This window comes from Nicotiana sylvestris, chromosome 9, assembly GCF_000393655.2.
Source record: "Nicotiana sylvestris chromosome 9, ASM39365v2, whole genome shotgun sequence".
Lineage (NCBI taxonomy): Eukaryota > Viridiplantae > Streptophyta > Magnoliopsida > Solanales > Solanaceae > Nicotiana > Nicotiana sylvestris.
Window position 1 is genome coordinate 44,445,915 of NC_091065.1, and position 72,089 is coordinate 44,518,003.

At 38.1% G+C, this 72,089-nt stretch overlaps 2 protein-coding genes and 1 non-coding gene across 3 annotated transcripts; 2 read left to right on the forward strand and 1 right to left on the reverse strand.

The window, feature by feature from the left end:
- Positions 1-17,812: 17,812 nt before the first annotated feature.
- On the reverse strand, positions 17,813-19,016 carry LOC138877514 (uncharacterized). The gene is made up of 3 exons (XM_070157127.1): positions 18,699-19,016; positions 18,138-18,362; positions 17,813-17,983 (listed from the first exon to the last, which is right to left on the reverse strand). Exons 1-3 carry the CDS (start codon positions 19,014-19,016, stop codon positions 17,813-17,815), a joined length of 714 nt encoding a protein of 237 aa, XP_070013228.1.
- Positions 19,017-39,271: 20,255 nt separating this feature from the next.
- LOC138878850 (small nucleolar RNA R71) lies at positions 39,272-39,378 on the forward strand. Its single transcript, XR_011402622.1, has one exon. It is a non-coding gene; the product is annotated as a small nucleolar RNA R71 (small nucleolar RNA).
- Positions 39,379-65,172: 25,794 nt separating this feature from the next.
- LOC104235465 (calcium-dependent protein kinase 26-like) lies at positions 65,173-71,397 on the forward strand. Its single transcript, XM_009789240.2, has 8 exons — positions 65,173-65,556; positions 66,262-67,310; positions 68,324-68,467; positions 68,571-68,723; positions 69,185-69,300; positions 69,474-69,641; positions 70,022-70,246; positions 70,886-71,397. The coding sequence occupies exons 2-8, from the start codon at positions 66,416-66,418 to the stop codon at positions 71,006-71,008; spliced, it is 1,824 nt and encodes a 607-aa protein (XP_009787542.1). The 5' UTR covers positions 65,173-65,556; positions 66,262-66,415; the 3' UTR covers positions 71,009-71,397.
- The last annotated feature ends 692 nt before the right edge of the window (positions 71,398-72,089 follow it).

Genomic DNA, 72,089 nt, shown 5'->3' on the forward strand with positions numbered 1-72,089 from the left:
CCAGCTACCAAAACTTCCCGAACTACATTAACCTGATTCCCTTCTAGCCAGGGATATGTAGGAAACCTTTGAAGCAAAGGTTCGGTTAAATCTTTTCAAAAATGCTTCACACGGAGTATTCCAATAGGCAAAAATCGCTCGTATCCACTCACTTTATCTTTGCACAAAAACTCTTTGCATTTTCGGACAAAGAGGGGCAGCTGTGGGCACGTGATTTTTGCCTTATGAGAACTACTCCCAAAAATTCAAAATAAAATGGTTTTGTGTTGTTTGTGATTTATTTGTATTTTGTCTGTGCATGTTTATTTCTACTCTAATTAAGAAAAATACAAAAATATGTATTGCATGTGCATTTAGTATTTAATTTTACAATTTAGGAATTAATTAAACAATCAAGTTTGTTTTACAAAATGGAAAAATCACAAAAATATGAATTTTTGGTAGCTTTGTCATTTTTATTGTTTAATTGTGTGATTTTTATTTTAATCAATATTTGATCTTGTGTGTTAATTGTTGTTAAGGGTTAATTAATATCTTTTTAAAATAATCTTGGTTTTACAATTTAATTTAGGAATTTTGGGTTTTTAGGAATTAAAGACAGTAAAAGGGAAAAGAAGAAACAAGAGAAGAAAGGGTAGAAATTCGGACTGGGCCAGTTTAAAAGGGAAAAGTTCAGGCCCAAATGTCACCCCAAGTCAGCCCATACCCGCCCCAAATCCAGTCCACCTGCGACCAGTCCAAAACGACATCGTTTGGGCATTGTGAATCTGGACCGTCAATCTCATACGATCAAACGGTCCAGTCCGTCTCCAGATATATCCAAACGACGTCGTATCTGGCCAATAAATCCAAGCCATTGATTTGTTTTGATCTAACGGTCCCAGGCTTCCCCCATAACCCGGTCCATTTCAACCTGGATCGACCCCACCCCAATACTACTCCAAACGACACCGTTTCCTTTAAATGAATTGATCCAGGCCATCGATCGTGCTTGATCCAACGGCCAGGGTTAAACCACCCTTTTTGTATATAAGCCCAACCTCTCACCTCACACCCCCCTAAGCCATACCCCTGTTCATCATCTCCTTCAGAGATAAACCAAACGACCCTCGAAACCCTAGCCGCCCTGAAACCCTTTCGCCTGAAAGCCGGGGCAAAAACGACGATGACCATGAAACCAACACCCCTAGAGCACCTAACCACCCTCTCCACGAATCCCTTACCCGTTTTGCTCGAATCAGACTGTAGCTTCTCGAATCTTCAATCGAAGATTCGAGCAGAACCTAAACCTACCCCAACCAGTTCCAAACTCATACCAGACATCTCCCTGACCTCCCTCGCCACCAAACCACCGTTGGTTTGGTTTGAATCAGACCAGAACCGTTCGAACCCCAAATCGAACTCCCCAAGAACCCTAGAAAACCAAAGGTCGAAGTTTGTCCGAAGAAAAGGAATTTGGGTGTACAGTGGACCTTAGTCGAAGTGTTCACAGTTGAGAACACTCGATTAAGGTCCGTTCGACCTTGAAAAGGGTCCGAGTCAGAGTCCAAGTCAGGATCGTCTAGTGTCCGAGTTCTTGAGGTATTTTTCCTATTCTGTTGGTTCCATTTTGTATGTGTTTATATCTGTTTATTTGTGTAGTTTAGTTTTATTGACTTTTCATTTCTTTTGTGGATTGATTCTGTCCTTCTTTAATGACCCTTTATTTGGTCGAACTTTTTCTGGTCATGGTCAATGAATATGATAAAACTATATAATCGATTTGAATGAGTGTCGTCGATTAGTTAAGTTTTATTATAAATCCCTGTTTCTATCAATACGATTCGAATCACCTGTGTGCCTGTTTGATTCTTATTTGCTATTGATTGTATGTGTTGTAATTTGTGTAGTCGATTGAATAAGTGTCGTCGATTAGTTTTACATGCTTCAATTCTGATTGAATAACCTGATAATAATTTGATTCGTACTGCTTCAATTCTGATTGAATCATTGTTTGAATTTGATTGTGAATTGGTTATAGCTAGAGTACTTTAGTGATCAATTAAAAATCAGTTATTAGGTTTGTAACTTAGAAAACAGATCGATGAAGCTTAGGGCATGACAGTAAATCACAGGAGTTTTCAGGGGTATTTTGGGGTTTTAAAAGGCTTGAAATGTTTAGTGTTAGTGGTATGACCGTAAGGGTACTTAATTGACCATTAAACTAATACTTTGTCCAGTAGTAGTGGCTTGGGAAACATAATAGCATGGGGGATTAATTGAATATTATAAGCTGCCCATGCCTTTGGACACAAGACACTTAATAATGGGCTGTAAGAGAATATCATGGGCAAAAGATGGTGGTGGTATTAGTTTAAGTGTTTCAAGAGGGCCGTGAAGGGGGTCAGTTTTTGGTGATATAAATAAAAGCATTGAGGACAGATTAAGGTTTTTTTTTGGACAGAGTATAGGGGGCTGGTTTTAAGGGCAGAAGATTAATTCTCTTTAGGTTTTTTGAGTCTGGTCTAGCTTTTCTTTTAGGCAGACTTTAGAAGAGAAAGTAATCTGAAAAGGGAGAGAAAAGAGTTCAAAGTTTAAATAGGTTTTGAGATGGTTTAAGATGAGTTTGGGTGTAGTGTTGCAGTAGTATGTTTTTCGGATTTCCTTTCTGAGGTCGTTTGAGCTGTTGAAGTTTGAGTGTTCTAGTTTTTAACTGGTTTCAAATCCATTCGGGTCTGCTGCATATGCCACTAGCTGTTGGTACCTGCTGTTTGGTATTTGTTGTGGCTGCTTGCTGTTCTGCTGTATTGTATCGCTACAGCCGCTGCTGCTGATCCTCATCTTCCTCTTCTTGTACTGTCAATACCAGGTACACTTCGAGACTTTGATGTAACATCTCTTATCGGATGTGAAACAGAAATGAAGCAAGTTCCCTGCTGCGGAATTATAGTGAAAAACTTCTGTTACATATATGGATAATTTGCTTATGATGCGTGTAAATGTCCACTGTAGTTAAGTATGCTGAACTCCAATGGACTGTGATGGACGTTTTGTTTTAACCTGTGGACTATGTTGGACTGTTATAATAGATTCTAAAATTTAGAACATCAATGTGATTTAGTTAAACCAATTAGATGTGTATTCCTAGAATCATAAGAGTTCTATAGCTAACAATCTGATTTAACTTGTGTTGATTAATGGAATCTCAGTTTGCTTTCATATATATTCCACTAAATTGTTTTTCTAGGACATAGTTGATTTTGAAATCAGTACGACGGCCACTTTAAGTTTGATGGCCCGGAATTCATTGTTATAGTATGAGTGTTGGTAATTCTGGATTAATAGTTCATAGCAGTAGTTAATCGAATTGAACATGCCTTATTAATAAGACTGCTTTGAATCCGCTCGTGGATGTTATTAAAATCAAATAATTGAGCTGTTTAGTCCAAAACTTGATCCCTCATTAGGAATCACCATTAGTTAAACAGGTGGAGTAAGCTGAATTTTAATATGAGATTCAAATGATCAATTGTTCCTTAGTTTGACTAGATAAACGTGATTCTCTCTTCTCATGATTTGTTGAGTGCACGTTAAATAACTTGAAGTTGTTCCAGTGATTCTGCGTTCAACTAGAATTGAAGCTGAGGTCAGTGGTCCACTTTGGACATTTTGGGCTTCGGTACTATCACAAACGGCCCAGGTCCAGCTCTGACTGCATGTTCATTTGGACCTGGGCCCGGATCTATAGTTGATTTGCTCTTTGTACACACTTAGATAAGGGTCTATTTATACGGACTGCATTCAGAACCTAAAGTGAATAAATTTTGATTTAGCATGAGTTCAATAGACCCAGGTCTTCTAATTCTTAAATAATGCAAAACTAATTAGGATCTTCTTCTTTGTTTTAGAGGCAAATAAAATAGAAAATTATAGATTGCTTTAGGATTGGGCCTTTAAATAAAAATGATGAGACGAGCCTCGCCGAGTAAAAATGCAAGTTGCGGGGCCCTCAATGAATGGTTAAAATAAAACATTTAGAATTCGGGACGGGCTATTTAGCGAATTTCACGGCCTTCCCCAAAATAACAATGCGTTAGTCTCTTTAGGCGCGTATTTTAATAACATTACCTCCCTAAACTCGGGTGCACATTTATGTGACCCAAATCCAAATCTCAACGAAAGTCGAAACGTGTCGCTAATCACGGGTACATTGATTGTGATGTGATTCGAGATGCATTACCACGACGTTGCAAATTCCTTAAAAAATAATGAATGAGACGAGCCTCGACAAACCAAAAATACAAGCTGCGGGGCCCTCCATACGTGTTGGTAAAATTACTTAGACTTCGGGATGAGCCGTTTAACAAAATTTCATGGCCTTATCCAAAATAATGATACGCTAGTCGCTTTAGGTGCGCCTTTAATATTTTACTTTCTTAAACTCGGGTGCACATTTATGTGACCCAGATCCAAATCTCAACGGAGTCGAAATGTGTCGATAACCACGGGTACATTGATGTGACGTGGTTCGAGATACGTTTTCACAACGTTGCAATTCTCTGTTAAAATAATAATGATAATAATAAAAGCGGTTAAAAGTTAAAATTTGCACATAGGTTCATAATTGTATAAAATTAGATAATTAAGCCGAATATGATAGTTGAGCGACCGTGCTAGAACCACGGAACTCGGGAATGCCTAACACCTTCTCCCGGGTTAACAGAATTCCTTACTCGGATTTCTGGTTCGCGGACTGTAATACAGAGTCAATCTTTTCCTCAATTCGGGATTCAACCAGTGACTTGGGACACCATAAATCTCCTAAGTGGCGACTCTGAATTAAATAATAAATCCCGTTTTGATTGTCCTTTAATTGGAAAAACTCTCTTCTGCGCTCCTGTTAGCAAAGATGGTTACCGTTATGTGCTTACCCTATTCTTTTCCTTCTAATCCTAATTGGGTGCATTATATTAGAAGAGTTTTTAATCCTACTTATAAAGGTTGGCCTCGCGCAACAGTTAAGAGCGATATTTATAAATATAAACATGAATATGAACAATATTTGCGGTATTTATTTACTCATATAACTAATCGGATTTCTATTACTACTGATATTGGTAGAAGTGGTAATGATTGTGATTATCTAACTGTTACAAGTCATTGGATAGATGAGGAGTGGACAATGCAAAAACGCATTATTGCGTATAGAATAATTAATTCATGTCACACAGGTAAGTTTATAGCTAACACTGTTGCAGATATTTGTAGATATTTTTGCTTTAGAGATAAAATAATGGCAATTTCTATGGATAATGCTTCTAGTAACACTAGTGCTATAGGCATACTTACAACAACACTAAATCCTGCATTTAGGAATATATTCCATGTTAGATGTATTTGTCATATTTATCATTTAATTGTCGGTGATGGTATGCGAATTTTAAATTTAGAAATTGAAAAGGTTAGAATGGCTCTTAATTGGCTTTTTTATTCAAACCGTAGAAGTAGACTAAGAGAATATTTTAAAAAATGTGATGAATATGACCTTAGAGAAAGAAAGGTTCCTAAAGCTTGCCCGACTAGATGGAATTGTATGTACGAAAGTTTAGTAGTTGCATATGAATATAGAAACCCAATTAATGCAACGTTTAATGCTCGGGTAGGTGGTGAGGATGATGATGAAATGCTTACTACTCAAGATTGGACGAATGTTAAAATTCTTATAGATTTTTTAGAACATTTTCAAATTGCTACAAATGCATTTTCTGGGCAATATTATCCGACTATTTCAAACTGTTTAGTTTATATTGCAGCACTATGTGATTTGTTTGTTGAATTTTCGGAGGGTGGGGAAATTTATCAACTTGCTATAAATGAAATGAAAGAAAAGTTTAAAAAATATTTTTTCCCTATCCCTCCTATTTATGGTGTTGCTGCAATGTTAAATCCTACAATGAAATTAGGAGGTCCTCATTTTTGGTACTCAAATATTTATAAGGCTTTAGATCTTTCAAATGAGGAATTTGCTACACTTGCAGATGCAAAAGACTCAATTAAAATTAATGCTCAAACAATTTATAATGATTATCAACTTGCCTTAGAGCATGCTAGGCCAAATGTTCCAACCCCTACTTCGTTTAGTTCACAATCGTCTAAAAGAGCTGCAGACTTAAAAGCACTTAAATCCTGGATGGTGTTCAGGGGTTCTCAAGGTGATAATTATGATGAAACTTCACATCTAAATGAGCTTCAAGTTTATTTGTCACAGGGACTTGAAAAGGAGAATCCAGACGGCACTTTTGATCTTTTGGAATGGTGGAAGGCAAAGGAAAAACATTTTACGGTTCTTGCAAGGATGGCTCGGGATATTTTATCTATTCAAGCTTCAACTGTTGCATCAGAGAGCGCTTTCAGTCAAGCAAGACTTCAAATAGGTGATCATAGAGCGTCTATGAGGGAGAGCTTGGAAAAATCTGTACTGTTCAGAGATTGGATCCGCTAGGAAAGAAGAAACTTTGGAATTGCAGAATCACAACCGACGATAGATGAAGCTTATGAAGAAATGATTGCGGAACTTGCGGAGGATGCTGCTTCACCCCGAAGTGGTGATGAACAAGCTTCTTTTCCACCACCACCAACGCAACCTCCTCCGAACCTTGAAGGATTTATGAGATTTGTTAGAGATACAATGTAGATTATGGTGTAACTTGTACTTTGGCACATTTTCTTTTAGTTTTTTCCCTTTTAATGGTGGTATTAATACCTTGTTGTGCTCATTCCATTGGGGGGAGGAAGACTAAGAAAGATATGCCATTTTTGGTAATAAAAATTATAAGACATGCCCTTGAATATCTTTTTGCAATATTTTTTTGTCTTTAACTTGCAATTATTTATAAGCTATAATATATATACATAACATACAATATATACTACAAGAAAATATATAAGGGAATATATATACATAACATACAATATATACTACAAGAAAATATATAAGGTATATATATATATATATATATATACTACAAAACATTATAAGAAATTATATTTGGAAATATATATACATAACATACTATATATAGTATACTATACTAGTATACTATATATACTACAAAACAAGATTTTTCAAAATTCAAAATGAGGGCCCCACCCCCAATGACCACCAACGGCCATATTGCACAAATAGCCATTTTTTTTTTCAATTTACAAAACTAACCTTCTCTAACACTATAATTACCCCCCTCCCTCTTCTTCATTTCAATATTCAATACTCATTTCTCAATCTAAATTTCTCTCAATCTCTCAATCTCCAATTTTCAAGACTTCAAGTCTCAATCTTAATTTTCAAGTTACATCATGCCTCGTTCGGAAAGAGTGTGCTTATTTGTTTCGCACTACTATGAAGTTCTTGAAGAAAATGAAGAAGGCCAAATATTAAAGTGCAAGAACTGTGGAAGAGTCTTAAATTTTCGTTCAGGGTGTACCACAGACATTTTAAGGAGGCATATAACGTATTGTGTTGATGGTATTTATCCGCAAATTCGTCTTTAAGATTTTTCAACAATTTGTGTTATTTTAAAATTATTAGACGTATTTATGCTTCATGTTGTACTTTCTTATTAATTTATTATGCATGGCAATTTAGTTTTACTATTGTTTTGTTATTTTACTTTTTCGTCAAGCACTTTAATAATTAGATTTCTACATATATACTACATATATATTTTTTATATAGCCATGATATGGTTTACAAGAAATTGCCTTAAACAAAAAAAAATTTTAAAAAAAAGTTCGGAAATAAAAAAGCCCGTTAGGCCCGCTAAGCCCACGAGCCCGGCCCCTTTAGCCCAGGACCATATGGGCTTAGGCCCGTAATGGGCTGGTTCCACCCGTTGAGCCCACGAAGCCCGGGACCGTCAAAGCCCAGGCCCTTTAAGCCCGGCCCGTTTGGCCCATTTAGGCCCGGGCTCGGCCCAGAATACATAATTACTCCTAACAGCCTTGTAGCCTCTCGAAGATAAGTACAGACGTCACCGTACTGATCCACAAGACTCTACTAGACTTGCTCATCACTCGAGAGACCTAAGTGAACCTAATGATCTGATATCATGCTGTCACGACCTAAAATTCATTAAAGGCCGTGATGGCGCCTATCACCATTGTCAAGCAAGCCAACAATAAATGATTAACTTAATTACTCATTTTAGTATTTTTGAAATCATAATTTCCTTCAATTAAATAGTAAGGGATAGAATTTACAAAGTAAAGGATAATATTTTCACAACTACAAAACTGAACAACCCATAAGCACCTCCAAAACTCGGTGTCACAAGTGCACAAGCATCAACTAGGAAATATGATAAAATACAACATTTGTCTGTAATACAATTAGACAGGAGAGTGTAAATAACTCTGATGGAGACTCTGTATGTTGCGGACTCATAACATGGGATGCAACTCACCTAAGTCCCCGCAATAACCGTGCCTCTACGCCCACAAGACCACAAGACATATATGTACCTGCACAAAATGTGCAGCAAGTGTAGTATGAGTACGTAAATTAACGCGTACCCAGTAAGTATCTAGTCTAACCTCGAAAAACTAGTGACGAGGGGCCGACTTTGACACTACTATGGGCTAACCATAAAATATCGATTTTATAATTAAGCATGGATTATGTAGAAACAACTGAAAACTCAAGAACAAGAAATAAGTAAACAATTCTTTCACTGATAGTAAATCCCAAATTAATTTCCATCATTTAACAAATTAATCTCTCAAGCAAATGAAACAATATAGATTATAATTGGACTCCAAGAAATTTTACGCACGAGGTATGCCGAGGTCGTACGACCCGATCCAACATATAAATATAAATTGTGCACTGCTGAGGGTTGAACGGCATGAACCATACATGCATCTATCTGCTATCGAGGCATTCGGCCCGCTCCACAAGAAGAGAAAATACATTAAAACAACCGATTCAAGATTTTTATTAAGGGTTAATATTCAAAGAGATATAAATTCTCATTAACGGTCAAGTGACCCGTCCAAAACTCAAGTAAATGAGGTTTAACTTTTTACAATTCCTTTATCAAGTTCCAATATGATTTAAACAATTAAATTAACAAGTAGGGTGCAAGCATCACAAATATAACATGATTTGGTCCTAGACTACCCAGACATAAGCAAAATTAGTAGCTACATACAGACTCTTGTCACCTCGTGCATATGTAGACCCCACAAATAGAAGCACATATTAAATCAAATCACCTATAGGGTTAATTCCCTCTTACAAGGTTAGAAAAGAGACTTGATTCGCTTTAAAGTTCCATAACTGGCTCCGACGCCACTCTAACGTCTTAACCCAAAGCTTGACGGTCCAAAACTACGCAATCAAATGTGCAAACCAATCAAAACGTGTTTTAATACCCATAATTAATCAATTTAAACAATTTCCAACTCCACTCAAAAAGTCGATAAAATCAACCCTCGGACCCACTGTTATGCCCCGCACTATTACGTCAATATTACGTCCTGCAGTATTATATTACGACGATGTTATGCTCTGCAGTAATATGTTACGATGGTGTTACCCTCTGCAGTAATATATTACGATGGTGTTACGGCCTGCAGTAAAATATTACGATGATGTTATGCCTTGCAGTATTACATTACGGTGATGTCACGCTCTGCAGTATTAAGTTACGACAGTGTTGTACCCTGTAGTTTTACATTACGGTGATGTTACGCTTTGCAGTAATAAGTTACGACGATGTTGCACCCTGCAGTATTTTACGTTGAATTTATCGTAAGGTAATTGACATTAGTCCAAAGAAAAGATTATTTGGGGATTATAAGGATTATGCTATTTCACAAGTGATTAGTAAATTCATGAAGGTGAAAGGGGGAGCAAGTCTAAGAAAATGAATTTTGTCAAAGTTTGGCATTTTGGGATAAAATACGGCCCGAGCTAAAATATCCGGTATTTATGGACTAGTGTCATACAAGGTACTACATGGCCATGATAGTAAAGTGTACACGACATGTTAAAAGTGAGTAATATTTTAAGTAAGTTGGAATAATTCTCAATTTTACGGGTAATTGATTAATTACCGGGTAACGAGATATTACCTAATTAATTGGGGATATATTTGGATAAGATTAAATCCCACTCCCCTATAACATGGCAGCCACACAAGGATTAATTAAGTGACTCATAATGTCTCCAAGGTGGCATACTAAGAAGAAGCTTAAGGCTAAGTCATTAGTTAAAAGTAGTAACATGTCAATGTCATTCCATAAGCAATATGAATTGCATCAGAAAGTCAATCCAAGAATTTGAAGTGTTGCTTCAACAAATTTATCAAATCTTGAATAGCAGTACATGATTTCTTAGAGCAAAAATTCATACGATACCATATATGCTCAATTCATTCAAGATAAAACCACAAGATACATTCTGCCGTAGGACCAAAACGCGAGGAAGCAGAAACAATTCAATTTTTGGGTCTAAGTTCAATCCACGAAGGTTTCCAACGGGATAATATACGAAGTTATTTCTACTCCAGGTATGTTAAGGCTATCCCTTCTTTCTTTTGGCATGGTCCAAATTATACTGAAGAAACGAGCAGATACACAGTTTCCATAAACTACTCTATTCATAGAGATATTAGGGGTGTCTATATTATTGATTCCCCATGAGAATTTTTATTATCTTCTGTTCATGGGTCTCAGAATAATACGTAGTTGGAAAAGTTTATCCGGAAGGAAATATCGAGATTATTATGTATTTTTCATCCATTTTACTCATTTATACATGTGCATTGACCCATGACCAGATGACATTATATACACGTATATATGTAAATATATGTATATGAGATATGGAAAAAGGTTACGGCGTTATATACGCACCACCACCTGATCAGCTGGTATATGATGATGATGTTGCCCACAGTGGCTGAAATATGATTCAAATGGCGTTGCATACACGTATATATGTATGTGTTATGACGTTATATATGACAAAGCTTGTGTATATAGGATTTTCTGCTCGTACTCTGTCAAATTCTAGTATAGTTTATGATATCGTCCCACAGAAATTGGACAATCTAAGCTACAAACTTGTAATATTTTGACTACTATTTGAGAGAACCAAATTGATGAAAGGAGTGTTTGAAATTATAAATTAATACAAATTTCTTCCGAAAAGTTTATATTTAAAAAGAGTTGGGAATCGTTGAATTCACTTGATATATCATTACAATAGAATCTCAGTTTATTACGTATTTCTCTAAAGAATAATTGCTTATTGCTAGTATAATTATATTTTTACACTAAGAAATAAATAAATAATTAACACTCCGTGAGGTTATGTCAATTAATTGATTTAAAACTAGTGACGATTAAACTGAAATATCTTGCCTGAATTGTGCTCAAGCGTAGTAAAAACTTCGTGGGAATATTTTTACTAGAAAATCAATAATCTTACTAAAAATTACTTTGACTCTAATATTATGTGCTCAAGTGTAGTAAAAATTTCGTGACAATATTTTTACTAGAAAATCAATAATCTTGCCTTCAACAATTCCTCCGTGAGAATTAAAACTGAGGAAAGCAAGATTACATACTTGAAATAATAATCTTACTAAAAATTACTTTCACTCTAATATTCTATTCATCAGTTATTATATATTAATTTTGCTCCATGAGAATTACAAAATTAATATAAGTGTAACTTAGATATAAAATATGTAGATGTGATAATGATTAAAAAATTACAATTCCATCACAATATGAAATATAAATATAGTTTCACGCCAAGAATGTATTGAAACTGAGATATTATTATAATTATATCAAGCTTCATCAACTATCCCAACAAAAAGAAATTACTCCATTATGAAGTAAGAAAAGCTAAAAAACACTTTCAAAAGACTAAGAATATTTTTACTACAAAGAGAAACTAGAGAAAGAGACCAAGATTACTCTTCTCTTTCTCTTTAGAACTTAAGAAAAACTAGATAGGAATTTGGATACAAAGTGGGATGTTCTTTCTTCTACAAACATATGCCTATTTATAGGAAAAATTCTACAAGACCTAGGTGAGAATTTGCAAGATAATATCAATATATCATATGGCCTTGATGAGAAATTGACATGACAATTTGTCATTAAATTTTGGCGAGAATTTGCCATAACTTTTATATCTCTTGACTTTGTGTAGTCTTAGATGAAATTGTCACGGACGTATCCTTCTTCCTTGAACTGTAGGTTATTTCTTTTTCTCTTTTTCCATGTATTCTTTTTCCTGCAAGAATTGTTAGAAAAGTGCGAGAATAGGATATAAATTGGTCATGTTTTATATCTAAAATATTATATTTTTTATTAAACTATAAAAATAATTTATATCCATCAAATACCCCCACACTTGAATTTTTGCTCGTCCTCGAGGAAAAGAATTTTGAAATATATATATATTACTATTTTTTGTTTAAAATTATGGCTACTCTTGTAAAATAAAAATTTAATCAAATAAAATCTATCATGCTTTCAAACTTTATAAATTTTCTATATTCATCAAATCTTTACCTTGTTTTTACTTTTATTTATATTCAACAAAAATTGTTCCTTCTTTCTTTTTGAGACTTCTCTGAAATTGATAACTTTATGATCATTTGCATTTAGTATTCTTCATCTTTTGTCCATAGGCTTGCCCTTTATGTTTATCTCCACTAATGTAGACTAAACACTGATTTCTAAAATCTTTTAGGACTTTTTCTGGCTTGTAATGTTGGCTTCAGGCTGGTAGGTTAAAGGTTATATTTGTAATGACTTGCCTTTTTAAGTTTTGGAGTAGAATATTTCTAAGATCAGACTTTCCAAATATTTGCTATTGATTTTTTTTTAACTTATAATGCTCGAACATAAGATCAATCTCTCTTTTTTTTTAATTTCTTTTTCTTTAATTCTGATTCTTTCTCAAAATGAGCTCCAAACTTATTTTCTGAAAAAGGACTTTTCAAATCATAAGCACGAATGTGATATTTAAATTTGGGCATATTTAGGTATTAAAAGAAAAAAATAGGTCTTCAAGCTTCAAAATAGGTGCTAGGGATTTATTTTTTCTGTAGTAAAGTTTTGTGCAGTATCTAGAAAAGACTGGGGTAAACAAAGAAAGCCTAAATTCATATTTCAAATATTAGTGTTGTCTAGGATTTCGCCTCGAAAGACATTTGGGGCAAGTTCTAGCATATAGATTATAAGTTCTACTTATTTTTTGATCATAATGCTTCTCAATCTCAGAATGTCTTGCCAAGTATTGAAGATATTTGTTCTTGCCTTCATAAAAATAAACTTAAAAACAAGAAAGTTATGTGGTAAATATAAAAAATATATATTTGACATACAATGATAAGAGTTTTATTTTAATAAATTAACACTTTACAAGAGGCATAATTATAGAAAAAAATCTAATATATATATATTGACGGTTTAAGCGTCAATACTACACAAGAGGGGGGGGATGATTTGTGTAGTACCCAATTTTCACTTAACTGAACCATAGAAGAACATGGTTCTTTTAGGTGTTCCAACTATTACTATTTGCGGAATAAAAATACAGAAAATAAAGAACAAAGAGATTTTTACATGAAAAATAGGCTCAAAAGGTGAAAAAACCACGACCTACTACTTAGTAGGATTTTCCCAAACTTCCACTAAAATCACTGAGCCAAAACAGCATTTACAAAAACTCTTTGTAAACCTAAGGATTAACTCTAATTCCATTGTGGCACACAGCCTCAACTGTTGCGACAACTTCAAGTTAACTATAACTTGAACACTCTAGGTACCTAATACAATTGCTTCTATGAAAGCTGAAAGGTACAACTTTAAACTACCTACTACAATTGAACTAGAATAAAAGATAGACACAACTGGTTCTTCTATCTCGTTCAAGTAGCTTCAGGAGTGCACACTCAAATCACACATAAATTGCTTGCAAAATCGCCTTGCTCTTTTGCTATCAATTTAGTTAACTTCTGCGTATGTGCATTACCTGTAAAAGAGAACAACACTGACATTTAATATGTTAGTAATCAGAGTTTGATTGGAACTCAATTGCTGCTCTCCTATCGTAGAAGAGTTCATGATGATCTCAAACTCTAACACTATCTTCATCCTAGATTGTGTTCTCTTCATATAAGAAGACTTTCTCCCCTTATCCAATATGCAACCTTTTCGATCATATCAGGAGATATTGCTGCTTGATCAGTAGGATATCTCCTTCACGTGCATCTCACATGTATAGGTTGATCATGAATGTGCTTCACAAGATGGACCTGGTCCATGACTGAGTTCTTTTTGTCATTCTTCAAAACTTCACCTGTTCTTGGGCCAACAAATTTCCCCTTTTTGATGATGACAAACTTTGTGCTTTTTACTGATTTGGAACCTGTAAGAACTCAGCTTAACAATCAATACTAAACTTGAAAAATTCACTTATCATCAAGGACCAGGTTAATTAGGTTATAAATATCACTTATTTTTAGAATGTGTAAAGCACAATGTCTCTTTCCCCTTTTGGCATCATCGAAAAGTTGCATACAAAGTGTGATACCCAAATTTTAATAAGTACTCATGGCCACTGGGGCAACTGCAAGTGCAATCATGGTGCAATCATCAGTAATCAAGCAAACATATTTAAACTATCAAGGACAGATTAATCATTGAACAAGAGCAAAACAGTAGTTATCATTGACAGAGATATGTTGCCACCAAAAATCCACAAAAAGAAAGAAAAACATTCAAACCATGAGCAAAAACTAAAGATAGAAACATCCCTATTCTGGGTCACTGAGGTACTAAACAAGTTCAGGAGTCCTAAGGCTTGGAAGAACTAGAGGATTGAGTTTGTGTTTGGAGAAGACTCAGCATGTTATGAAGAATTCCATCATTCTTCTCCTTTTCTTTGGCAAGCTCAGTTCTAAGACCATCCCTCTCAGTTTCCACTTCAATCAGACAAGCCTTGAGCCTAGCTATTTCAGCATCCTTGGCTGCACATTCCTGAACCAGAGTCCTAACTTTGCTGTTTATGGGTGCCTTCTGAGATGAACCAGGTTTATTTGGGATGGCAGTGACTGTATAGTCACAAGCGAGAATAGTATTGATGCCAAAGTGATCCTTGCTTGAGGCCATTTCCCATTTCTTCAGAGGCACATTGAGCCTGCCCAGAACTGTGGTTAGAATAAAGCCATAGAGAGTAACATGGGCCTTGGAGCCATTTATGACCCTGTCTAGCAGCTTGATAATGAATCAGGCCAGTTTATTTGCTTTCCTCTCTCTAGGCACTCCATAAGAACTAGATCCATGTAATTAGAAATGTGCCTTCTCTCCTGTCTGGGCAATAAACACTTTTTGACAAATTCAAACAAGACCTTATGCTCAGGCCTCATTTCACTTTTCTGCACAGCCCTAACTTCATTCACCTCTTCTGAATCACAAAACCTCCTGGTGATTGCAAGAGCAGTACGGAAGGAGTCCAGGCAGGGCCACTTTTGCCTTATATAGTCATCAAACCCATCAGAGGGTACGTCCAGGATCTCTCCCAGTTTCTTTGCATCAAACTACACTTGGACTCCTTTCACCAGGCTACTAACAATGCCATCCTTAACCACAACATTGGCCATAAATTCAATTAGCTCATTTTTGGCTAGCCTACCATCCATCTGAAGGACCATGTCCTTCCATCCCTGAGCAGCTAAAGTATCCACCAATCTCATCATTCCTGGTTCCACCAGGTCTTTCAACAGTCTACCCTTTAAAATCTTTCTTTTGCCAAACATGTCAAGCTTATCCTGTTCCTTCTCAGAGTCATTTTCTTCTTCTTCTCCACTCCAGTCATCATTTTCAGAAATTTTTGGTTGTTTGTTTTTCACTGCAGATCTTGTCCTCTTGGCTAGTGTAGGTTCAACAGCCTCAGACATAGAGGAAGACTTCTTGGAGGAGGTCTTGGGATTTTTAGGCTTGGGAGTAGGAACCTCCACTGATGTACCCCTTTCTTGATGGACCAGTTCCATCTCCTCTTCCTCAACAGCCTCTGAGGATTATGCAATTTTTCCCTTTCCTTTATCCATTTTCTTTTTCTTACTCTCTTTTAAAGCCCTTTGTAGATTAGCTTCACTCTGTTTCACCATGCTTCTTGTGGTACCCCTTGGCAGTGAAGAGGCAATATGTGTTGGGGATGAAGCCTTTCTTTTCTTGGAAGGCTTAGGAACATTGGGGGCTTTTGTTGTGGGAGTTCTGCGTTTCTTTGGGTCATAGCTTGCCCCAACCTTTTTCAGTAGGTCTGCTAGGGTCTCTTCAGTAGATGAAACAGGTTCATCTCTCTGTGTGCTCAGATGAACCAACCCATCAGCAGCTTCCCCAGAACCACTTCCCCCTGACTTCATGCCACTCTCTTCTACCCTTTCTTGTGCAACTCCACAGATAGCAAGAATTGCTCCCTTCCCATTTCCCCTCTCATTACCACATGCACCCTCTCGCTCTTTTTCTTTTTCAGAATTCTTTTTACCTCCACTCATTTGTGACCCTGGTACTTCTACATCCTTAACAGACCCAACCAGAATAAACCTAGATTCTAGATTCTCAGAAGAAATTACCTTAGATGGAGATTCTTGAGTCTTTTCAGAGTCAGAAGACCCAAGTCCTTCCCCCTCAAGAGCGGATTGATATGATTTAGAATCAGAACTGGAGCTGGAGTTTTGGGCCTGGCTTGCCTTCAACTTTTCATTTAATTTCTTCCTCAGAGCCCTAAACGCTATAGTCTTTCGAGCAAGCATTTTCACCCTACATAGTCTAGGTTTTGGTGATGTACTAGGTGGAGAAGGTGTGGATGAATTTGAGGGAGATGGTGGTGGAGGAGTTCCAGGATTGTCTTGTGGGTTAATCATGATCGTTGGTTTCTTGAGAGAATTTGGGAATTTAGAGTTTTGGAGAAAAGGGAAAGTGAAAGTGAAATTTTTTTTTGACGATTCGGAATTATAAAGATGGCAGGAGAAATGATGTGTATTTAAAGAGAAATACACATTTAATAGGTAACGACAGCCTTTTGCAGTGGTCAAATAGAGGTCTAATCAACCTGAAATTCTAGATTTTGAATGATCGGTTTATCTTCCCTAGATTTTAGGAAAAATTTTCGGTTTAGAGTTCTAGGCAAACGGAACTGGTTCAATGCTAACAGATAGAATTTCCTAGGAATTTAACAAGTATAAGACTTCTGCTCATGATTGAATTATTAATCTTTCTAATTGACCTTAGCTTTCATATGAACTCATACTGATGAACTAGGTTCCTCATTTAGAAGTCTCTTGAACATGCCTCAAATGCCATAATAGAGAAAATTTTGTAAGAGACCAGTGAGTCATATAAATACATGTCACGGGAGTATACTAATTAAAGTGTGAAGCTGAGTAAGAATTAATATAGATAATTACACAAGTTCAGAATTCCTAGCCAATTTTTTTTTTAATTTTTTTTTCATTGTGCATTCTGAGCTGGACCTATTAGGTGATCTTAATCATCCCTAATTCCAACCTGTTCCTCTCAAAGTTTTCTCTACTCAATGCTTTAGCGAAGATGTTAGCAATTTGTTTATCAGTAGCACAAAGTTCTATGGAGATCAATCCTTTCTCATAGTTATCTCTGAAGAAGTGGTGTCTAACATCTATGTACTTAGTCCTCTTATGATGAACATGGTTCTTTGTCATACTTATAGCACTAGTGTTATCACAGAATATAGGAATGCAACTAACTTCAATGCCAAAATCTATCAGTTGTTGTTTGATCCATAACAATTGAGCACAACAAGAAGCAGCAACAACATATTCAGCCTTAGCAGTGGATAAAGCCACTGAATTTTGCTTTTTAGTGGCCTAGGATACAAGACATGAGCCAAGAAAGTGAGCCATACCTGAGGTGCTTTTCCTATCCACAAGGAAACCTGCATAATCAGCATATCCTATTAGATTGAAATTACTTCCTTTAGGATACCAAAGACATAGATCAGTGGTGCCTTTCAAATATCTTAGTATCCTCTTGACAACAGTCAAGTGAGACTCTTTTGGATTGGCCTGAAAGCGAGCACAAAGCCCTACACTGAAAACTATGTCAGGTCTGCTGGCAGTAAGATACAAGAGTGAACCAATCATACCCGTATACAACTTCTGATAAACTGATGAACCAGGTTTATCTATGTCTAATTTAGTGGCAGTTGCAATGGGGGTGTCTATTTCCTTTGATTCATCTATTTTAAACTTTTTGATCAGCTCTTTTGCATACTTCCGCTGATGGATCGTGGTTCCATTTGAGCTTTGTTTGATCTGTAAGCCTAAGAAAATGTTAAGATCACCCATCATACTCATTTCAAACTCACTCCCCATTAATTTAGCAAAATCCTTACTTAGTTTATCAGTGGTGGCCCCAAAGATTATGTCATCAACATATATTTGTACTACAAGGAGATCCTTACCTTTTTCCCTTAAGAATAGGGTACTGTCAATTTTACCTTTTTTGTAGCCATGTTCAAGCAAAAATTTGGACAGTCGTTCATACCATGCTCTAGGAGCCTGCTTGAGTCCATAGAGAGCCTTGTCTAATTTGTACACATGCTCAGGACATTCCTTGCTCTTAAACCCTGGAGGTTGTTTCACAAACACTTCTTCTTTCAGGTAGCCATTTAGGAAGGCAATTTTGACATCCATCTGATGGAGAGTGAATTCCATGTGTGCAACAAAGGCTAAGAGGAGTCTTATTGCCTTTAGTCTTGCAATTGGAGCAAAAGTCTCATCATAATCTATACCCTCCTCTTGGCTGTAACCTTGGACCACAAGTCTTGCCTTGTTTCTTGTAACTGTTCCATCTTCATCAACTTTGTTTCTGAAGACCCATTTTGTACCAATAACTGATTTATCCTTAGGTCTTGGAACTAGATGCCAAACTTGACTTCTCTCGAACTGATTGAGTTCATCTTGCATTGTATTCACCTAATCTGCATCCTGCAAAGCCTTAACAACATTTTTAGGTTCAATAAGAGATAAGAAAGCATCAAAATCACACAGATTCTTTAATTGTGATCTAGTTTTGACTCCAAATGTTGGATTAGTGATTATTTCAATAAGATGAGAACTTTGATACTTGTGAGGTTTCACAACCAACTGATGTCTGCTAGATGTTTCTCCCATGTTCTGTTGTTGAGGAACAGGGTCATGAACAGGTTCTTTTAGGGGATTTGTTTCAATTCCTCTTTGATCAGTTCCCCCTGTCAGGTTGCCCTGAATGGAAGAACCTGTTCCTTCTTTTGGTGCCACTTTAACTTGTTCTGAGACTTTAGTCAAATCCTTTACCAATCCAATGGCTTCATCTTCATGTTCATGTCTCTCAGAAAGAACGTTAGTTTCATCAAGCACTACATGCACACTTTCTTCTACACACAAAGTTCTTTTATTGAACACTTTATATGCTTTGCTATGTGAAGAATATCCCAAGAATACTCCTCATCACTTCTGGGATCAAACTTACCTAGGGAGTCTTTTCCATTATTGTGCATAAAGAACTTGCATCCAAATGCCCTAAGATGGGATATATTTGGTTTTCTCCCTTTAAGTAACTCATAGGGAGTCTTCTCTACAAGAGGTCTAGTTATGCATCTATTGATAATGTAACATGTAGTGTTTACAGCCTTTGCCCAGAAGCTATGGGCAGTTTACTAGAAAGAGGCATAGTCCTAGCCATGTCTTCAAGAGTCATGTTCTTTCTTTCAGCTACTCCATTTTGTTGAGGAGTCCTAGGGGCAGAGAAGTTATGATCTATACCATGCTCATCATAGAATTCAGCAAACTTAGCATTTTCAAATTCAGTTTCATGATCAGACCTAGTGGATGCAAGTTGATTACCTAGTTGTTTCTGAGTTTTTCTAACAAAAATAGTAAACATGTCAAATTCTTCATCTTTAGATGTTAAAAATAGTACCTAGGTAAATCTAGAATAATCATTAACAAGTAACATTACATATTTCTTTCCACATCTGCTCATGGTTCTCATTGGACCACAGAGATCCATATGGACCAGTTCCAACATCTTGGTTGTGCTTATCTTTTTCTTACTTTTGAAGGATGATCTTACCTGCTTCCCCCTTGCACAGGCCTCACAAACTTTATCTTCCTTGAACTTGATGTTAGGTAACCCTATCAACAAGTCCTTAGAGACTAATTTGTTTAGCTGATTCAGACTAGCATGACCAAGTCTTTTGTGGCACAAGAGGGGATCATTATCCAACACACTTAGGCAGGTGAGTTCATTTTCTGAAAGAGTAGACAAATCTACAATGTAAATGTTGTTAACTCTTTTTCCCTGCAAAACAATCTTGTCAGTGGTAAGGTTAATCACAAAGCATTTAGTAGAGGTGAATGCTACAAGGTTACCTCTGTCACACAGTTGTGACACACTGATCAGGCTGTATTTCAAGCCATCTATCAAGTGGATATTCTCAATGGAGTGAGAGTCTGTCTTACCTACCTTTACAACCCCAATAATCTCACCTTTCTTCCCATTTACAAAGGAGACATTACCTCCCTTTAAGTCCTCAAGTGAAAGGAACTGGTACTTACTTCCAGTCATATGTTTTGAGCAGCCACTATCCATGTACCATATTTGGCTACTTCCCTTCACTTGGACCTGCAAAAAGAAATCAAGGGTTAGTCTTAGGAACCCAAACGAGTTTGGATCCTTTTCTATAGGCAAAGGGATAAATCAAATTTCTTTTAGCCCACCCAGGCAGCCTATTTTTCTCTTGAACAAAAGCTTTGTTCTTTTGACTAGCCTTTTCTTTTGCATTACATTCATTTTTGTAATGGCCAGTCTTGCCACAATGTGTGCAGATTTTGTTCTCAGGGAGAGTGAGGTACTTGCTTTTGGGATCCCACTTAGGTGCTTGAGTCCCATAGCCAAGTCCTCTTTTGTTGATACTGTGATATTCTTGTAGCCAGGACAGTGCATTAGAATCCTTGTTCCATTTGCAAGTTCTGTCTAGTTCATGTTTTACCTTCCCTAGATCTTCTTTTAAGACTTTTATCTGCTCATTCTTCTTGTACAACTCATCCTTTATTTTTCCTAAGTTTTCTTCTAGGGTGAGACGTGTGTGGTCAGCTTTTTTCTTACCTATTCCTAATTTCAGTTTTAAGTTCTCAGACCTAAGTTCTAGGACACTGGTGTCAAGTTCAAGAACCTAGTTCTTCAACCCAGCATTTTTACTATCACTCTCATTAGCCCTAGACTCTATATTGTTGCACTTGTCTTTTAGGATCACACATTCCCTAGACAGATCTTCCTTCTCATTGTTAATTATCTCGAACTCATCAATGAAGTCTAGCAATAGCTCAGACAACCTTTATTTGAGAAAGGAATTTAATCTTGTCTTTGAGATGAAGGATACTTACCTCTTGTTCATCATCTGATTCTCCGATGGTCATACGTGCTTGTCCATCTCCAGCTTCATCTTCTGAGTCCTCATCTGATATTTCTCCCCAAGCAGCAACCATAGCCTTTGTTGATCCTTTGTTCCTTTTTGGTTGATCCTGTTCCTTTTTCTTGTTCCTCCGTTCTGCCCTTTCCTTCTTCCACTCAATTTCCCATTGAGGACTGTTCTTGATCATGTGGTCAGTCTTGCCACATTTGTAGCAACCCTCATTGGTTTGTTTCTTAGGAACCCTTGGTTTGTGGAAGGTTGTACCTCTTGAAGAACCCTTTCCTCTCATCAGATACTTTTTGAAATCTCTTGTGATCATGGCCATTTCATCATCCTCCAAATCTGAACCTTCAGCTATTTTGAGAGCCAGACTTTTTTCCTTTTTGGGTGCATCCATTTTCATGGTTTTCCTTCTCAGTTCATAGGCAGTGAGGTTTCCAATCAGTTCATCCAGCTTGAGGGTAGAAATATTCTTTGATTCCTGAATAGCAGTGATTTTGCTTTCCCAAGTCACCGGTAAAACCCTTGTCAAGATTTTCTCAACCTTGTCTTCTTCAAGGATAATTCTCCCAAGAGATTTAAGTTCATTTGTTAGTGTTGTGAACCTTGTGTACGTCTCTTGGATAGATTCTCCTTCCTTCATACTGAAATTCTTATATTGAGAATATAGTAGTGTTCCTCTTGATCTCTTTACTTGAGGAGTTCCTTCATGAGCCACTTGTAAATTGTCCCATATTTCCTTTGCAGTAGTACAACTTTGAATCCTACTATACTCGTCTGGACCCAGTCCACACACAAGCCATTTATTAGCCTTGGCATTCTTCTCCCATTTCTTCAAATCTTCAGCAGTGCAGTAAGCTCTTGTCTTTGGCACATCCACTACTTCAACATTATTCTTTGTAGTTTCTAGAGGACCATTTGTGACTATGTCCCAGAGTTCATAATCTTCTCCTATGATGTGATCTCTCATCCTGTTCTTCCACCAAGAATAGTACTGACCATTAAAGAGTAGAGGCCTAGTAGTGGATTGTCCTTCCCAGTTCCCAGGTGGTGCACTCATTTTGATCTTTTCCTAAGGTGTTAGCCTCTTCAAGGATAACCCGCTCTGATACCAATTGATGTTTTAAGCTTCAATACTACACAAGAGGAGGGGTGATTTGTGTAGTACCCAATTTTTGCTTAACTGAACTATAGAAGAACCTGGTTCTTCTAGGTGTTCCAACTACTACTGTTTGCGGAATAAAAACAGAAAATAAAAAAAATAGAGATTTTTACGTGGAAAATACCTGGCTCAAAAGGTAAAAAAACCCATGACCTACTACTAAGTATAATTTTCCCAAACTTCCACTAAAATCACTGAGCCAAAACAACATTTACAAAAACTCTTTGTAAACCTAAGGATTAACTCTAATCCTGTTGTGGCACACAGCCTCAACTGTTGTGACACACAGCCTCAACTGTTGTGACAACTTTAAGTTAGCTATAACTTGAACACTCTAGGTACCTAATACAATTTCTTCTATGAAAGCTGAAAGGTACAACTTTAAACTACCTACTACAATTGAACTAGAATAAAAGATAGACACAATGGAACTGGTTCTTCTATCTCGTTCAAGTAGCTTCAGGAGTGCACACTCAAATCACACATAAATTGCTTGCAAAATCGCCTTGCTCTTTTGCTCTCAATTTAGTTAACTTCTGCGTATGTGCATTACCTGTAAAAGAGAACAACACTGACATTTAATAGTTTAGTAATCAGAGTTTGATTGGAACTCAATTGTTGCTCTCCTATCGTAGAAGAGTTCATGATGATCTCAAACTCTAACACTATCTTCATCCTAGATTGTATTCTCTTCATATTAGGAGACTTTCTCCCCTTATCCATATGCAACCTTTTCGATCAGATCAGGAGATATTGCTACTTGATGAGTAGGACTTATCTCCTTCACATACATCTCACATGTATAGGTTGATCATGACTGTGCTTCACAAGATGGACCTGGTCCATGACTGAGTTCTTTTTGTCATTCTTCAAAACTTCACTTGTTCTTTGTCCAACATATATTAGATAGATAGATAGGTAAAAATCTTTTTGGCTTTCAAATATACAATTGCAGAAGAAAGCTTGAAAGAAACTGCAGCCACACACCTTTTGCGTATAAATAACAACTCTAGTTTGTATATAAACTAGAAAATTACATGTGCCAACATATGAATTACATTATTAAATGGTTAACCAACCAGTTACTTAGGCATACCAATCACCATGGAGTTACTCCTGTATAGGTGACTCTGTTTTTGTAGAGGCCTTCATGAGATGTTCTGGTTGTATAGTAACCTGGATATTAACCAGATCAATTGATTAAGAATTTAACTATTTAAATCTATGTTGGACTTATGAGGCTCCATTGATTCACCCTCAATGGCTACGGGTAAGGAACAATAGTTCTGAGTTTAACGTCGCTTGCTCGACTTATTAATTGTAGACTTCATCAATCTATCAAAATGACAAATGGTTGTTGCTCAAAATGCCCTCCAAAATATAATTTTAACCTGTGACCATTTACCTTAAATTTGTCTCCTCCATTGGTTTGTTGAATTTCAATTGCTCCGTATGGAGTAACATCTGTAACATTGTAAGGACCCGTCCACCTGGATTTTAATTTTTCTTGAAATAGCCTGAGTCTACTGTTGTGTAGAAGTACATGATCTCCAATTTTAAAAGTTTTCTGTCGGATTAAATTGTAGTGCCATTTTTTTAATTTTTTTTTAAAATTTTGGCATTTTCATAGGCTTCTAATCTGAGTTCTTCCAATTCCTTCACCTGAGAAAATCTATTTTTACCAGTAAAGGTTAATTCAAAGTTTAATGCTTTCAACGCCCAAAAAGCTTTGTGTTATAATTTAACTGGAAGATGACAAGTTTTTCCAAAGACTAATCGATATGGAGACATACCAATTGGTGTTTTAAATGCCGTTTAATATGCCCATAGTGTGTCATCTTTATTTGAAGCCCAGTCTTTTCTGGAGATTCCAACAGTTTTTTCAAGTATTCTTTTTAATTCACGGTTAGAAACCTCACTTGCCCTTGTGTTTGAGCATGGTATGGTGTTCCTGTTTTGTGAGTCACACTATATTTTGACAATAATGCTGAAAATTGTCTATTCATGAAATGAGACCCTTGGTCACTAATGATGACTCGTGGTATATCAAACCTGGTAAAAATATTTTTCTTGAGAAAATTGCACACAGTTTGAGCATCATTTTTCCTTGTTGGGATGGCTTCAACCCATCTTGAAACATAATCCACAGCCACAAGGATATATTCAAAAGAATGAGATGAAGGAAAGGACTCATGATATCTATTCCCCAGACATCAAATATTTCACATACATGTATCGATTACAATGGCATCTCATCTCTCTTAGTGATATTGCCTATTCTTTGACACCTGTCACACTGTGCAACGTAGGCACGAGCGTCCTTAAAAAGTGTTGGCCAGAAAAATCCAACCTCTAGAACTTTAAAGGCAGTTCGATTTGCTGCATAATGTCCTCCAACTGCTCCATCATGACAATAATACAAAATTTTTATCATTTCTTCTTCTGGTACACACCTTCTGATAATATTATCTGCACAAATTTTAAACAAGTAAGGGTCATTCCACAAATAATATTTAGCATTAGATATCAACTTTTTCCTCTGTTGGTAAGTGAGATTTTGGGGTGTCCATTTTCCAACCAAGTAATTTGCAATATCTGCAAACCAGGGTGGTTGAGTCACAACTGAGTTGATAGAAAAAATATGTTCATCAGGAAACTCTTCTTTTATATCACATAACTCAAGTGGGGGGTTCTCTAATCTGGACAAATGGTCAGCTACCCGATTCTCTATTCTCTTTTTATCTTTTATTTCGAGCTCAAATTCTTGGAGAAGTAAAATCCATCTTAACAATCTAGGTCGCGCATCTTTTTTTTCTAAGAGGTATTTTATAGTTGCATGATCAGTAAAAACAGTGACCTTGGTTCCTATCAGATAGGAACGAAACTTATCAATTGCAAATACAACTGCTAGTAGTTCTTTTTCAGTCGTGACATAATTTAGTTGAGACTCATTCATTGTCCTGCTGGCATAGTAAATTGGACGAAAAATCTTATCTTTTCTCTGGCCTAAAACAGCTCCAACAGCTGTATCACTAGCATCACACATGACCTCAAAAGGTTGGTTCCAATCAGGGGACACAACTATAGGGGCAGTTGATAATTTTTATTTAAGGGTGTCAAAGGCTTTCATACAATCACCTAAAAATTCAAACTTAACATCTTTCATTAAAAGATTAGTCAGCAGTTTTGAAATCTTTGAAATTTTTTTTATGAACCGTCTGTAAAAACCTGTATGACCTAGAAAGCTTCTAATTCCTTTAATAGTAGTGGGAGGGGGTAATCCTGCTATAAGATTAATATTAGCCTTATCAACTTCTATCCCTTTAGCAGTGATTTTATGTCCTAAAACAATTCCCTCAGTAACCATAAAATGATATTTTTCCCAATTAAGAGTTAAGTTTGTCTCTTCACATCTCTTATAACTAAGGTTAAATGGTGAAGACAATCCTCAAAACCCTTGCCGAAGAGTGTAAAATCATCCATGAAAATTTCAAGAAATTTTTCAGTCATGTCAAAAAATTTTGCTGACATGCAATGCTGAAATGTGGCAGTAGCATTGCACAAACCAAATGACATTCTCCTATATGCATATGTTCCATGAGGACATGTGAAAGTTGTCTTATCATGATCTTCTGGTGCGATTGGTATCTGGTTATACCCTGAATAGCCATCAAGAAAACAATAAAACCCATATCCTGCAATTCTTTCTAACATTTGATCAATAAATGGCAAAGGAAAGTGATCTTTTCTAGTGACATCATTAAGACGTCTATAATCTATACAGACTCTCCATCCTGTGACGGTCCTGGTAGGTATTAGTTCATTATTTTTATTTTTTATCGCTGTCATACCTCCCTTTTTTGGTACTACCTGAACAGGACTTACCCAAGGGCTGTCTGAAATAGGGTAAATAATACCTTCCGCCAAAAGCTTTACAATCTCCTTTTTTACCACTTCCTGCATTGCTGGTTTTAATCTTCTTTGGAGTTGGACTATCGGTTTGTATTTATCCTTCATGAGGATTCTATGCGTACAAATTGCTGGATTAATCCCTTTGATATATTCTACAGTCCATCCCAAGGCTTCTTTGTGTGCTTTTAATACTTCAATCAATCTTTCTTCCTGTTTTGTAGTTAGAGAAGATGAAATAATTATAGGGAATAACTCATGCTCAAGATAGACATATTTCAAATGAGAAGGGAGAGTTTTGAGTTCAATTTTTGGTTGAACTTTTTCTAATGGCGTGCCTCCTTCCTCATAATCTTTTTCCAATAATTTTGCATCATTTATGATAGTCGGATCTTCATCCTGTGTGGTGCCAGATTTGGCCAAACATCTTTCCATTGAGTCAGAAATTAATTGATCATCTTTGAATTCATCTGTAAGATTATTAATCATGTCAATTGAAAAGCATGAAGATGATGTATCATTTTCTGAGAATCTTAGTATCTTTTGCATATCGAAAATAACTCTTTCTTCATCAACTCTTAAAATTAGTTGTCCTTGATGGACATTTATGATTGCCCTGCCTGTTGCAAGAAATGGTCTACCCAAAAACACTCCTTCATTTCAAGCACTATGAAATCTACAGGAAAAATAAATTTATCTACTCTTACAAGCACATTTTCAATTATTCCCTTTGGTCTCTTGGTACTTTGATCAGCAAATTGAAGTGAAACACCTGTGTCTTTCATTTCACCAAGATCTAATTTTTTAAAAATAGAAAATGGCATCAAATTTATTGAAGCTCCAGAATCACAAAGTGCTTTTTCAATGTATACTCCTCCCAGAGTACATGGAATGGTAAAACTACCTGTGTCACCGAGTTTTTGTGGTAGCTTATTTTGAAGTATAGTACTGCATTTTTCAATATGCATTACCACAGAAACTTCTTCCAATTTCCTTTTGCTTGATAAAATTTCTTTCAAAAATTTGGCATATGAAGGCATTTACAATAAAGCATCAGTAAAAAGAATGTGTCACGACCATGGTTCACCCTCCGTGAACCATCGTGACGGCACCTAGTCTCTACGACTAGGTAAGCTTAATTTACGGAAGAAAAACCAAAATTTTGCGGAATTAAACAATTTCAAACAGAAATAAAATAGCAATAGTGTTTAAATGTGTCACTCGGCTTACACCATGTTTAACTCTCAATACCAGCACATGAATCCAAGACCCAAAAACCCACGAATCCCAAGCTAAAATCAATACTATATAACTCTAACTCTGGAATGTCTAATAAGAACAGAAAAGTACAGAAGGGCTAAATACTAAAAGCAAGAATAGAAAGGGACTTCTCGGTTTGCGAAAGCGGCAGATGTACCTCAAAGTCTCTAGAGCAGTCGCCTCCCTCAAGGATAGTAGGCCTGATCAGCGGTACCTGGATCTGCACATGAAAGACATGCGCAGAAGGGCATGAGTACTCCACAGCGGTACTCAGTAAGTGCCAAGCCTAACCTCGGTTGGGTAGTGACGAGGAAGGTTAGGGCCCTACTGAGGTTAAACGAATATAAAGATCAACATTATAGGACAGTACAGTATAAATAAGTACGGCAGTAAAATAACATAGGATATACAGAACAACAACAATTATACATAACACGGTAAACATGGAAAGGAAATACAGCTCAACACCATTAGTAACAATCGGGGATCTCCTAGGATACCGTCCTATAGTCCCATCTTTACATATCCAGTGAATCTCCCGGGATACCGTCCCGTAGTCCTTCATATATATGTCTGAAGGATCTCCCGGGATCCCGTCCCGTAGTCCAACTCATAGTGCGCGGGGATCTACTAGAATCCCGTTCTGTAGTCCCAAATGTAAATACCCAGTACTGGGAGAATCTACCGGGTGCATTCCCGTAGTTCCATATAACGGTGCAGGGGGATCTACCGGGAATCTAACCCGTAATCCCAAAGTAAATATGTAGGGGGATCTACCGGGAATCTAACCGTAGTCCCAAAGTAAACAGACAAGGGGGAGCTACCGAAATCCCACATCCGTAGTCCCAAAATAAATATACAGCAGCAGCAGGAAGATAAACAGAAATAGCAAAATTCATATTAAGGCAATAAGTGATTCTATCCTAGCATGCTGCACATAATTCAAGTAAGGCAGGTTAAATCAAATGAAGCAATTAAGTCACTTACACATGCTTTCCTAAGCTAACAACATGCTTAATAGTGCAAGTAATAGAAACAGGAAAGGAAACGTACTAGTAAGCACTTAAAGAAAACCGAATTTCCAACAATTAGCACAAGTATGCACTCGTCACCTCACGTACAAGGCATTTCAATTACCAAATATATCAATCCTGAGAGGAAGGTTCCCCACACAAGGTTAGACAAGTCACTTAGCTCGAACCGGCTCAAAATCAACCCAATACCACGTCTTTGCCACAAGTACTCGACTCTAAATGGCCCAAATCTATTCAATTCAATTGCATAATGTAAATAACGCTTCAAGTAACCGATTCTACAATTAAATTCTAATACACGAAATTATGTAAAATGAACAAAACGCCCCTTAGGCCCATATCTTGAAATCGGGTGAAATTTACATTTTCAGAAACCTCGTACTCTCACGAGTCTATACATAACAAGAACACTAAAATCGGAGTCCAAATGACCCCTAAAATCCTCAATTAAAGGCCTCTTAAACTCAAGCCTAATTACCCATTTTTCCCAAATTTCTCACAACTAATTAGGTCTTTAATCACATAAAACAAGCTATGAAGTCAAGGACGTTACCTCCAAGTGATTCCCCTTTGTTTTCCTCAAAAATCTCTCTCAAAAGCTTCAAACCCAGATGAAAATGGTAAAAGAATCCCTCAAATTCTCGAAGGCAACTATTTATATGTTCTTCCCAGCGATTTCCACATTTGCGGACCTAGGACTGCATCTGCGGTCCCGCTTCTGTGGACACAACGTTGCATCTATGACTTTCATTAAAATGCCAGCTTCTGCATCTGCGGACCTCTAACCGTAGGATTAGTTCCGCTTCTGCGAGCCCTTCACCGCATCTGCGGTTCCTGTGGAATTGACACAAAGTCGCTTCTTACCAGAAGACCAGCTGATGCAGCAACTTCAACTCCAAAATTTCCTCCGTTAACCATCCGAATTCATCCCGAGGTCCCCGGGACCTCAACCAAAGGCATCATCATATCCTAAAACCTTATTCAAACTTGTAAAAATCTTCAAAACACCTCAAACAACATCAAAACAACCAAAACACATCGGATTCAAGCCTAAGTTTCTAAAATCTTCCGAATTCCGCTTTCAATCAAAAACCCAACCAAAACACGTCCGAATGACCTAAAATTTTGCACACACATCCCAAATGACACAACGGAACTACTACAACTCTCGGAATTCCATTCCGGCCCTCAGATTAAAATCTCACTATCAAACCAGAAACTTCCAAAATTCTATTTTCGGCATTTCAAGCCTAAATTAGCTACGGACCTCCAAAATACAATTCGAACACGCTCCTGACCCCGAAATCACCCAACGAAGCTAACGGAACCATCAGATTTCCATTCCGATGTCGTCTCCACACTGTTCCGACTACGGTCACTTTTCCAACAATTGAGCTCTCATTTAGGGACTAAGTGTCCCAAAACTCTCCGAAACTCAAAACCAAACATCCCGGCAAATCAAAATAGCAGAATAAACTTGGGGATAGCAGTTAATAGGGGAGCGTTAATTCTTAAGACAACTGGCCGGGTTGTCACATCCTCCTACACTTAAATATTTATTCGTCCTCGAACGAGCATAGAGACATACCTGAAGTAATGAAAAGATGAGATTAACGGCTGCGCATATCCTGCTCGGTCTCCCAGGTCGCCTCCTCGACCAACTGACCCCGCCATTGAACCTTCACTGATGCAATGTTCTTTGACCTCAGCTTTCTAACCTACTTGTCCAATATTGCCACTGGCTCCTCAATATAAGATAGATCCTTGTCCAATTGGATTGAACTGAAATCCAACTCGTGCGATGGATCACCGTGATACCTCCGGAGCATCGAAACATGAAACACCGGATGAACTCCTGCCAAGCTGGGAGGTAAGGCAAGTTTATAAGCAACCTCCCCAACACGCCTCAATATCTCAAAAGGACCAATAAACCTCGGACTCAACTTCCCTTTCTTCCCGAATCTCATAACGCCCTTCATAGGCAAAACCCAAAGCAGAACCCGCTCTCCAACCATATAGGAAACATCACGAACCTTCCGGTCCGCGTAACTCTTCTGTCTGGACTGGGCTGTACGGAGCCTATCCTGAATCACCTTAACCTTCTCCAAAGCATCCTGAACTAAGTTTGTGCCCAATAGTCTGGCCTCACCCGGCTCAAACCAACCCACCGGGGATCTATACCGTCTCCCATATAAAGCCTCATACGGTGCCATCTGAATGCTAGGCTGATAGCTGTTGTTATAAGAAAACTCCGCCAATGGTAAGAACTGATCCCAAGACCCTCCATACTCAATCACACATGTACGGAGCATATCCTCAAGAATCTGAATAGTGCGCTCAGACTGTCCGTCCGTCTGAGGGTGAAATGTTGTACTCAACTCCACTCGAGTACCCAACTCATGCTAAACGGCTCTCCAGAACCGTGATGTGAACTGAGTACCTCTATCTGAAATGATGGAAATTGGAATACCATGCAGACGAACAATCTCCCGGATATAGATCTCCGCCAGACACTCCGAGAAATAAGTAGTACATACAGGAATAAAGTGAGCGGAGTTGGTCAGTCGATCCACAATCAGCCAAATAGAATCAAACTTCCTCAACATTCGCGGGAGCCTAACTACAAAGTCCATAGTGATCCGCTCCCACTTCCACTCCAGAATCTCTATCTGCTGAAGCAACCCGCCCGGTCTCTGGTGCTCATACTTCACCTGCTGACAGTTGAGACACCGAGCTACGAATCCAATTATATCTTTCTTCATTCGCCTCCACTAATAGTGTTGTCTTAAATCCTGATACATCTTCGAGGTACCCAGATGAATGGAATACCGCAAGCTATGGGCCTCCTCTAGAATCAACTCTCGAAGACCATCAACATTGGGTACACAAATCCGACCCTGCATCCTCAATACCCCATCATCACCAATAGTCACCTCTCTGGCATCACCGTGTTGAACCTTGTCCTTGAGGACAAGCAAATGAGGGTCATCATATTGCCACTCCCTGATACGATCAAATGAGGAAGACCGAGAAACCACGCAAGCTAGAACCTGACTGGGCTCCGAAAGATCCAATCTCACAAACTGGCTAGCTAAGGCCTGAACATCCATCGCCATAGGCCTCTCCGATGCTGGTAAATAAACCAAACTCCTCAAACTCTCTGCCCGGCGACTCAAAGCATTGGTCACCACATTGGCCTTGCCTGGGTGGTACAAAATAGTGATACCATAGTCCTTTAGCAACTCTAACCACCTCATCTGGCACAAATTTAGATCCTTTTGCTTGAACAAGTGTTGCAAGCTCTGATGGTCAGTATAAATCTCACAAGGCACACTATATAAGTAATGGCGCCAAATCTTCAAGGCGTGAACAATGGAAGCTAACTCAAGGTCGTGAACAGGGTAGTTCTTCTCATGTATCTTCAACTGTCTAGACGCGTAGGCAATCATCCTACCGTCCTGCATCAGCACCGCTTCGAGGCCAACCCTTGAGGCATCACAATAGACCGCATAAGACCCCGAACCTATATGCAGTATCAAAATTGGGGTTGTGGTCAAAGCTGTCTTGAGCTTCTGAAAGCTCGCCTTACACTCCTCCATCCACTGAAACGGAGCACCCTTCTGGGTCAACCTGGTCATAGGGGCTGCAATCGATGAAAATTCCTCCACAAAACGACAGTAGTGGCCCGCCAAACCAAGGTAACTGCGGATCTTGGTAGCTGAGGATGGTCTGGGCCAACTCTGCACGGCCTCTATCTTCTTCGGACCCACCTGAATACCCTCAGTTGATACCACGTGGCCTAAGAATGCCACTGAATCCAAACAAAACTCACATTTCGAGAATTTAGCATAGAGCTTCTTCTCTCTCAAAGTCTGAAGCATGGTCCTCAGGTGCTGCTCATGATCTTCCCGACTCCGGGAATACACCAGAATATCATCAATAAAGACAATGATGAACAAGTCAAGATACGGCCGGAACACACTGTGCATCAAATGCATAAAGGCTGCTGGGGTATTGGTCAGCACAAATGACATGACAAGGAACTCGTAATGACCATACCGAGTCTTAAAAGCAGTCTTTAGGATATCGGGCTCCGGAATCTTCAACTGATGGTAACCTGAGTGCAAATCAATCTTAGAAAACACCCATGCGCCCTGAAGCCGATCAAACAAATCATCAATACGATGCAAAGGATAACGATTATTCACTGTAACCTTGTTCAACTGGCGATAATCACCCATCCTTTTTCTTCACAAACAAGACAGGAGCACCCCAAGGTGATACACTGGGCCGAATAAAACCCTTATCAAGCAATTCCTGTAACTAATCCTTCAACTCAGGAGGAGCCATACGGTACGGAGGGATAGAAATGGGCTGAGTGCCCGACAACAGATCAATGCCAAAATCAATATCTCTATCAGGAGGCATGCCTGGAAGGTCAGCTGGAAACACATCGAGAAAATCCCGTACTACTGGAACTGAATCAACTGAAGGGGTATCAATACTGACATCTCTCACATAAGCTAAATACGCGTCATACCCCTTCTCAACCATACGCTAAGCTTTAAGAAAAGAAATAACTCTACTGGGAGTGTAATCTAAAGTACTTCTCCACTCAACACGTGGTACACCTAGCATAGCCAGTGTCACGGTTTTGGCGTGACAATCAAGAATAGCATAATGGGGTGACAACCGGTCCATGCCCAAGATACTATCAAAATCAACCATGCTGAGTAATAATAGATCGACTCTAGTCTCAAAACCACTAAGAGCAACCAAACACGACCAATAAATACGGTCCACAACAAGAGAATCTCCCACAGGAGTAGAAATATAAATGGGGGAACTCAAAGAATCCCGAGATACACCCAAATGCGGAGCAAAATAAGAAGACACATAAGAGTAAGTAGAGTCTGGATCGAATAGAACCAATGCATCTCTGTGGCAAACCAATATAATACCTGTGATGACAGAATCAGAGGCAACAACCTCGATACGAGCAGGAAGGGCATAGTATCTGGCCTGGCCTCCCCCTCTATAGTGACCTCTACCTCCTCAACCTCCACCTCTAGCTGGCTGAGCAGGTGGGGTGGCAACTGGAGTTGTAACCATAGCCTGAGAACTCTAGGGGGCACGTTGTGGCTGAGAAGTCTGTAGAGGTGCACCCTTCCCAAGTCGATCTATATGACGTGTGTTACCATACTCAAAACAAGCTCTGAGAGGACATGGTGCCTGTGACTAGCTAGGGCCAGGTCTGCTGGACTGACCTCTAAAAGCACCCTGCGCAGGAGGCGCACTAGAAACCGGTGGTGCATAATAAGGCTCCCGAGGTCTAGGAGGAGCTGGAGCACTACTGGCTATTGGAAGAGCTGAATAAACAGGGCGACTCATATAACCCCTACCATGACGACCTGCAGCTGGGGTACGGGCACCAGAATAATGGCCTGACTCTCGAGGCCTCTTGGCCTCCCTCTCCTCTCTCTCCCTAGCATGCATACCCTCGATCCTCCTACTCACGAGCCATGCTAGATCTGATGTTGGGAATAAGGCCCTCAATAAACCGGCGAACCCTCTCGCAGACAGTAGAAACCAAGGCTAGCGCATGCATAGCCAAACTGGTATAACGAATAGCATACTCTGAGACAGTCATAGCGCTCTGGCAAAAATGCTCAAACTCTATGCGCCATGCGTCCTTGAGGCTCTGAGGAACATACTCTCTCAGGAACAGATCTGAAAACTGAGTCCAAGTTAGTGAAGCAGCATCATCTAGACTGTCTAACTCAAAGGTGCGCCACCACTCATAGGCGGCTCCTCGAAGCTGAAAGGTAGTGAAAGAAACCCCGCTCGATCCTGAGATACCCATGGTACAGAGAATGCGGTAACACTCATCAAGAAATACCAGAGCATCCTCCGATGCTAGACCACTAAATAAAGGGGGCTTGTACTTCTTGAACCTCTCAAGCCTCAACTACTCATCCTCGGAAGCCACTGCCTTGTCCTCGGGCTGAACTGGCACTGCAGGCGGCACAGGAATAATCTCAGGGACCTGCTCAACATGCACTCGCTGCTCAGGAGTGCGGGCGGCGGGGGTCTGTGCTCCTCCCCCGGCCTGATACGTAGCTGCAGCAAGGGGAAGCAACCCTGCTTGAGCCAAGGTGGTGTACATGCTCATGAATTGTGCCAAAGTCTCTTAAAGAGCTGGAGTGGTAGTAGCAGTAGGCGTGTCAGGTGCCTGGACTCCGGCTGGATCCGCTGGTGGTACCTCGGCGGTAGCTCGCGCAGGTGCTCTGGCTGTAATGCGTGCACGTCCTCGGCCTCTACCCCAGCCCTTGCCTCTGACGGCTGCAGTAGGGGGTGCAGGTGATTGATCATCTCGAGTAGCACGTGTCCTCACCATCTATGAGAGAATAGAAGACAGAAGTTTAGAATTGTGATGTCAAAATATCGCACGACAAGGAAATCAAATGAAGTGGAAATTTTCCTACCAGTTACATAGCCTCTCGTAGATAAGTACAGACGTCTCCATACCGATCAACGAGACTCTAATAAACCAGCTTGTGATTCCTGACTCCTATGAACCTAGAGCTCTGATACTAACTTATCACGACCCCGGTTCGCCCCTCATGAACCATCGTGATGGCCCCTAGTCTTTACGACTAGGTAAGCCTAATTTGCGGAAGAAAAATCAAAATTTTGCGGAAGTAAACAATTTAAAAAAGAAATAAAATAGCAACAGTATTTAAATGTGCCGCTCGGCTTACACCATGTGTAACTCTGAATACCAGTACATGAATCCAAGACCCGGAAACCCATGAATCACAAACTAAGATCAATACTACATAGCTCTAACTCCGGAATGTCTAATAAGAACAGTAAAGTACAGAAGGGCTAAATACTAAAAGCAAGAATAGAAAGGGACTTCTCGGTCTGCGGACGCGGCAGATTTACCTCAAAGTCTCTAGAGCAGTCGCCTCCCTCAAGGATAGTAGGCCTGATCAGCGGTACCTGGATCTGCACATGAAAGACATGCGCAGAAGGGCATGAGTACTCCACAGCGGTACTCAGTAAGTGCCAAGCCTAACCTCGGTTGGGTAGTGACGAGGAAGGTCAGGGCCCTATTGAGGTTACACGAATATAAAGATCAATAGTATAGGACAGAATAGTATAAATAAGTATGGCAGTAAAATAACACAGGATATACAGAACAACAATAATTATACAGAACACGGTAAACATGGAAAGGAAATACAGCTCAACACCAATAGTAACAATCGGGGATCTCCCAGGATACCGTCCTATAGTCCTATTTTTACATATCTAGTGAGTCTCACGGGATACCGTCCTGTAGTCCATCATATATATGTCCGAAGGATCTCCTGGGATCCCGTACCGTAGTCCAACTCATAGTGCGTGGGGATCTACCGGAATCCCATTTCGAAGTCCCAAATGTAAATACCCAGTACTAGGAGAATCTACCGGGTGCACTCCCGTAGTTCCATATAACGGTGCAGGAGGATCTACCGGGAATCTAACCCGTAATCCCAAAGTAAATATGTAGGGGGATCTACCGGGAATCTAACCGTAGTCCCAAAGTAAATAGACAAGGGGGAGCTACCGAAATCCCACATCTGTAGTCCCAAAATAAATATACAGTAGCAGCAGGAAGATAAATAGAAATGGCAAAATTCATATTAAGGCAATAAGTGATTCTAGCCTAGCATGATGCACATAATTCAAGTAAGGGAGTTTAAATCAAATGAGCAATTAAGTCACTTAGACATGCTTTCCTAAGCTAACAACAGGCTAAATAGTGCAAGTAATAGAAACAGGAAAGGAAACATACTAGTAAGTACTTAAAGAAAACCGGATTTCCAACAATTAGCACAAGTACGCACTCGTCACCTTATGTACAAGGCATTTCAATCACCAAATATACCAATCCTAAGGGGAAGGTCCCCACACAAGGTTAGACAAGGCACTTACCTCGAACCAGCTCAAAATCAACCCAACACCACGTCTTTGCCACAAGTACTCGACTCCGAATGACCCAAATTTATTCAATTCAATTGCATAATGTAAATAACTCTTCAAGTAACTGATTCTACAATTAAATGCTAAGCTAATACGCGAAATTATGTAAAATGACCAAAACATCCCTCGGGCCCACATCTTAGAATCGGGTGAAATTTACATTTTCAGAAACCTCGTACTCTCACGAGTCTATACATAACAATAACACTAAAATCGGAGTCCAAATGACCCCTCAAATCCTCAATTAAAGGCCTCTTAAACTCAAGCCCTAATTACCCATTTTTCCCAAATTTCTCACCAATCATTAGGTCTTTAATCATATAAAACGAGTTATGAAGTCAAGGACGTTACCTCCAAGTGATTCCCCTTTGTTTTCCTCAAAAATCTCTCTCAAAAGCTTTAAACCCGGATGAAAATGGTGAAAGAATCCCTCAAATTCGCGAAGGCAGCTATTTATATGTTATGCCCAGCGATTTCCGCATTTGTGGACCTGGGACCGCATCTGCGGTCCCGCTTCTGCAGACATAATGTCACATCTGTGACTTTCATTAAAATGCCAGCTTCCGCATCTGCAGACCTCTAACCGCAGGAGCAGTTCTACTTCTGCGAGCCCTTCACCGCATCTACGATTCATGTGGAATTGACACAAAGTCGCTTCTGCGGCACCGCATTTGCAGTCCCCAAACCGCAGATGCGAAAATACCAGAAGACCAGTTGTTGCAGCAACTTCAACTCAAAAATTTCCTCCGTTAACCATCTAAATTCATCTCGAATTCCCCGGGACCTCAACCAAAGGCATCAACATATCCTAAAACCTTATTCAAACTTGTACAAATCTTCAAAACACCTCAAACAACAGCAAAACAACCAAAACACATCGGATTCAAGCCTAAGTTTCTAAAATCTTCCGAAATCCGCTTTCGAACAAAAACCTAACCAAAACACGTCTGAATGACCTAAAATTTTGCACACACATCCCAAATGACACAATAGAACTACTGCAACTCTCGGAATTCCATTCCGTCCCTTGGATAAAAATCTCACTATCGAACAGGAAACTTCCAAAATTCAAATTTTGGTATTTCAAGCCTAAATTAGCTATGAACCTTCAAAACACAATCCAAACACGCTCCTAACCCCGAAATCACCCAGCGGAGCTAACTGAACCATCAGATTTCCATTTCGAGCCGTCTCCAAACTGTTCCAACTACGGTCACTTTTCCAACACTTAAGCTCTCATTTAGGGACTAAGTATCCCAAAACTCTTCGAAACTCAAAACCGAACATCCTGGAAAATCAAAATAATAGAATAAACTTGGGTCATCATAGAATGTTAATGTGAATTTGTTTTAAAATCTCCAAAAACTTTGCAAATTGATTATCCAACTTTTCTCTTTTCATATTTTGTGGGAAGGGAATTGTAACAGGGAAAGAAGTCAAATTTTTAGTATTTTTTCTTCTTTTTTCTTGGCTTCTTTCTCTTCTGATGGTTGAGAGGGTGTCTCAACATTCTCACCCTTGCCTACCTGTTGTTCTGATTGATTCTTTTCTTATTTGTTTGCATAGGGTTCATCAAGAGTCATACCTGACCATAAGGCAATGGCCTTAAGGTGTTATTTTGGATTTTTCTCTGTATTGCTCGGTAAAGGACCTTGAATCTTTTTAGACACAAGAGTTGCTAATTGGCTTAACTGAATTTCAAGATTTTTTAGAGCTGAATTTTGACTTTCCATTTTTTCATCAGTAACCTTAATGTACTTGTACAAAAGGTCATCAAGACTTGGATGGCCTTGTTGAGGCCTTTGCTGATATGAAGTTGCTTGCTGATAAGCCCTGAAATTTTGTTGTCCATGATTTTGATTTTGATATCCGGGTGGACTCTGTACCTGTTGCTTTTGGTAGTTTTGAGAGTTTTCAGCACCATTTGCATTACTCTATTGAAATCCTAGATTTTTTTGTGCTAATGGACTTCCAAAAGGATACGGCTTGTATTCGATGACATTGACTTGTTCATCATTTTGATTGGTTGCTTGACATTCGTGGTTTAGATGGTTTCCTCCACACAAGTCACAAGTCTCAGACTGGCTTGGTTTCCATGTATTTACTTGAAAAGATTCAAATTTTTGTGCCAAAGAAACAATCTATCGTGTTAGTGTATTTATAGCATCCACCTGATTTACTGTAGCAACTTTCTTAATGATTACACGCTCAGATGGCCACTGTATGACATTTTCAGAAATTTCATTAAGTAATTGCAATGCTTCTTCTATGGTTTTTCCCATTATGAAACCTCCTACAACTGCATCTATTACATTTCTAGAAGATGGTTTCAAACCATGATAAAAAATATACAACTGCATATGTTCAGGAATGTCATGATGTGGACATTTCCTTAACATTGTTTTCAATCTTTCCCAAGCTTGATAAACTGACTCAGTGTCAGTCTGCAAGAAGTTAGATATATCCTATCTTAACTTTGTTGTTTTAGCAGGGGGAAAATATTTATTTAAAAAGTTCTGAGTCATTTGGTCCCATGTGGTAATAGACCCTTGCGGCAAACTTCGTAACCAAGTTTGGCCTCTCCTTTTAAAGAAAAAGGAAATATCCTTAACTTAATTTCTTCAGGAGGTACTCCATTATACGTTGCGGTTTCAACCAATTCTAAAAAGTCAATTAAATGACTATGTGTATCTTCACTTAGATCATCAGTGAAAATGCAAGATTGTTGAATTGTTTGAATCAGGCCTGTCCTGATTTCAAAGTTATTGGCTGCTACTGGAGGTTTCTGACACTAGATTCACAGTTAAAGCGATCAGGTCTAGCATAATCCCTTCGGATTCTATTTGCTGGTCTTGGCGCCACTTCATCAAACTGCTCCTCTACATGAGCTGGTGGTGGAATTTGTAGTGGATTGTTATCATCTTCTAATTGGTGCTCCATTCTGTTACAAGTTATATTTTGAGACGATATTTGTCCTTTCCTGCACAATCGCAAAGTTTTTTCAATTTCAGGATCGTAATTGGCCAACTCTTTTGCAGAAGAGCGGGTCATAAACTATCTGAAATTAAAGTAAAATAAAGACAGTTCATAAAATAGTAATAGATAGTTTTAAAAATGAATTAAAAAAATAGTACGATAATATTATAGTTAACTAAAATAGTAAGTTGTAACTAACCATCAAAAGAAATAATATAATACTAATTATATTATATGAAAAAATCAATAATAAATCAAGTATGTTGAAGGATTAAAGTACTTTCAATTAAAAAAAAGTTGAATAAAATAGTAAAAGTAATAGTTATAATAATAATATAGAATAGTCCAAATGATACTTTTAGAATTAGAATAGTAAAAACAAGTAGTTACAATTATAATAATAATAATAATAATAATAATAAAATATACTTAAAATGACAAATAAAAAAAATGAGATTGTGAATCACAAAACTAATATATTATACTATTATATAGATGTTAGTACTAACAGTAATAATATAATAATAAAATATAAAATAAAGTAGGTTGAAGTACTAACTATGAGGGATTTCTTTTTTTCTTTTTTTATATGCTTTTTTAAAATATTATATAGAATTGCTCCTAATAATAGTAACAACTATGATAGTAGTATGTAGGAGATAACATTTTTAAGGAAGAATTAACAATAATAATAAATTCTCAAATTGGTAATAAAATATTTAATATGAAGTAGATGTGTGTCAATCCCCAACAGTCATGACCCAAAATCCACTAAGGGTCGTGATGGCGCCAGACACCACTGTCAGGCAAGCCAACCAAAATACTTAATTAAATTCTCAGTTTAACAATTTTGAAAACTGTGATTTTCCTTCAATTTTACCAGAAAAAGATAATCGTTTCAAATCAAATATGAATGTTAAGAAGTTAATACAAGATACCGTATAATCATCCAGAACCCGATGTCATAAGTGCATGAGCATTTACTAGGAATGAAATAAAATACAGTAATTGTCCGGAATAGAAATGGACAGAAATGAAAACACAGTACAATACTCTGAAGGAGACTCTGCTGGCTACGGTCGTCTCGATAAATGCAACTCACCTAAGTCTCTGTATCAACCATGCCGCTATGCCCCTAGCCATACATAAACATGTGCAACAAAAATGCACAGCAAGTGTAGCATGAGTACGAAAACAACTTGTACCCAATGAGAATCCTGTCTAATCTCGAAGAAGTAGAGACGAGAGGTCGACTTCGACACTTACTAATGGTCCAATAGTAATATATTGTTAATGCGAGTAATCATGGGGTTATTAAGAATGGCAGTAATTTCAAATAAGTCACGAACAAGTAAAAGTTTCTTTTTATATTAAAAATCTCCGGATTCATAATCTATTAATTTTCAATTATCTCAAGCCAGAGAGGGAAAATATCAATATCGACCTGATCCAACATAAATGTAAAATGTGCACTGCCGAGGGTCGAACGGCGCAAACCATAGATGCATCTATTACCCCGCTCACGAATCATACATGCGACGCGGTCAAATTAAATAAACAAACACCCTGCTCACAAATCATACATGCGACGCAGGTACACATAGAAATACATGCTCAAACAGCAAATTAAGAATTTATCGGGGAACGTTTATCCAAATAAAAGCCAATTCTATTTTAGCAATTTAAGAAAATGAAGTTTAATCCTTTCAAAAATTCATTTACCAATTCAATAAGATTTAAGCAATTCAACTGCCAACAAGATTATAGATATTCCAAGTATAGCATGCTTTTGGGTCCTAGACTACCCGGACTTACACATAATAGTAGCTACGCACAGACTCTCGTCACCTCGTGCATATGTATCCCCCACAAATAGGGGCACATAACCAATTATATCACCTATGGGGACAATTCCCTCTTACAAGGTTAGAAAGGAGACTCACCTCGCTCCGAAGATCCATAACCGCCATTCCACGCTCTTTTGAAGACTCGAATCGATGTACAATGCTCCAAAACTAGCCAATAATTATGCAAATCCATTAATATATGCTCAATTACTCATTACAATCCAATTTATAACAATTACTAACCCCGATCGAAAAATTGACAAAAGTGCCCTCGGGCCCACGTGCCTGGATTTCGAAATTTCCCGAAGATAAAATTTACCCATGAACTCAAATATATGCTTTACTCTCAATTTCATACCCAAAATCGTGGTCAAAAATCGAAAATGTCTATTTTCTAGGTTTTTCCCCAAACCCCAAGTTTCTACCAAATTTTCATGCTCAAATCCGAACAAAACCATGTATTTAACGTCTAATGAGTGGGAACAACTTACCTTGACATAGATGAAGAAAATCTCTCTTCCGAAAGCTCCAAAATAGTCCAACCCGAAGTGAAAATAAGCGGAAATGAACTAAAACTTGATTTTTAAAGAGAGTTCACTGCCTCCAATCTTTTTGCACCTGTGGTCTCTTGACCGCTTCTGCGGTCCCACAGGTGCAGACCAATTGCCGCTTCTGCGGTCCGGGGCTCCCAGCCCATTTCCGCTTCTGCGCTCCTTCTTCCATAGGTGTGGTCCCGCTTCTGCGGTGACCTGACCGCATCTGCGGTCCCAACCTACACCCTTCACCACCGCATCTGCGTCCTTTTTACCGCTATTGCGGCTTCGCACCTGCGGCCAAAACTTCGCAGGTGCGGTTATACCAGATATCAGCTGCTTCAGTCCTTCTTCAAATTCCAAATTTGATCCGTTAACCATTCGAAATCCACCCGAGGCCACCGGGACCCCAACCAAACATACCAACCAGTCCCAAAACACATTACGGACTTGCTCGAGGCCTTAAATCATATCAAACAACACTAAAATCATGAATTGACCCCCAATCCAAGCTTAAGAAACTTTAGAATTTCAAACTTCTACATTCGATAACGAAACCTATCAAATCACATCCGATTGACCTCAAATTTTTCGCACAAGTCATATTTGACATTACGAACATACTCCAACTTCCAGAATCGGATTCCAACCCCGATATCAAAAAGTTCACTTCCGGTCAAACTTCTCAAAAACCTTCAAATTTCTATCTTTAGCCAACTGACTCCAAAATGACCTACGGACCTCCGAATTCACTTCCGATTGCACTCCCAATACCAGAATCACCACACGGAGCTATTCCCAGACTCAAAATCCCAAATGAACATCGATATCGCTGAAATGCACTTCAAGCCAAACTTATGAGATTCTTTCAAAAATGCCAACTTCCACAATAGGCGCTGAAATGTTCCCGGGTCTTCAAACCCAGTTCGGACATACGCCCAAGTCCGAAATCATCATACGAACCTGCTAGAATCTTCGAATCCCGATCCCGAGGTCATTTACTTAAAAATTTAACCTTGGTAAATTCTTTCAACTTAAAGCCTCCGGAATGAGAATTTTCTTTCTAAATCAACTCCGAACTTCCCGGAATTTAATTCGGACCGTGCGCACAAGTCATAATACCTGAAGTGAAGCTGCTCATGGCCTCAAATTGCTGAACGATGCACTAGAGCTCAAAACGACCGGTCAGGTCGATACATTTTCTCCCACTTAAACATACGTTCGTCCTCAAACGTGCTAAGAACTACGATAGGATTGCCCGAAATCATTGTTTAACACCTCGAGCACCTACCCGTGCTACCACAACTCAGCTGGGCACCCTAGCACGATCAATCTGAAGATATCCTTTTTCACTTAAGCAAATAAGCCTTAGAGCCCAATTCCAACATCCAGAATTCTCTGCCAGGCCTATTTCCAACATACGAACACAGTATCAATCACCACACGATGTACCAGAACATGACTGCATACCCTTGCTGAATTCACACCTTGCACTTCTTTATTCACAGAACCATAATAACATTCTCTGAGCGTAATAACCAATATTCCTTGAATCTGATGCTCACAATGCACCTCATGATATATGTCTTGTTCCAACTCTCGCAATACCGCCACGACAGAAGAGATGTGTAGAAATTTATAACCAACTGCCAAGTGAACAAATCATTGAGTCTATACTTCTGACAAGAACCATTACCTCATTCTGAACCAAATAATGATCTTTGCTCTTTAATATACTTCATATAATCTAACTGCACTGATCCTAGATCCAATAATCTCGTCTCACCCAGTAAGAACTGCTCAGGCAATAAGCCACACCGGTCATGATAAAAAGTCCCATATAATTCCATAACATGCCAATAGGCTACCAATCCGAACGCGATATAAAAGGAAAATGAACTCTGAAAAGGAAATCCAATTACCCTGCTCATGAATCATACATGCGACGCGGTCAACCTAATTAAACAAACACCCCGCTCGCGAATCATACCTGCGACGCGGGCATACAACTAATATGAGTTTTCCTTAGAAAATAGGAAACAAAACACATAAAAACAGATATGGGGAACTGTACTCAACATCACATTGTTGCGGCGCACAATCCGATCTAAACAACATACCCATGGCGGCGTGCCACCCGATCCACACATAAAATTCACATGAGGAGATACACATCGAGCTAGATTGCTTATTACATCAAAATATCGGATGTCGCTCACCAGCACATCAAGTGCATAATACCATTCATGGGGAGACATATAGCGCTATAAGCTACAAACTCAAGCACAACTGAGGTGTGATATACGATCTGAATCTCAAGAGCCATTCTGCTCATATAACATCATCTCTATGCAGAACCTCAACATATAAGAAATTCACCAAGCCGACTCACGACTCACACGGCGCAATACATCATTACATGAAATAGCTGACGATGAAATAACACCCCGACTATTCTTCCATAAGGAGCGCATGGCTGAAATGAACCCATCTGGCCTAATATAGAGCCCATTCACATTTAAATCCATCCACAGACCTCAAGCTGATTCTGATCGCACTGAGTCAGGCTAATAACCTTTCAAAGGTCCATAATCACCCCCCTTTTTCTCATAACACACAAGAATAACCATCATAACCGAAGTAATCCTCCACAGTTCGCAACCCAATAAACCGAGTGCCCTCCAGGCATCAATTCTCAATTTAACGACATCACCACAATCTTCATACTGGGTTTAACTCTTCAATCAATCAACTGACTGCATGCCACACTTATATAACCTTCCCGTGGGGCACGCTCCCACAACCTTCCGTAACAGATAACATGTCTGTACATCCAAACCACCGGCCGCACTAACGCTGAAAAATGATCAAGAATCCTTAACCAGGATGCAAAGCCTTTTTCACAAAACACCGATATCAGGTGACACTGAAGACAGTACCAACTTACTTTAAACATCGAAACTTCTTTCCTGCTCATCCGAGCTCGTGACATCCTTGTTAACACTGAACTGTGACCTTGATCCTCACTTCAAATTCTAAACCACTCACTGCACCTAACATGCCAATATACAATAGAACACGATTTTCATCATAACTCTGGAACCACTAATAGATTAATATTTCATCATATAAAAACCTTTCACTTAACTCACTTCAGGAGAAGCATAACAACACACAGGTAAATTCTTATAACCGCAGAATATGCAAATCTCTAAGTAGTGGTCTAAGCCACCATATCCCTTCCAGGATCCACCTACACATAACAGGCCATAATAGTAGAATACTTCTAAATAACATCAATTATGGCGGCCGACAAGCCTCACACGTATCATCATAAATCACTTGCATAACTTGATCACGCTGAAGGAACTGATCACTACCACCAATATGTCAATTCAACTATGGTTAACCAATCTATCTTCTTCCAATTTATCCTTGATTACCTTAGAAATAATAATAACTCCATTCAACACATAACACACCCCATCCGCACTCATCTCAAGTGACCTTGAATTACGAGACCATGTTGTCTCAAATCCCACGAACCATTTCATACCTCCCTTGCATGCACATTCGCATCCTCAACTGGCATGCCCATTCTGATAATTCCTTTACCAATTCAAAGTCTTTTCTCATTTTCCTCTCAAATGCTACACTGCAAGTCAGAACATCATAGAACATTCTGAGCCTCTTCTCATAAGCTGCTACAAAAGCTTGATTCTTAACCGTACCTATAGGCTCAAAATCATTAGGCATCACACTTTACCCCTTTGAATCCACTAGGACCATTGTTGAGAGCCACCCACTCTGACTTGGCCCCGAACATATTCAACTCCATGAATCTTCTAGCATATGAATACACTCTCGACGAGGCACCCGACAAAATCACTTCCCTTAAAACCCGCATCTATACAAGGCATAAATCCTGAATCCTTCCCCAACTCCGAACATGAGCCAATAAGGCCAGCCCTAGCACACCTTTAACAATTCCTTTGCTCAAATTACCTCTTATGTTCTTTTTCCCTTAACTGAAATAACCCATCAATGTGCTAATAACCGGAAACCTCATAAATAGATGACCATGCAATCCAACTGTAGGCAGTGGGGCTCTCCCACTTAGCTTGAAGCCACTATTATACAACTTTGGAACCCACTAAGATTCTTTATCTCTTATTGACATAACCTTGCGCAATTAAACCGCCAAATTACTCGAAATCCTTCTGTTAGCATTTTATGAACACTCTGAATCTCTAGAAACATTCACATATTAGACCTCTTACTGGATAGCCAGTAAAATCTTTCGCAAGAGCTTCACCAACTATGCGACCGTTGACCTGCTCCCAAGAGATAACCACCTAAGCCTATGCTCATTCACCAGTTGCACAAGTCCATTTACTCCTCGTGAATGACAACTAAATGTGTGACAATATCTCCAATTCAAAGTTATGTTGTATCCTCCTTCATATCAAGCAACTCCTTTTCGTCATATCAAATCTCCCGCTGAATAATAGCCGATATTTCAAATTAAGTCCGTAGACCCAGCCACTGTCCACTAAAACTCCCCAAATTACTCCAAACTTTCCTCAAGGGTGTAGTTATCCTGCCATTGAATCCACATACTACTCTGCCACTCTCCCACGTTGGGCAGACTCACCTCTTTAAGAAACTACTCGACCTCCACTTCTACACCTGGCCTTCTAGAAGTTTAACCACCGCGTGACACTTCCCATACGTCCTTCCTCATCCTTTGCTGCTCAGCTAATGCCTTAGATCAAAATCTATCTCGGTAGCACTTGAAATAATAGACCCCTACTAGATTTTAAACCTTTCCGAAGAATCGTCTCTCTCGAGTTGTCGGCATTAGAAATATGCATTCAATATTGAACCACCGCACCCCGCGATCTCTGACAGCCGCCTCTCTAATACTATCTTACAATATCCTAACCTAAGAGCGAATCGTAGAAGGTCTTAACACCGACGAGCTTAGTACATTCAACAAAGACAACAACATCTCATCACAGATAAAAATTCCACCACGCTCGCAAATACCAAGCCTCGTTACTCCATCAACCCAAATCTAAACATTCTTAGCCCGATTGTTTTCCCTCGTCAGGAATAAAATACCGAATCTCTAAATCATGCACCGAGTAAACATCCTTCCAAGTCATTCACTGCTTCGACGCATAGACAAGCATCCTACCATTACACCAATACTGTGCGATAGCAACGCACGAATCATCATAACAATTAATGCCAAATCTCAAAACCTTAGGTAATACTGATACTGATCAGAAATGACAGAACGACCTTCCACAAGGTGACGACAATAGCCCGATCAAATACGTAGGGAGGAACATCCCGCACCATATCTGTAGTACCATTACAATTTCTCAATTCTCGATCGATATAGCAAGCGCTTCACGTCGCATAAGATTGAGTAGGAAATAAACAAAGGCATAAGCCTCAAAGAAATCAAACCGCTCGATGAGCAATCAAGAAGGGAAGTACTCCTAACAGCCTTGTAGCCTCCCGAAGATAAGTACAGATGTCTCCATACTGATACGCGAGACTCTACTAGGCTTGCTCATGACTCGTGAGACCTAAGGGAACCTAGTGCTCTGATACCATGTTGTCATGACCCAAAATCCACTAAGGGTTGTGATTGCGCCGGATACCACTGTCAGGAAAGCCAACCAAAATACTTAATTAAATTCTCGTTTTAATAATTTTGAAAACTATGATTTTCCTTCAATTTTACCGGTAAAAGATAATCGTTTCAAATCAAATATGAATGTTAAGAAGTTAATACAAGATACCCCATAATCATCACAGAACCTGGTGTCACAAGTGCATGAGCATTTACTAGGAATGAAATAAAATACAGTAACTGTCCGGAATACGAGTGGATAGAAATGAAAATACAGTACAATACTCTGAAGGAGACTCTGCTGGCTACGGTTGTCTCGATAAATGAAACTCACCTAAGTCTCTGTATCAACCATGCCGCTATGCCCTTAGCCACACATAAACCTGTGCAACAAAAATGCATAGCAAGTGTAGTATGAGTACAAAATTAACGTGTACCCAATGAGTATCCTGTCTAATCTCGAAGAAGTAGAGACGAGAGGTCGACTTCGACACTTACTATTGGTCTAATAGTAATATATTGTTAATGCGAATAATCATGGGGTTATTAAGAACGGCAATAATTTCAAATAAATCTCAAGGCAGGCAGTACAAGCATGCGCAAATTATGCCAAAGTCATACGACCTGATCCAATATAAATGTAAAATGTGCATTGCCGAGGGTCGAACGGCGCAAACCATAGATGCATCTATTACCCCGCTCACGAATCATACATGCGACGCGGTCAAATTAAATAAACAAACAACATGCTCGCATATCATACATGCGACGCAGGTACACATAGAAATACATGCTCAAATAGCAAATTAAGAATTTATCGGGGAACGTTTATCCAAATAAAAGTCAATTCTATTTTAGCAATTTAATAAAATGAAGTTTAATCCTTTCAAAAATTCATTTACCAATTCAATAAGATTTAAGCAATTCAACTGCCAACGAGATTATAGATATTCCAAGTATAGCATGCTTTTGGGTCCTAGACTACCCGGACTTACACATAATAGTAGCTACGCACAGACTCTCGTCACCTCGTGCATATGTATCCCCCACAAATAGGAGCACATAACCAATTATATCACCTATGGGGACAATTCCCTCTTACAAGGTTAGAAAGGAGACTCACCTCGCTCCGAAGATCCATAACCGGCATTCCACGCTCTTCCGAAGACTCAAATCGATGCACAATGCTCCAAAACTAGCCAATAATTATGCAAATCCATTAATATATGTTCAATTACTCATTACAATCCAATTTATAACAATTACTAACCCCGATCAAAAAATTGACAAAAGTGCCCTCGGGCCCACGTGCCCGGATTTCGAAATTTCCCGAATATAAAGTTTACCCATGAACTCACGAACTCAAATATATGCTTTACTCTCAATTTTATACCCAAAATCATGGTCAAAAATCCAAAATGTCCATTTTCTAGGTTTTCCCCCAAACCCCAAGTTTCTACCAAATTTTCATGCTCAAATTCGAACAAAACCATGTATTTAACGTCTAATGAGTGGGAACAATTTACTTAACATAGATGAAGAAAATATCTCTTCCGAAAGCTCCAAAATCGTCCAACCCGAAGTGAAAATGGGTGGAAATGAACCAAAACTCGATTTTTAAACAGAGCTCATTGCCTCCAGTTTTTTCGCACCTGCAGTCTCTTGACCGCTTCTACGGTCCCGCAGGTGCGGACCAATTGCTTCTTCTGCGGTCCGGGGCTCCCATCCCATTTCTGCTTCTGTGCTCCTTCTTCCGCAGGTGCGGTCCCGCTTCTACGGTGACCTGACCGCATCTGCTGTCCCAGCCTTTACCCTTCACCACCGCATCTGCGTCCTTTTGGCCACTTCTGCGGATCCGCACCTGCAGCCAAAACTTTGTAGGTGCGGTTATACCAGATATTAGCTGCTTCACTCCTTCTTCAAATTGCAAATTTGATCCGTTAACCATTCAGAATCCACCCGAGGCTCCCGGGACCCTAACCAAACATACTTACCAGTCCCAAAACACATTACGGACTTGCTCGAGGCCTCAAATCATATCAAACAATGCTACAATCATGAATCGATCCCCAATCCAAGCTTAAGGAACTTTAGAATTTCAAACTTCTACATTCGATAACGAAACCTATCAAATAACGTCGATTGACCTCAAACTTCTGCGCACAAGTTATATTTGACATTACGGACATACTCCAACTTCCGAAATCAGATTCCGACCCCGATATATACACGTATATATGTATGTGTTATGGCGTTATATATGACAAGGATTGTGTGTATAGGATTTTCTACTCGTACTCTGTCAAATTCTAATATAGTTTATGATATCGTCCCATAGAGATTGGACAATCTAAGCTACAAACTTGTAATATTTTGACTACTATTTGAGAGAACCAAATTTATGAAAGGTGTGTTTGAAATTATAAATTAAGACAAATTTCTTCCGAAAAGTTTATATTTAAAAAGAGTTGGGAATCGTTAAATTCACTTGATATATCATTACAATAAAATCTCAGTTTCATACATATTTCTCTAAAGAATAATTGCTTATTGCTAATACAATTATATTTTTAAACTGAGAAATAAAAAAATAATTAACACTCCGTGAGGTTATGTCAATTAATTGATTTAAAACTAGTGATGATTAAACTAGAATATCTTGGCTGAATTGTGTTCAAGCGTAGTAAAAACTTCGTGAGCATATTTTTACTAGAAAATCAATAATCTTACTAAAAATTATTTTGACTCTAATATTATGTGCTCAAGTGTAGTAAAAACTTCGTGAGAATATTTTTACTGAAAATCAATAATCTTGCCTTCAATAATTCCTCCATGAGAATTAAAATTGAGGAAAGCAAGATTACAGGCTTGAAATAATAATCTTACTAAAAATTACTTTCACACTAATATTCTATTCATCAGTTATTATATATTAATTTTACTCCGTGAGAATTACAAAATTAATATAAGAATAATTTAGGTATAAAATATGTAGATGTGATAATAATGATTAAAAAATTACCATTCCATCACAATATGAAATATAAATAGAGTTTCAGGCCAAGAATGTATTGAAACTGAGATAGTATTATAATTATATCAAACTTCATCAACTATCCCAACAAAAAGAAATTGCTCCATTATGAAGTAAGAAAAGCTAAAAAATACTTTCAAAAGACTAAGAATATTTTTACTACAAAGAGAGACTAGAGAAAGAGACCAAGATTACTCTTCTCTTTCTCTTTAGAACTTAAGAAAAACTAGATAGGAATTTGGATACAAAGTGGGATGTTCTTTCTTCTACAAACATATGCCTATTTATAGGAAAATTTCTACAAGACCTTGGTGAGAATTTGCAAGATAATATCAATATATCATATGGCCTTGATGAGAAATTGACATGGCAATTTGTCATGAAATTTTGGTGAGAATTTGACATAACTTTTATATCTCTTGACTTTGTGTAGTCTTAGATGAAATTGTCACGGATGTATCCTTCTTTCTTGAACTGTAGGCTATTTCTTTTCTCTATTTTTCATGTATTTTTTTCCTGCAAGAATTATTAGAAAAGTGCGAGAATAGAATATAAATTGGTCATGTTTTATAGCTAAAATATTATATTTTTTTATTAAAATATATGAATAATCTATATCCATCAATATACGCACCACCACTTGATCAGCTGGTATACGATGATGATTTTGCCCACATTGGCCGATATGATATGATGGGATGCCCTCGGAGGCTGATGATGTTATGAAACATGTACCTATGCACGACATGACATTCAAATGCATATGCATGACGCTAAGAGTAATTTATGATTTACAAAGTTATTCAGACTGACAGGTTGAGTCATGTACTCTATATTTCTTCCATGACTCTTATGTACTTATTTATGTACCTTACATACTCGGTACATTATTCGTACTGACGTTCCTTTTTCCTGGGGATGCTGCGTTTCATGCCCGCAAGTCCCGATAGACAGGTCGAAAGCCCTCCAAGTAGGCTATCAGCTCAGCGGAAAATGTTGGTGCGCTCCATTTGCTTCGGAGTTGCTCGTTTAGTTAGTATGATTTAGACGTGTATTGTTTGGTATGGCGGGACTCTGTCCAGACCTTTATGACATTTATGTACTCTTAGAGGCTTGTAGACATATGTTGTGTACATAAAAGATTGTACGGCCTTGTCGGCCTATGTTTTGAGTTTATAAAGGATCATGTTGGCCTATTAGGCTTGTATGTCATATGTATATGATGATGTAATAAGAGAGATACGTTACGTTGGTACTCAGTTGAGTAAAAGTACCGGGTGCCCGTCGCGGCCCATCAGTTTGGGTCGTGACAAAAGTGGTATAAAAGTAGTTTTGTCCTAGGGAGTCTACAAACCGTGTCTAGTAGAGTCTTGTTTATGGGTGTGTCGTGCACCACACTTATAAGCAGGAGGCTACAGGGCATTTAAGATTGTCACTCTTTATTCTTACTCTAGATCGTGTGGTAGAGCTCAGTCATAGGAATTCAAATTCCTAAATCCTATTCGTAATAAGATGATACCTATATCCGAAAAGAAGGTTGGAAAGAGAGATTGTTGTGGAAAAGCTGAGTCAGAGGAATTGGATTTTTATTGATGCCTACGATAAGTAAATGTGAGGTCTTTAGCAGATCATGGGTGTACGGAAAGGTGTAAGCTTCCTGATAAGAAACCTTAAGGCAAAAATGTCTATCCATCTTTATGGTGAAAGACAATGAGAGATTAAGAAGATAAATACAAGTTTCAACAAGCAAAAGAAGCAAGATGAAGAAGGGTACGAGGCACCCAGTTAATGAAGGTTAACAACGTTTATAATTGAGCCAGAGGAACATAAGCTTTTTGAGTTATATTCAATAGTAACATAGATATATACAATTGGTCGCACCCATTCTAGATATGCCCTATGGGGGTTAATAGAAGTAGTATAAGAAACTATGATGGATGAATTGTTTGTGTCAGTTGACATTTCCGAAGGATATTGCAAATGTGCTAATAGATCTCTTTATGAGACACCTAGATGGTGCACTCTAAAATAGTGCAGCCAGATATGAGTACTACAAAGACATGCACTATAAGCCTTCAAGGGATAAATATTACCTTAGTGTGGCTCGTATTCCTAGTAAAGAGAGAACGTTAAGCAACTTGAAGAGCCACTGGATGGAGCAAAGGAAAGCTAAAAGCGAAAGAATGTCGTATTGAAGTTTTCACAAGAAAAGGGATATGCAAAAATATTAGCAGAGTAATGAGAAGAGAGATAAGGAAGCATTATGAATAAGGTGTGATACATGGATGAAAACGGTAGAGTGTTACAGAACCTATAGTCAAATGAAGGAAGAGATGAAAGGTGATGGGCCTTAAGACAACAAAAGAGTATAGGCCATAAGGTTATATCCTCATTTCGAGAAATAAGTTCGTGACTCCAACACGACTACCAGAGGGGACAGTTAATCCCCAGAGCAACAGAAATCAGTATGGACTGGTAAACAAGATAAACTAAATATGAATTAGGGACTGAATGATTGGAAAGTACTCGACATCATGATAATTTCAGATTTTGTTCCGGCGGTAATAGAATGGACAACAGAAGAAGATTCATGATAAATTCAGAGAATGGTCATTCAGGGAGACGCTTCCTAGAGCAAGCAATGTGAGCACAGTTAAGCTTAAGAGACTGTATGTGCCAGTTACGCTAAGTGTCACCCTCGCGAGTAAGGGAATTTGTCATCCTTAGTACAGAAGGATTATCACAAGGCAAGTAAGGATCATTGATGTTGAGAAACGACGCCAAAGATGAAGAGGTAAAACATCTATGGGTAGATCCTCGTGGCTTCAGCTTTTAGTACACCCCTAAAGGGGGAATATGGAGTGATCTGACAATAAGTCAGAATTAAGTGGTTCTAGTGACTATGGAATGGTAAAGGAAGAATGCGATAAATGAAAGAGGAATGAGATGGCACTTATTCAAATCTTACAGATACACTATGATTCAAGAATATTATGCAAGCACGACATCAACGAGAGGAAGTAAAGATTCCTGCCCGAGTTGTTATTAATAAATAAGGAGCCCGTGCGAGACATAAGTTAAAACAAAATAAATAACCCAAGAAAGATTACAAGGAATATTGATGTGAGAATGGGCCGACGAGTAGTTAGTAATTGGTCAGGAAGATCCCAGTTATGGCTAAACAGGAGGTTACAGATGAGTCATCAGATCGTGTAAGATAAACATAGTAGAACCCAACATGGAGAATTCAGCCACGAAGAATATCATTATAATACGTGAGATATATTCAAACAAAAGTCGGGGTAGTTAAAGGTACCGTATGAGTGTTATGGGGATAAAATAAAGTGTCACTAGGAAGGCAGTCAAAATATCAGTTCCAAAGCAACCATACAAGCACAGGGGCATGGAAATAAGCAACTACGGATGATTATAGGCAAGTAAGGACATCAAAATGTTCCGTAATAAGATCACAGCTTTACAAGAGTCAAGGGTTCTCCCTAAGTACTACAACGAAATACTAGTTGAGAAGATAAGAAAAAAGGCATCAACCTAAGCACAACGACCTAAAGAGGAAATGGTCGTGCAACAACAATCTCACAACAACATTGTAAGCATTCCAAAGGAAAGTGACACCTATCGTGGCTAATGAATGGGAAGTAAGAATTAAAAGTAATATTCGAGATCATATGAGTTGTATGAAAACTCTAGCAAGTGTGGGCACTAAGATAAGGGGGCAGAAAGACCAGGAAAAGTAATGGCTTACATTGAAAGAAAGCTAAGATGGAACGAAAGAATTATTTGATCAATGATCCAGGGTTAGTACATTATGGATATACTCAAGATTTTGGAGCATTATCCAGACAGCATATTTATTGACAATCATACAGCTATAGAAGACTCCGGTATAAGTTAAAAGAAAGAATTGAGCCCAGGGCATAGACAAAGGATTGAATTGTTAGAAGATTGTATCATGGATATTCCATAATTCCCATGAAAGGCTAAGGTAATAACTGATACCATGAGCCACGGATCGGAAGATAGCTTAAGCCTACATAAAGGTTGATCAGAAGGAAGAGGAAACTAAAGAATTACATCACCTAAGTAAATCAGAAGTTTGATTATTAGACCTAGAAAAATTATAGAAGTTGTTCTTGAGAACATGATAGAATCACTCTTAATATCAGATGTTCAAGAGAAATAACACAACAACCACAATCTATAATGGCTCTACAAGGAAGCCAGTTAGAAGAAGTACCAGCCTCATAAGAAGTAAGTACGAAGCTGCCACCGGATTGTGTATGGACCAGAGGTGCGAGTATTATAATATAGCTTCAAGTTATGGACGTAAATTACACCTAGATGGAAGAGAGGTTATGAAAGAGATATAAGATATGATACGGGATTTTAAGTAAGTAAGGTAAAAGTGAACAACGTACGAGATATTCAAATGGAGAATGTTTTGAATAGTCCATACTTCGGATAGAAGGTTATAAGCACGGGGATTCAATATCCAGGAATGATAGCGGCATCGTTAGTGGCATATCTTCCAGCCTATGGTTTCTATGTATCGAGAGGTGTAGTTAAAAGAGTATAGAAGAGTTAGAGACGATGTGATGTCTCGCTTGATGTTCCGGAATAACACAAGAAAATCTATGGTGCAAGCAAGTTGAAGAAAGGTTGCAAGTAGTATAAATGGATATGTATAGGTTGCAAGCTAAAGTATGATAGAGAGACAAGGTTTTAGGAAGATATGAGTAAGGATAAGAAAAGGCGAGTGAGAAGGTGACGAGAATGGATAAGTCCTCAGGATTAAGCCCATGAAAATAAGAAGAGATGATGGTTTCTCTAAGTTATAGAAAGCTCAGTATAGCCTGAATGAACTCAAAAGAGTCTAAGACTAGTAGCATTTAGAAAAGATGGAATGCTGCCTTGATAGTACAATGACGGTGTAATTGTGATAGATAAAGGATGACGTTTAGGCCTTCGAGTGAGTAATTATTTGAAGAGGATTTCATGGATTGTACGAGACTAAAATACGCACATAAGTGAATCACATTAGGATGCTATAAAATACGGTCATTGAAGTATAGTATCGCCCCTAAGTGGATCAGGAAAATCACTTCAAATATTCCTCAATGGAACGTAAGCCCTTGGCAAGGTATGACGTAAGAAGTTTCAAGTTATCAGTGGTATATTGTAGATTAATATTGAGGTGAATCAACAAGGGATGGACAAAAGTCACAAAGTATGAGATGAGATTAGGCCATCATTCTAAGGATGAGTTATAATGAGAAAGCATTAAAGGACTTAAATTTATACATATGGAATAAGCAACTAGAGTAAGCTGGGATTTGGTAGCAGACCTCAGCAACAATAAATTAAAGTAAGAGTTATGGCAGTAAATTCGTACGGATGGCTAAACGGATCTATGCTATGAGATATAGCAATATTCGTGAATTCAACAAAGTACCGAGCGAAGAACTTCGGTATAATCATATATGCCCAAAGGGACATCTTATCAAGCTCTACATATAAAGCCTAGAGATTGGGCACACTTACAAGGTCAAAATCGTACAGGCTGCATGATGAAAGGTAGCAATAGTTACGAGATTGGAAGGATTCCGACTACAAGTTGTGGGGTGAAAAGGAGGCCTCAGGGGGGAATGTCCTGGACTTGGGACTTGTTCACAGAAAAATCGCCTAGATGACAAGGGAAGTTCTAAAGTATTCGGAAGATATAAGTTATGAAAATGATAAGAGCATTAGTCAACATTCGAGGACGAATGTTCCAAAGGAGGGAATGATGTTGCGCCCCGCAATATTATGTCAATATTACGTCTCGCAGTATTATATTACGGCGATGTTATGCTCTGAAGTAATATATTACGATGGTGTTACCCTCTGCAGTAATATATTATGATGGTGTTACGTCCTGTAGTAAAATATTATGATGATGTTATGCCTTGTAGTATTAGATTACGGTGATGTCATGCTCTACAGTATTAAGTTACGACAGTGTTGTACCCTGTAATATTACATTACGGTGATGCTACGCTTTGCAGTAATAAGTTACGACGATGTTGCACCCTACAATATTTTACGTTGAATTTGTCATAAGGTAATTGATATCAGTCCAAGGAAAAGATTATTTGGGGATTATAAGGATTATGCTATTTCACAAGTGATTAGTAAATTCATAAAGGTGAAAGGGGGAGCAAGTCTAAGAAAATGAATTTTGTCAAAGTTTGGCATTTTGGGATAAAATACGGCCCGAGCTAAAATACCCGATATTTATGGACTAGTGTCATACAAGGTACTATATGGCCATTATAGTAAGGTGTACAAGGCATGTTAAAAGTGAGTAATATTTTAAGTAAGTGGGAATAATTTTCAATTTTATGGGTAATTGATTAATTATCGGGTAACAGGACATTACCTAATTAATTGGATATATATTTGGATAAGATTAAATCCCCCCCCCTCCCCATAACGTGGCATCCACACAAGGATTAATTAAGTGACTCTAATGTCACATTCCAAGGTGGCATACTAAGAAGAAGCTTGAGGCTTAGTCATTAGTTAAGGGTAGTAACATGTCAATGTCATTCCATAAGTAATATGAATTGCATTAGAAAGTCAATCCAAGAATTTGAAGCATTGCTTCAACAAATTCATCAAATCTTGAATAGCAGTACGTGATTTCATAGAGCAAAAATTCATACGATACCATATATGCTCAATTCATTGAAGATAAAACCATAAGATACATTCTGCCGTAGGACCAAAACGTGAGGAAGCATAAACAATTCAATTTTTGGGTCTAAGTTCAATCCACGAAGGTTTTCAACAGGATAAATATATGGAGTTGTTCCTACTCTAGGTATGTTAAGGCTATCCCTTCTTTCTTTTGGCATGGTCCAAATTATACTGAAGAAACAAGCAAATACACAGTTTCCAAAAACTACTCTATTCATAGAGATATTAGGGGTGTCTATATTCTTGATTCCCCATGAGAATTTTTATTATCTTCTGTTCATGGGTCTCAGAATAATACGCAGTTGGAAAAGTTTATCCGGAAGGAAATATCGAGATTATTATGTATTTTTCATGCATTTTATTCATTTATACACGTGCATTGACCCATGACCAGATGGCGTTATATACGCGTATATATGTAAATATATGTATATGGGATATGGGAAAAGGTTACGGTGTTATATACGCACCACCACCTGATCAGATGGCATATGATGATGATGCTGCCCACAGTGGCTGAAATATGATTCAAACGGCGTTATATACGTGTATATATGTATGTATATGGGATATGGAAAAAGTTATGGCGTTATATACATACCACACCTTATCAGCTAGTATACAATGATGATTTTGCCCACAGTGGCTGATATGATATGATGGGATGCCCTTAGAGGTTGATGATATTATGAAACATGTACCTATGCACGACATGACATTCATACGTATATGCATGACGCTAAGAGTAATTTATGATTTACAAAGTTATTCAGACTGACAGGTTGAGTCATGTACTCTATATCTCTTCCATGTCTCTTATGTACTTATTTATGTGCCTTACATACTCGGTACATTATTCGTATTGACATCCCTTTTGCCTGAGGACGCTGCGTTTCATGCTCGCAGGTCCCAATAGACAGGTCGGGAGCCCTCCAAGTAGGCTATCAGCTCAGCGGAAAATGTTGGTGCGCTCCATTTGCTTCGGAGTTGCTCATTTGGTTAGTATAATTTAAACGTGTATTGTTTGGTATGGCGGGACTCTGTCCCGACCTTTATGACATTTATATACTCTTAGAGGCTTGTAGACATATGTCGTGTACATAAAAAATTGTGCGGCCTTATCGGCCTATGTTTTGAGTTTATAAAGGATCATGTTGGCCAATTAGGCCCGTATGTCATGTGTATATGATGATGTAATAAGAAAGATACGTTACGTTGGTACTCGATTGAGTAAGGTATCGGGTGCCCATCACGGCCCATCGGTTTGGGTCGTGACACCCACATGCCCGGATTCCAAAAAAATTTCGATGATAACTATTACCTATAACCTCACGAACTCAAATATATAATTTATTCCCAATTCCATGTCTAAATTCGTGGTCAAAATCCAAAAATACCAAATTTCTAGGTTTTCTACCAAAACCCCTAATTTTCGCTAATTTTCCATGAATTTTCATGTTTAAATCCTTATAGAATTCATGTATTTAACTTGTAATAGGTGGGAATCACTTACTTGTGTTGCTTGATGAATATCCCTCCCTGAAGCTCTCAAAAATCGCCTCAACCAAGTGAAAAATGAGAGAAGAAGAGCCAAATCCCGCTCTTAAAACATATCTGCCCAACAATATTTTCGCACCTGCGGCGTCGCTTCTGCGACCACACCAATGCTTCTGTGGAAATCACCCAAACACGATGCCTCGCACCTGCGAAAACATTCCTCACTTCTGCGACATCGCAGGTGCGAGCTCCCTTCCGCTCATGCACCTTCTTCTGCTTCTGTGCCCAACTTTTCGCTTCTGCGCTTGCGCAGATGCGGCCAAAACTCCGCACCTACGGTCCTTTCCCTGGCTAACCTTCTCCGCTTCAACGACCTCTGGGCCGCTTCTGCTTCCCGGCGCCTGCGGCCAAAACCTCGCATGTGCGGTCACACTAGATGATAGCAGCTTTATCATCTTCATAAGGCCAAATTCAATTCGTTAACCATTCGGAATCTACCCGAGGCCCTGGGACCTTAACCAAATATACTTACATGTCCCAATATACAATACTAACTTGATCGAGGCCCAAACCACACCAAACAACATCAAAATCACGAATCGCACTCCAATTCGAGCTTAATGAACTTTAGAACTTCAAACTTCTACATTTGATGCCGAAACCTATCAAATCACGTCCGACTGACCTCAAATTTTTCACATAAGTCACATTCGACATTAAGGACCTACTCCAACTTCCGAAATCAGAATCCAACCCCAATATCAAAAAGTTCACTCCTAGTCAAACTTCCCAAAAAATTTTAGCTTCCAACTTTCGCCAAATGGTCCCAAAACGACCATTGGACCTCCAAATCCACATCCGGACGCGCTCCTAAGACTAGAATCGCCATACGGAGCTATTCCCAGGCTCAAAATTCCAAACAGACACCGATAGAATTAAAATACACTTCAACCCAAATTTATGAAATTCTTCTAAAACACCAACTTTATACAATAGGCGCCGGAACGCTCCCGGCTCATCCAAAACTCGATCCGAACATACGCCCAAGTCTAAAATTATCGTACGAACCTATTGGAACCTTCAAATCCTGATTTCGAGGTCGTTTACTCAAATTTCAAACCTTAGTCACCTCCAACTTAGAGATTCCGAGATTAGAATTTTCTTTCTAAATCAACTCCGAACTTCTCGAAATTTAATTCCGACCACACGTACAAGTCACAATACCTGAAGTGAAGCTACTCATGGACTCAAATTGCCAAACTATGCGCTAGATCTCAAAATGACTGATCGGGTCGTTATAGTGAGGACCTAACAATTAAAAGTTTGATTCACATCCTCTGTTACGTTCATGCTCTCACCTAACTTTACTTTCCCTTTTTTGTTGCAAGGAGAATACTATGTTAGGAACCAGTGATCTACTCAATGTTCCCATAGTTGGACAAACGATCAAACGATTTGAAGCAGTCCTAACTCCAGATGATTAATATACCGGATCTACACCTTCTCGCGGTCAAAATGAATTGTCATCCAGATCCAGTAGCGATCATCATAATATTTGTGGGCTAGAGAAAAAAGTAGACGATTTTATGTCAGAACAGCAGAAGCTGAACGCCGAAATTGGAGAAGCTTTAAAGTTGTGGACAAGTAGAGCAATGGTACTAATGTCAGCCCCACTCCGAGAACATACACTACTGATGGAACCCCCAACTCCAAAATGGCTCACATGGCAACTCGAGAACTTCTAGGAGAAGCCGGAGTTGGATACTCAAGTATGACTTTAAGCGTTGAATGACAAGATACTATTCTAACCTTGAAGAGGCAACTCATGAAACAAAATGATCCATCGGTCGTGAAAGGGATCGATGTGAACAAGTATTCACAGTAGACGTGGAAGCCTAGTGCGGCCCCCGTATCGATCCTGAAAAAAATTATAATGCCCGATATTCCAAAATATGACGACACCTAGGACCCTCATGATCACATCATGGCGTATAAAATCGGTATAAAAGGGATTGACCTCATAAAGGAAGAGAACATATCGGTGCTCATCAAAAATTCGAGGAGACACTTACGGAAAGAGCTCTAACATGGTATTCTCATTTACCCGAACATTCTATTAGTTCTTTTGTTGAACTTGCAGATGCTTTCATCAAAGCCTATTCTATAGAGAAAAAGGTGGAAAGGCAAGTGGAAGATATCTTCAAGATTATACAAAGAAGGACAAAGTCATTACGAGACTTCATTGACCGATTCCAGAGGGAAAGGATATTGCTCCCGAAAGTTGAAGACAATTAGGCGACTATGGCGACTATGTCATCAAAGTAATAGGTGCTTGAGCACTCATAACCATCAACATACATCTGCCACTGGTGGATATCAATGTTATGTTAGAACAATTACCATTAACAAGGATATCACTATCCACTGCCTAACCCCCTGGCATATTGGCTCGAAACTCGGAATTACATCATTTCCTCTATCACTATAAAGTCTGTCCAAGAGAGGAGGATCGAAAATAGAGAAGAAAAATCCTCTTGATACGAAAACACTATCTTGTATTAGATTCTTGTTCAATAGCATTGTAATTCAATCCCTTCTGTGATCGCAGATTGCTCGAGGATTAGAAATAAAGTAGAATTTCCTCTATTTCAGCGGTCTATTTAATCTATTACACTTTTCTTGTTTATCATTATTTATTATTTATAACTATCTCAGATCAAATAAATTGCTAGTGGCCCTATAAAATACAAATTTAATTATTTTTCTCAAAACTAATTTTTGGGTCAAATAATTTGGCGTCCGCCGTGGGGCTTTGACAACTAATAGTTTGATTCACAACCTCTGTTACGTGATGCTCTCACCTAACTTTACTCTTCTTTTGTTTGTTGCAAGAAGAATACTATGTCAGGAATCAATGATCTACTCAATGTTTCCATAGTTGGACAAACGATCGAACTATTTGAAGGAATCCGAACTCCAGATGATCAATCTACTGGCTCTACACCTCCTCGCGGTCGAAATGAATCGCTAGCTAGATCCAGTAGCGATCATCCTGATATTTGAGGGATGGAGAAAAAAGTGGACGATTTCATGTCAGAACAGCAGAAGCTGAATGCCCAAATTGAGAAGCCTTAAAGGTATGGACAATTGTACCAATGGTAATAACGCCGACCCTGCCTCTGAGAACAGATGCTGCTGATAGAACCCCCACCTCCACCCCCATCCCCAACTCCAAAATGGCACACAAGGCAACTCAAGAACTTTCGGGAGAAACCAGAGCCGGATGTTCAGGTATGACTTTAAGTGTTGAATGGCAAGATATTATTCTAACCTTACAAAGGTAACTCAAGGAACAAAACGAAAAAATTGAACAAATTCAGGGAATGCCACCGACCGTGAAAGGGATCGATATGAACAAGTATTCGCAGTAGCCATGGAAGCCCAGTGCAGACCCTATACTAATCCTGAAAAAATTCAATACGACATTCCAAAATATGACAGCACCTGGGACTCTCATGATCACATCATGGCGTATACGACCGAAATCAAAGGGAATGACCTCATAAAGGAAGAAAATAGATCGGTGCTCATCAAAAAATTCGGGGAGACACTTACAGAAAGAGCTCTAACATGATATTCTCATATGCCCGAACATTCTATTAGTTTTTTTGTTGAACTTGCAGATGCTTCCATCAAAGCCCATTCTAAAGCGCAAAAGGTGAAAAAGCAAGTGTATGATTATACAAAGAAGGACAAAGTCACTACGAGACTTTATTGACCGATTCTAGAGGGAAAGGATGCTGCTCCCGGAAGTTAAAGACAATTAGGCGGCTATTGCATTCACCAGGAATCTGAATCCGAATAGTTCGAAGGCCTCGAGGAGGCTGAAGGAAAGCCTTCGAGAATTCCTGCGAAAACATGGAACAGTTTAGAGGCCTCAAGAAGATTATTGCTTTCACACAGAAAAAAGGTATGCATCAATAAGATTTCCATTTCCTTTATTCTCTCATTTATTTTCTTATTATTATTTGTTCCTTTTTCGTATCGATTATACTTGGAAAAATTAATCAAATTGATTGTTAGAAACCTGAATTACTTATTTAATTGCTTTGACTTCAAAAATTATTGTTTTTTATTAAACACAAACAAAATATCCTACTGTAACATCATACCCTCAAAATTTGACTTAAAAGTACCTTTTTTTATAAACTCGCTTACTTACTCCGACAAAGAAGTCAAAGAACATCACCTATCTCTTGCAAATCATATGTCGTCCCAATAAATAATAGAGAGTAATCCCACATACATAAAATTCACAAACAAACTGGGGCTCTGAATAGAAAAATTTAACTCAACTCCCAAGAACAAATTCATGTACCCACAAAATATACCACAGGTGTGCGCTTGATGTAATATTTCACTAATTCAAACTTATTCAGTTTAAAAATCGAGCAGAACTTTATTTGATTGTCATGGTTTCTTTTTCACATTATGTTTGCTCTCTTTCTCCCTCCCCCTTCTGTTAAAGAAAAGTCTACAATCAAGAAGCAAGTTCGTTTCTCTTTTAACTTTGAAACTATAATTAGCTTTTAGTTTACTCAATTCAATGAATAAAACATAATCCAACAATTTGATATAGACCTCTACAGTCAACCATACTTGGTCAAACATTAATTACCTACTTTTAATTTTGCTATAATATTTGGATCAGCCTGGCGTGAAGGGAAAGAAACAAAAATTAACTTAGGTCTATATTTAAACAATCATTATTGTTCCTAATTGTTTTAACATCTCATCAAGGCACTAAACTAGTGTAACTTTCTAATGAAGAAGGGATTCATGATGTCAGACTACCTTATTCGTCAGGTATAAGGTGAAAGTTTTACAGCATAGGGCACAAATGATGAAATGCAATAACTTGCCAGTCATATTATTAGTAAAATAAAAATAAAGGTGAACCAACCGAATAATTTGAAATTTTACGTAAGATCACTGAAATGGGACAAAATAATTTTGCAAAAATATTTTCTTTTCTCTAGCTATTAGAATAATATTACTTGCTAGTCACATATTGATAGAAATATAAAAAGGAGGACTAATCATATAAATTCAATTTCTTAGTTATGGTATAATTGGAGTATCGGGAAAATTTAGTAATCGCAATATGAAAATTAACTTAAGAGAGAAGTGGTTCCGCCAAACCCTCAGGCAGAGGCCGGCCGCCGGCCGCCGGTAACAAGTTGCTTAGACCTACACAACTGGCATTAGATTAAATAATCCAAATTGAATCTCTGAGTGGCTCACCACTTCCTAAGAGGCTAAGACATTTCATCTTATTTTTATCCTTTTTTGGCAATAGAAGACTTGATAATTATCCTTTTATTTGGATAATTTTCTTAGACCCCTAAAACTTTTTGACAATTTTAGGCACACCCTTCAAGTTTTGAGGATTAGTCTTTGAGCAGCTCAAAGTCTTAGATTAGGTTTATTAGGGTGAAGATATACTTCTTTCCTTTTGCACATTTGCATTTCTTCTGACCCATCAAACTATTATAACTACACCTATTTCGTGCATCTAATATACATAATCTCTCTCTCTTCCTATCTCTCTTGCGATATTATAATTTACTTGGTATATATATAAAATTATTTGAAGTACTTGATTTTTTTATACCTCAGATTGGTTCGTTCTTCTGATCTCGCTCGCAACCAAATCCTCTATACACTTGTATAACCCAACGTAAAGGAAAAGTAGTGAGTATATGAAATAATTAAAAGGCAATGTCTGTTTTTAATAAAAGTAGGCAACATTATGAACTATCGAAAACCTAAGGGGGGTGAGTGAAATTATTTGCATATGTTTTAGCATTACTTGTGCAACTATAGTATTTTCATCCAGACGCGTTTGTAACTGAAAAACCTGCCACTCTCCCTTCTGTCCCGCGACATTCTCTCCTAGGTAAATTACCAAAACAATTCTAACAAGAAATTAGTAAATGTAAAACCCCTAAACCAAAACCTTTCATCTCAAAAAAGAAAAGAAAAAAATTACTAGGTAGCATTTATATACAAGTGGATAGCGAAAAGTTTTCTTCTTCTTGGTTCACAGATAAAGCCCATTTCCAAATTCAAAAACGTTCCCTTTTTCTTCTTTCTTTCCTTCCGGGACTGGGTTGCTCAAGTTTTCTTCTTATTTACTCAATCTGGGTTGGTGATTTTCTCATTGAATACTTCATTACATTATATTCATCTTTTTACGTATTGAGTGGTTCTCAATAAATGTCTCATCTTTGGCTCTTGCTCTTCCCCATTTCTTGAAAAGAAACCATAGCTCAGAAGATCAGTACTAGCTAAGAAATTTCATGGTATGTTCTGCATTAGTCTTTTTTGGGCTGATCGCAATTGTGTAGCACACTGCAGTCATATATATTCATGCTGAACTTTTTGTTATCCCAACTTGTTTGCTGTTTATTCTTAATGTTATTTTAGTTTTTAGTATGTATCTCTCCATTGCTAGAAAACCTTTTTCTTATTGTTGGGATTTGCTCCATTGATGATTTGATTGTGTGAAACACTGTTTCATAAGTCATGTTCGTTAATACCTAGACTCTTTTGACCCTTCATACCCTGCCTTCTCTATCCCTCTTCTTTCTGTTTTTAGGGCGATGACGTGTCATTTTTCGGTGCTGGGAACTTGACTTTCCGGTGAACTGTATTTTCTAAGAGATTACAACATAGTTCAGTGATTTTAATGATACAAAAAATATTTTTGTTGATTTTACTGATGCGACGAGTAAACTTAAGTGACCATGTGTGAAATCAACCCTCAACTTTTGTACTACTATTTATTTGGAATTAGTAAGTTTCTGGAGTTGAAAATTTACAGGGTCAAGGTTAAGCCAAATATATGTTGATGTTGACATTTAATCGATATCTTCAAGTTGTTGGAGTTGGATTTTACAAGGTCAGACGAAAAAACGAAAGGACCTTTACAGGGTCAAGGATTTTAGTTTTGAAGTGTGTGAAGCATGTAATGATGTTGACTTTCATTTTCTTCATTTGTTTAACAGTGATTTGAGTAGGTCATACTTTTGAACAAACCATCATATTCATGGTTTACTGCTTCAAATTGTGAGGAGAGAAATGGGGTTGAGTTTGGTTTTTAATGCTTGAGCTCAAGTGTGAATAGCAATTAATTTGCAAATACTGGTGGAGAAGTGATAGATGGGGAACAATTGTGTTCATGCAAAGATCTCAAAGGATGGATTCTTCAGCTCCATTTGGTGGTCGCGATCACCAGATATGATCACGTATAAGAAAAAGGAAAGCGGTTCCCAAACATCTACTACAGAGAAAGAGCCTGAAGATCCTAATTCTGTTCAGAATAAGCCTCCTGAATTGGTGAAGATAGAGAGTAGACCGTCCGAGCAGGTGATCATCATCGTAAAGGATGAGATGAAAGATGCACGAGTGGAAGACATGATCAAGATAAAAGTTGATTTGAAACCTGCACAAATGTTGGGGGGATCTGAAAAGGCTAAGCCGGCAGAGGCTGCAAAAGCAAGGAAGCCTCACAATGTGAAGAGGATGGAAAGTGCAGGACTCCAGGTTGATTCCGTATTGAAAACCAAAACTGGTCATCTAAAGGAGCACTATAATTTGGGGGAAAAGCTCGGACATGGCCAATTTGGTACCACATTCCTATGTGTAGAAAAGGCGACAGGAAAGAAGTATGCTTGTAAATCAATTGCAAAAAGGAAGTTGTTGACAGATGAAGATGTGGAAGATGTAAGGAGAGAAATCCAGATCATGCATCACTTGTCGGGGAATCCTAATGTCATTTCAATAAAAGGGGCTTATGAGGATGCTGTGGCAGTTCATGTCGTGATGGAATTATGTACCGGAGGTGAACTCTTTGATCGGATTGTTAAGAGGGGGCATTACTCCGAGAGACAGGCTGCTGAGCTTGCAAGAACAATAGTTGGTGTGGTAGAAGCTTGCCGCTCTCTTGGAGTCATGCATCGGGACCTTAAGCCTGAAAATTTTCTATTTATCAATGAGGACGAGGATTCACCTCTTAAGACTATAGATTTTGGGCTATCTGTATTCTTCAAGCCAGGTATCTGTTCATTTCCCTTCATATTCTTTCATTTTATTTCCACACATTTTTGGTTGCATCGAAATAACCACTTCTTCTGCAAATAGAGCTGCAAAATTCTTTTTCAATGAAGCTCTACGGATAAGATAAGAGTGGAAATGTTCTTCGCTTAGATAACAATTTTGTAGTTCAGTTTGTACCATTTCCCCATATAATATAGCTAATGTTTTAATATTTAATTTTCTGACCCAGAATGGAGACATATAGTTTGGTTCCCCTAGTTGAAAGCTGATTTGTGGCCTTACCTGGTGGGTGATCTAATAACATTTTCTTCTGGAGGAGAAAGACTTCACAGCAAATGAAAACAAATTCAGGAAAATCGATAAAAGAATCCTTAGCTAGTACATACAATTGTAATCTATGGAGAGACACACACAATGCTAATAATGTGGAAGGATAATTGAGGATATCTATTGTTGATGTAATAAAAGGCAATGCCTGCGTAGCTGATAATTGCAACTACCCCTAAGTTTATTTCCTCAGCAATACAAATTCAGGAGTAAAGTGTTTAAGGGTTCTCCTGGAGTGCATATAACGAACTAGTGATCATCGAGCTGTCATAAAGTAATCTAAAAATCTAATATTTGTAGATTATTGTCAAGTCCAAGATGCAGTGGAATGGTGAGGGATCACATTACTCTAATTGAGCTTTTATTGAAATGTTCAGTTTTTACGGATCAATTACTCCAATCTACAAACTTATAAAGCTACAAATTCATTTTACAGATCTTTCTTCTTTATAATTCTTTAGTAGGAAAAGATGCAGATTTCAAGAGCTTATGGATTAAAAATTTGTAACTTTTTTCCTTGTATGCTTGTCATTTGATCAGGAATATATATTTCAAGTATCAGTTATTTTTCACACAATTCTAAAACTATCTACACGATATGCTTTCTGGAATTACCTTGGTTTTTTTCCTTATGCATGTTGGTTTTACAGTGTCTAGATCATTGATTTAAGTTATGGACCACAGGGAAAATATTCGATGATGTTGTTGGAAGCCCTTATTATGTTGCTCCAGAAGTTCTGCGTAAGCGTTATGGTCCAGAGGCTGATATCTGGAGTGCAGGTGTTATAATTTACATTCTTCTAAGCGGCGTTCCTCCATTTTGGGGTGGTAAGCTGATCTTTTAATGTCTTGTGAGATGCCACATTTTCATAAGTTTATGTTGGATGAAGTACAGAATGAACTTCTCATTCTTCTTTTGATATTTGGACAGAAAGTGAGCAGGAAATATTTGATGAGGTTTTACATGGTGATATAGACTTCGAGTTGGATCCTTGGCCTAAAATCTCTCAAGGTGCAAAGGACTTGGTTAGGAGAATGCTTGTCAGAGACCCCAGAAAACGACTAACAGCACATGAAGTTTTATGTGAGTCATCATTCATCTTCACTTTTGTATTCAGAATGTAGCTAACTATAACTCTGAGGACAACTATTTCACTTCGGAAGCAGGAGAATATAATACTTCGAGTCCTCCTTCTGTTTGTCCGATAAATGTGAGCCCTTAAAGTATGATGTATCTTTCGCGTCCAGTTCAAATATGACTGAATACATAAGTTTTCTGATGGAAGTAAGATAATAAACCACTCGTTATATAGGGTACTTCGTTATTCTAGTTGGTTATAATATGCAATGTTAATGCAGTAATGTTGTTTGCATAAAGTGGTTTTAGTTGTATGTCATTTGAATTAGATCATCTAAACTAGTCTTGTTTTCTTTTCAAAGTCAATAAGTTACCTTTTTATTCGAGTGATTACCAATACAGGGCTGATGCTTTGGCATTGAACATTCAAAAGTTTCCTTTTGTTATTCTTATATTTCCTTTTGCAGGTCATCCTTGGGTGCAGATTGAAGGTGTGGCCCCAGATAAGCCTCTCGATTCTGCAATATTGACTCGCTTAACACAGTTTTCTGCTATGAACAAGTTGAAGAAAATGGCTATCAGGGTAGGTTATCCTTAAATGCTATAACCAGACAAAAACAATAATGTAATTTCTACTTAAAATTGCAGTAAAATGCTACAACTTGTACAGTTACATGGAAAGTTGATTTAGTTATTGTTTTTCTTCTAATTTTTATAGTTATCCATGTCTTCTAAAATGAAGTTCTATTTATGCAGGTTATTGCAGAGAAACTTTCTGAAGAGGAAATCGCTGGCTTGAAAGAGATGTTCAAAATGATTGACACAGATAACAGTGGCCAAATTACTTTCGATGAACTAAAGATTGGATTAAAGAAATTTGGAGCTAATCTTAATGAATCAGAGATACACGACTTGATGAAGGCTGTAAGTAATAGGCATCTCTTTTTCCTTCTAGTACTAAATGTCATGTCATCGACTTTTTTTATTTTCATACTGGAAGGTTCTTTTCTTCGTATTTCAAAAAGGAAAAGCAAAATTTACCAAATTTTAACGCCTAAAAGTTTGAATTCTAAAGCTGCATCACACAGTTTTAATAATTTTAGTGACAAATTTGCATTAATAAATCTTGAAGATGATGAAACTTATGCAGAAATTTATAGTTTATAAAGATGATGTTATGAGCAGTTTTAGCTTAGCTAATATCTAAGAACTTCACAAGTGTGTGTACTGTAGGCAGTCTTCCTTTGATAATATAATACATCTCTTTCATTATATTTAGCTCCAATCTTCTGCTGAAAATGCAGGCGGACATTGACAATAGCGGAACAATTGACTATGGGGAGTTCGTAGCTGCAATGTTGCATGCCAACAAAATCGAGAAGGAAGATTATTTGTTTGCAGCTTTTTCATACTTCGACAAAGATGGAAGTGGTTATATTACAGCTGATGAGCTTCAAAAGGCTTGTGAAGAATTCGGCATTGAGGATGTCCACTGGGAAGAAATGATTCAAGAAGCTGACCAAGACAATGTAAGTTGCCTCCTCTGCCATTTCTTTACTCCAAAAGATTGTGCTTAACAATATATGAAAAATTTGTATTAGCTTGTAACTTTAATATCGACCAGAGTGCATAAACCAGTATAAGAAATTCGTGTCTAAAGAAAAACTCCAGATTTTTGTGCCACGTAAAATAAGAAAAAGGATTAATTCTTTTTCTTTCTTTGTGATTTTAATTATTATTGACCGTTTTATAATGTGTTTATTAACTACTGTAACTTAACAGTATAGGTAATCTTCTAAATTATGTATAGACATAGCTGTCAGTGATGACAAAAGTTATCTGTTTCTGTTTTGGCAAGTCCTCTGGGCACCTTTGGAATGTGACAAGATACCAGCAGCTCTTTACTCCATAGTGCCAGTTGTAGAGTTTGGTAGCCCAAAAAATGTCACATTAAGCACACTAGCGTTGGACGGTCAGACAATGAAACTGATTATTAGGCCATAGTCAAAATTCATAAAAAACATATGCATATGTCAACCAACACAAAGTTCAAAACCCTTAGCGTCTAAATTCTGAATCCGCCATTGACTACTCATTGATACTTCCGTCCTTTTTACTGGCATTAATTCTTGTTCCGTTATTACTACAACTATCTTCTAATCTTTCAGGATGGTCGGATAGATTACAATGAGTTTGTGGCCATGATGCACAAAGGAAATGCAGACTTGGGTAAGAAACGGTTGCCAAATAATTTTAACATCGGATTTAGGGAGGCATTGGAGGTCTGCTGATACAGACAGTCATGACCTTTTGTAATTCTTCTTTTCCTGTCTTGTATTCTCTTTGTAATAATCCCACGTTTTCAACATGTATAGAAGTGTGGCAGATTTAAGTGTCATTTGATGCTGGCACATAGCAAATGCCAGCTCCCTTTCATCTAGTCTGGAGCTGTGGCTTACTTGCTTGCCACTTCAGTGTTTACTCCTAAAGATAAAAGTATTGAAAACTATAGGATGTAATATATTTCAGAGGAAGCAAGATAATGGTTGTTACCATTTCTCCTTTGCCCTTTTTTTATTTGTTGTAGTATTGAATATCTTTGTATACTATAGACCTTTGTGGTCCGGCACTTTTTCGGACCCCGCGCATAACGGGAGCTTAGTACCCCTTGTTGTTCTTATTGAATATCTTCAACAGAGTGTACTTTAACCTTGTTTATACTCCATTATCTTATTCCCCATATTTGTGGAGCCTCTTTATGTCAATTATAACCAGATAATTTGCTTTTTGTTAAACTAAGTTATTTAACCACTTGCTGGACTCAACTGATTAATTAGTGATAAATCAAGAATGGTAGTTTAATTCGCACTTCGAAGGTCATTATTACACATAACTATGTAAAGACAATTTAGAAATTAAGATGACTAAATTATGGAAATGACTGATCTTTCTGTATAACAAGTAAGAATCAGTATTTGCTGGAGGAATTTAGAGAATAAAAGTTATGCAAATTAGTCAACGTGATAATGCAATCCGAGTGCATATCCTTCTTTAATTGCACTTTCAACCTAATTTACTCAGCTTACAGTTGGCCCAAAACCTGTCTAATCAAAGTGATAAACTAAAAGAAATTGTGATAATAAAGTTGGGTCCAACCTAGTTAATTAAGGAGAAAAGGAAAGTCATCATCTTTGGAAAGGATAAGTCCTTTATTTTTTAGTACTGACGATTTATACTAATTGCAATATTTGCAAGTGACAACCTTAACTTTTGGTGGCGTAGTGGCAACCTATGTTCTCTACGTATCACAACTTGTTTGTCATTCTTGCGGAAGCCAAATGTATATAATGTGAATGAGTCACAACTACTATA

Bases quoted from the DNA above. Each gene is read 5' to 3' on its own strand.
- LOC138877514 (XM_070157127.1), bottom strand. From the start codon at position 19,016: ATGCAAGATGAACTCAATCAGTTCGAGAGAAGTCAAGTTTGGCATCTA. The intron at 18,363-18,698 runs GTGTTTGTGAAA...TTAGGCTTACAG, and splicing joins ATGGCTACCTGAAAGAAGAA to ATCAAACAAAGCTCAAATGG. The intron at 17,984-18,137 runs GTAGGGCTTTGT...CTGATTATGCAG, and splicing joins GACCTGACATAGTTTTCAGT to GTTTCCTTGTGGATAGGAAA.
- LOC104235465 (XM_009789240.2), top strand. From the start codon at position 66,416: ATGGGGAACAATTGTGTTCATGCAAAGATCTCAAAGGATGGATTCTTC. The intron at 67,311-68,323 runs GTATCTGTTCAT...TATGGACCACAG, and splicing joins ATCTGTATTCTTCAAGCCAG to GGAAAATATTCGATGATGTT. The intron at 69,301-69,473 runs GTAGGTTATCCT...CTATTTATGCAG, and splicing joins TGAAGAAAATGGCTATCAGG to GTTATTGCAGAGAAACTTTC.